At 41.0% G+C, this 72089-nt stretch overlaps 3 protein-coding genes and 1 long non-coding RNA gene across 6 annotated transcripts in view; 1 reads left to right on the plus strand and 3 right to left on the minus strand.

Moving 5' to 3' along the window:
- Window positions 1-1216: 1216 nt before the first annotated feature.
- LOC131230330 (glutathione S-transferase-like) lies at window positions 1217-2575 on the minus strand. The gene is made up of 3 exons (XM_058226201.1): window positions 2388-2575; window positions 2113-2161; window positions 1217-1677 (listed from the first exon to the last, which is right to left on the minus strand). The coding sequence occupies exons 1-3, from the start codon at window positions 2430-2432 to the stop codon at window positions 1229-1231; spliced, it is 543 nt and encodes a 180-aa protein (XP_058082184.1). The 5' UTR covers window positions 2433-2575; the 3' UTR covers window positions 1217-1228.
- A 6662-nt stretch (window positions 2576-9237) lies between these two features.
- Window positions 9238-40956, plus strand: LOC131230331 (uncharacterized). Its single transcript, XR_009163984.1, has 2 exons — window positions 9238-9312; window positions 40844-40956. It is a non-coding gene; the product is annotated as an uncharacterized LOC131230331 (long non-coding RNA).
- Window positions 9354-42568, minus strand: LOC131230329 (glutathione S-transferase-like). 3 transcript variants are annotated; one of them, XM_058226200.1, is made up of 3 exons: window positions 42324-42568; window positions 10244-10292; window positions 9354-9806 (listed from the first exon to the last, which is right to left on the minus strand). In XM_058226200.1, the coding sequence occupies exons 1-3, from the start codon at window positions 42471-42473 to the stop codon at window positions 9358-9360; spliced, it is 648 nt and encodes a 215-aa protein (XP_058082183.1). In that variant the 5' UTR covers window positions 42474-42568; the 3' UTR covers window positions 9354-9357. The 3 variants fall into 3 exon arrangements, with proteins under 3 accessions (XP_058082183.1, XP_058082182.1, XP_058082181.1); XM_058226199.1 differs by lacking the exon at window positions 42324-42568 and adding an exon at window positions 10519-10711; XM_058226198.1 differs by lacking the exons at window positions 9354-9806; window positions 10244-10292 and adding exons at window positions 40760-41386; window positions 41912-41960 and having other exon boundaries at window positions 42324-42538.
- Window positions 42569-65628: 23060 nt separating this feature from the next.
- The window catches only part of LOC131230743 (glutathione S-transferase-like), a 12703-nt gene continuing 6242 nt past the window's right edge, over window positions 65629-72089 (minus strand). Inside the window, exon 3 of the mRNA XM_058226700.1 lies at window positions 65629-66269. Coding sequence (XP_058082683.1) covers window positions 65815-66269 — 455 coding nt within the window. The 3' untranslated portion in view covers window positions 65629-65814. The remainder of the gene's footprint in view (window positions 66270-72089) is intronic.

Genomic DNA, 72089 nt, shown 5'->3' on the forward strand with positions numbered 1-72089 from the left:
TCTGAGTTTCGGTGTGCTCCCTAAAGCAACCGAGTTTAAAAATTTTTTCTGATTCGAGGGTGTAATTGGGTCAGATTCCGACGGTCTGAATCCTTAGATTTGGCCTGTAAGTGAAACGACTCAATTCACTTAAGTCAAAGTTCATTTCCTAAAGATATTCGCGTTTCTCACCCACTTCGCTCCGGGCTCAAGTTGTGTGTTTTCGGATACAATTAGGACTTGATTTCTGAGGTGGTAGTCAAGTCCAGCAAGGTGGTCATAACGGTATAGTTTCACGGTCATCGGACTTTCGACGTGCGGTCCAGGTCCATACGGAGTTTTAATGCGCTCTCAAGAGCAACTAGGGTTTGAGATTGATCCTAAATCTTAAGGTAATGTAGCGGTAATGATTCTATACGGTTTGGATCTTGCAGATCATATTTAAAGTGATTAGTACTAATTTCACAAGTACTCTAGTTTAACACTTGCTAATATTAACATAATTTCTAAAGGTTTTGGTCTTGGGTGATTTCTGCCAGAGGTGGTACTCTTGTCTTTGTACGGATTTTTCCGAGACGTTATAAATACTTAGGGCTAATTAAGTAGCTGGTAACATTAGCTATAATTTGAATCTACACTCATATGTTGGATTTAGTTCTTTACGCAAAAAGATACTTTGCAGCTATTTTTTACGACCGACTGTAAAAATCTCTTCCCCATTCCAATTTATCTAACTGAAAAGTACTTTCATTTGGAAGGCAAAGGTTTAACCCATTATCATAGGACGAACCCTACCATCTGAATATCGCCTAGTCCTATTTTACATATTGAGGGAGGGCTAAATAGGCGACTGATCTCATAAGATTTTGGTCATACACTGTGTCTGTCTATCTTAGCGATTGGGGTCATAGTTGTTCGATTTGCATTGAGCTACAATTTCAATTCTGGTACACCCGCTTTCCAACTCCTGAAAACGAAAACCGACCACGAACAGACCATACACATTTATATAATAACTTAATTAGGTTTGCAAATATAAAGATTACAAGTGAGTTCACACAATAATATTCTAAATATGTCAATTGCACCAAGTTGAAGTGAGATGAGTCTGGTAGACTCAAAGGAGTTACAAACTGTGATCTAGCTGATCACAAATTAATATTATTTTGTGGTCCAAGCATACCACCAACATCACATAAGCAGTTACAGACTTACAATAAACAAAAGGACATAACACACAGAGAAATAGCTAGGTATCGTTCGTCAACTCTATGACCTTGTTCCAAGCTGGTCGAGCCAAAAGGTCATTGCACCATGCACCCACATGCACGCGCGCGTAGAACAGCTCCTTAACAGGTGTGCCCATCAGGCATTGCATGCAAGGGAGGTGATGCAAGTCAGCCAAGCTGAAGTAGTCTCCACCCAAGTACTTGTTTTGCTCGAGTCGCGACTCGTAGACATCCAGCACCTGACTCAGCTTCGCTTCGTACTCGGCCACCAGGGCTGAGTCGACCGCCATGCCGAACATGGGCTTGAATATCAGCTCCCTTACTAGCTTAGAAGCCACAGGGTCAAAATGGTGGGCCTCCACCTCCATCCACACTCCAATCGTTGCCATCCTCTTTGGATCCTGATAGATCAGCTCCGTTCCTTTCTCAGGGTAACTATGAGCTACGTACTGCGTTATCGCCCTTGATTCTGCAGTTAATTACATGGTTGACGCTGGATCAGTTAATCATGTGGGGTCCACCTGCGAGATTTGGCTATGATAGGAAAGACCCACATGCGGACACAATCCTAGCCCTTCCATACATGGTGTCTCGGCCTGCGTATTTCTCGGGAGATTTTCATCTTCCGACGTTTTTCTCGCGATATTATCGGAAATTTTGGCAACAATAAAATATTTGAATGTATTTATTGTGAACTAATAATAAATTTAAATTATATTATTGAATGAGTTTTTTAACCTCTAAATGTTTCGCGTTAAAAAGCGAAATAATTTCGCGATAGAATCCCGAGAAATAAAAATTCCGATATTTTGAAAATATCGCGATAGAATCCACGCTCTTGACTGCCGGTAAAGATTATACACCAGGCATGGGTGTATAACAAAAGGAAGAAAGAGAACGTTACCAAAGAGCTTCAGATTCCCATCTTCGAACGCAGGAACCTGACCGAATGGCTGCACGACAACAGCCGAAAGAAAAAACAACCGCATTAACTGATAAGAAACACACACCATATTTCAGTGTATAATCTCTAGGTGTGGATCACGCCCGCGCTGTCTATTTTGTACACTGTGGCCCATGTACACATCATGGACAGCCTGATGGACGGATGTGATCCATCACACGTGTCTTGGATGACATGTACACGCGTCTTGCACTTGAAAGTATAAAGCAACTTACGTTTAAGGAGAGAAATGGCTCCTTTTTGTGGTCCCCGGCTGCCATGTTGACGGGCACGAGCTCTTACTCGAGCTGCTTCTCGTATAGGCAAGCGAGAACTCGTTGCATGGCCGTCGAAAGCACTTCCCCGTAAACTTTTGGAGCCGCCATAGCCGTTGGATCTTAGAGAGGGAAAAGAGAGAACGTTAAGAACTAACGCGCTGAGCAAAAAGATAGAAGAGTTCGTAGCCTTTATATAGAGTAAAGCCGCGTTGGTCGTCCTTCGAGAGTGTTCTCCATGTCTACCTTCTTACACCTGCCAATTGCTATCTATGCCGTTCATCAAGTGGGTCCCATTGTAAATCCTTCCTCGGCCCAAAAATAGGCCTAACTGGACTTAACGTTGTCCACACAGCGGTTAAGAACTCAAGATACTTTCAAGATTGAACTACATCAAGACTTCAAGGCTCATACTTCAAGGTCACTAGCTCCTAATGTTTCAATGTCCTTACTTCATGGTTGAGGTTTAACTGACCTTAGGTTGACTTTAGAAGTAGGTCACTTTGGATACATAAATCGAATGTTTATTTTACATAAGTTTGGTCTGTTCTTCGACTAGTCCTAGAGTTGCTTTGACCAGTCTAAGAAATTCCTCGATCAGTCGTGAGTTTGTTACAAATTTCGGATAAAATCTGTTAGGCTTCGACTAGTCCAGGAATCTGTTCGACCAGTCGAAGGTGACCTACGACCAGTCGAAGGAGACCTTCGACCAATCGTAGAACGGTCAAAGCTTATCGCGCCTGATTTTTCAAATATTTGTTATTGCTTCGACTAGTCGAAGAGCTCCCTAGACCAGTCGAAGACGCGATCTGCTCACCTATAAATAGTGCACGAATCTCAGAAGAAATCATCGAATTAATCAATCCATTCAAGCCAATCTTCGTCGAACTTCTGAGAGATAATTCTATGCTCCATCTAAGCTAAGTGTGCTTATTTAATATTCTCTTTCTAATATTCTCTTTCCTTAGCTTTATTTAATTGATTTTGTTTCTGCTATTCCAATCTAATTTGATAAGAAGAATTGTTATTCCCTTTCTTTGGAATCAAAATCAATTAAGGCAAGCCCTATTTGGTTTAATTTAAAATCTATTAGAATTAGAACCATTGTAATTGAGTACTGGACATTGAACTTAGACATTCAATCATCTACTCTGATTTGGTTCTACCGGGCTGCTACAATGAAGGAGATAATCAGGTATTTTACATTTAATTGTAAATTTCTTTCCGTTTTTGGTTTCTTTCAAGATTTGCCAGAAAAATCTTGTTGTATTGGTTATCTGAGGAGAGCCAGGCAAACTCAGAAGTGGGGTTTTTTAATTGTGTAAGCCCACAGATAAAGACACAATTGTAAATGTTTTGGGTGAACCTGGGAAAACCTATTTTGTTAGTGAACGCTAATATCCCCTGTGTGAGGATATTAAGAGTGGAGTAGCATTCTGTGTGGCTGTTGTTTAACAGTTGGTGAACACACAGGCGAACCACTATAATCCCTTGTGTTGTAGTTGAATGATTTATACTTCTGATCTTTAATTATTCTTTTGTGGGATGTATGTATGGTGGTGAATGTTGTAATCATTTAATTCAAGCATTGTGAGAATTTTGTAATAGTTTAGAATTTATTTTCTGCTATTCCTTTATCAGCTTGATATTCAATTTCCTTTAAAAGTTGTTCCAGCAAGGTTGCCCTGCCATTTTTATGATGTGTGACTGTCCCTAGAACAATACATTTGTGATTACAATTTATTTTAATTCAATTTGTATTTATTTCTGTATTCCTCTTCGGTTTGAGATTTGATACAAAGATCTTTCTAGAAATAAGGTTGTCCTACCATAAACTCTGGTTTTTGGTGTAAGGTTGTCCTTAGAACAACATTTGTATCAACCTCTCAAGATCTGAATTTTGAGGTTATTTTACTTTCTTGCATTGTGATTTATTTTGGCTATCATATTCTTTAATTCCACTGTTATAAGTTTTATTTGGCATTGTCCTATTCACCCCCCCTCTAGGACGTAGGCCTTTTCAGAAGGAACTCACTCTCCTTCTCGTGGCGATAGGTAATGGGATAGTATTTCTCATGGAAGCGGGTCTCAAAGGTTGCTCACGTCCATATGTGTCTGACCGTAACAGTACGGAGGACGCTGTCGCACCATAAGCTGGCCTTCTTCTCGAACATGAAGGTGACCAACTCTACCTACTTAGGCTCCGTGCAGTGCAACGGCTTTAGCATTTTAGAGATGCGGTCAAGCCAATACTCGGCCTCCTGGGGTTTATGAGTACCCACAAAGGTAGGGGGCCGCTAGCACCCACATTCCCAACAGGGGGCATAGGTGATGTAGGTGGAGCCACACCCATGCCCTGGGTAAAAATTTCTGCCATGGTGGTCAAAAACTGCTGCTGCTGCTGCTGCTGCTGCTGTTGTACTTACTGCTGCTGTATCAACAACATCATCTGCTCCAACCTATCAGTAAGGGGAGCTGACTGAGGTCCAGATGGCGTCGAAGAAGACGTACGGTTCTGCTCTGGAACCGGTGGTATAACAGGTGTAGGCCCATTGGTGGGGCCAGTGGCTGGCTGAGAATTTGGCATGGTGTCAGAGGGAGACGGGCCCGAACTGGGGTCCGTATGGCTATCACTGGACCCTCGCCGACCTCTGGACAAACCGGTGATGGTTCACCCGTGAGGCGAGGTCCTCCTGCCCCCTGGACCCTAAAAATGTGTGGGTCCCATCCTGGGTCTCCCTGGAAGTGTCCCCTTTGGCCCCTGACTCCCTCTTGAGTCTTTTCGGGTCATTTCGAGTACTTTCTAATGTACATTCGCATTTATCGATTGTTGAAGGCTGGGATGGGATAAATCATGGTCTAAACCCGTCGATTGATGGTCTAGGGGTGATTCGGGGTCGTCTCAAGCGATCACGGATGTGTACAGACCCGATCTCAGCGATCGTTTTCGGTAATTTTCGCCAATTGGCGAAACTGGAAAAACTAGGCATGTCTTTACATTTTTATTGCACCCACCTAGGTCTAAATGGGTCAGTGCACATCATGTGATTATAACCCAGGTCCGGTTTAATCTAAATCATGCTTTGATACCAACTTGTAACGCCCTGAAAATCGGGGGTCGAGCAGGTATCCAACTCCCGAGTTCCAACGCATCACTTAGGCAACAAATATGATGATGATTTGATGTTGTCTATGTTAGTACATAAAACATGAATGAGATTAAGCTAAATCAGCGAATTATACTTCAGGGACAGTTGAATTTACACAAGCGGAAGACTGTGATAAGGGTATAAAATATATAAATCATTATAGGTCCCCAAAGTATGAACGCATTGTCAGGTCAAATAGTTATAAGTATTAATTCAAAATACAAAATGTCAAAAGAGTAGTAGTCCTCTACAAGCATGAACCCTGAAGCCCCGTCGATTCAGAACGGTCTATGAGAACCCGCCTGAATACTGCATATATAAGAATGCCTCCTCATCATCCTCAAAGTCCAGCTCTGCCTTGTAGGCTACACCATCATCTAAACCTACAACAAGGTCTGGTTGGTGTGTACAACACTGTCCCGTAACGTGGGAGTGAGTGATCAACTCAGTGGAACAATAAAGCAAAGGTCAACATATTATCAAACCATTTAAGTAGTAATGATAAAGCAGCACAATCAGACATCCCTAAATACTCTGATTAATGCAAGAATGATATGAAATAATGATGCATGCCCTCGCCTGCGTTCCCTCAGCGACTTCATCTCACAATCGCGTGTGAAACACTTCCTCAGTGCTTGACCTACTACGCCAAATGCATACGTAATGTGGTGTATGAGCGTGATTACCAAGTTCTCATTAGTCATTTTCATACAGCAAGATTGGGAAGCTAAGGTACCTCCCTTATATCAATTCCCAAACAATGATCCATTCTAGGGTCGTCAGTCCTAGCAATTCTCATACGATGTTGCGGTTCTCGGTCACTACAAAGGGCTCGTCACCTTATCAGTGCAGGCCTAGTTTATACTCTAATTATTATGGAAAGACTCGTCGCCTCTGCGCAGTCTTAGAGTATGCTCGAGGTCACTACGAATGGCTCGTCACCTAGACGTAGGCCGACAGCTCGAATATAGTGTCCATTACCACCATATTTGGCTCACGAGTCGGGTTTGCTCAATGGTCACTACCGGGAGGCTCGTCACCCTAGCATAGACCGACAGCTTGACCACGGTGTCCCATACCACCATGCCCAGCTCATGACTCTTAGTGGATCGAGGTACTAAAGTTAAAAGAGTTTTCACTGGTGAGTTTGGTACCTTAGATTCAAGCAGTAGAGTCCATACATGGTGAACATACATCGGGTCAATCGGGTTACTTGACGAGCTCGACTAGTACGAGTGCACATAGACTTAATCGACATGGAGTGCATAAGCATTCCGCCTGGCCTAGCCACTATTGTCAAGTGACGTACGACTCAGATTCGTCGAACACATCTATCGTGGCTAAAACAGTTCAGCCACTAGTTGTAAATCATTACCGATTGCCTGAACTACTACGTAGCCCCAAACACACTCCAAATCATAGCATTCAAATGTAATAGCCAAGAAAGCATGTAACAACACAATTAAATATAGATCCCATATCGGCATCTCAACGAACACATAGAATACATGTTAACATATATGAGCATTTAATTCACAAATCACATAGTAGTAAAATAGACTACATGAAGAAAACTATAACCCTGGATAAGGGGATTGAGAATCCTATCTCAACACCCTCATTAAGCACATTACATTAAGCATTTTTTTACTCAGGCATTTTATCAAACACTTAGACTACACATATTACGTACATGTAATAAATTAGTTAAAACGCACATCGTAGCAAATCCTTCCACATAGGAGTTGCCACACGTACAACCATCATATATCCTCACACATAAATCATGGCAAGCACAAATCATGAATCCATATTCATTCAATCATTTCAACAAACACTTAGAATGCATTAAAAACAACATAGTTTATATCTATGTGTAATATACGGGAAACATCGTGTCTAAGCATATGAGATAGTAATCAAGTCAGTCATAAATCGTTACTGACATTGAAAGCCTTGAAAACCATAACCTAAATATTTATAGTCCGCACCTAACGCCGGTAAACGCGTATCGAACTCAGTTTGTATACCGAGTCTGTGTCTACGGCACCACAACAACCTATATCAAGGAATAGGTTAGCTATTTCATCTATTACAATAGTTGAAAACTCTAAAACAGGTTAAGGTTAGGATTCCTTACCCAAGTACGGAATCGGAATCACCCGTATAGCGATACAGATAGGGTGGCTAAGTGCCTGGAGCAACGGGATTAAATCCCAGGATGAATCTCTAACTCTCTCTCTCTCTTTCTCTCTCTTTCCTTTCCTTTTCCTCTCCTCTCTTTTTTAGGGTTTAAAAATTCGTATGGAATATAAGGGAGAGGGTTTAAGGCCCTTATATAGGCCCAGGTCTGATGGAAATGGCCCCAGGGCCAAGGTATACTTAGGTTATATTCAAAAGGCGTTTGTTTCAGCCCAATGGATCACTTCTGGTGGCCCCTTTTCCACATGCGGTTGGACTTAAGCTCCCTGACCATGGATCTAGGTCAGGCTCAGTTTTCACTTCGATCGGGTTTACAGATCGACCGTGGCAGATCAGTTTCAGTTCAACAGTCACCACCACTCAATTAGGGCTACAAGTACATTGCCATGCATGGGAAATTTTTCTGATCCGAGGGTGTATTTGGGTTAGATTCTGACTATCTGAATCTTTATATTTGACCTGCAAGCGACACGACTCAGTTTACTTAAATTCAAAATTTATCTCTAAAGACATTCACATTTCTCACACACTTTGTTCCAGGCTCAAGTTGTGCATTTCTAGACACAATTAAGACTTGATTTTTGAGGAAGTTGTCAAGTCCAGTAATGCGGTCATAGCTGTATAGTTTTACGGTTATTGGACTTTTGACGTGTGGTTCAGGTCCGTATGGAGTTTCGGTGTGCTCCCGAGAGCAACCGGGTTTAGGGATGGATTCTACATTTCAGGGTAATGTAGCTTCAATGATTCTTCATGGTTTGAGTCTTGCAGATCATATTTAAAGTGATTAGTGCCAATTTCATAAGTACTCTAGTTTAGCACTTGCTAATATTAACCTAATTTTTAAAAGTTTCGGTCCTGAGTGATTTTTGTCTGAGGTTGTACTCGGATCCTTGTACGGATTTTTCCGAGACGTTATAAATACTTAGGGCTAATTAAGTAGCTGGTAACATTAGCTATAATTTGAATCTACACTCAGATGTTGGATTTAGTTCTTTACGCAAAAAGATACTTTGCAGCTATTTTTTACGACCGACTGTAAAAATCTCTTCCCCATTCCAATTTATCTAACTGAAAAGTACTTTCATTTGGAAGGCAAAGGTTTAACCCATTATCATAGGACGAACCCTACCATCTGAATATCGCCTAGTCCTATTTTACATATTGAGGGAGGGCTAAATAGGCGACTGATCTCATCAAATTTTGGTCATACACTGTGTCTGTCTATCTTAGCGATTGGGGTCATAGTTGTTCGATTTGCATTGAGCTACAATTTCAATTCTGGTACACCCGCTTTCCAACTCCTGAAAACGAAAACCGACCACGAACAGACCATACACATTTATATAATAACTTAATTAGGTTTGCAAATATAAAGATTACAAGTGAGTTCACACAATAATATTCTAAATATGTCAATTGCACCAAGTTGAAGTGAGATGGTCTGGTAGACTCAAAGGAGTTACAAACTGTGATCTAGCTGATCACAAATTAATATTATTTTGTGGTCCAAGCATACCACCAACATCACATAAGCAGTTACAGACTTACAATAAACAAAAGGACATAACACAGAGAAATAGCTAGGCATCGTTCGTCAACTCTATGACCTTGTTCCAAGCTGGTCGATCCAAAAGGTCATTGCACCATGCACCCACATGCACGCGCGCGTAGAACAGCTCCTTAACAGGTGTGCCCATCAGGCATTGCATGCAAGGGAGGTGATGCAAGTCAGCCAAGCTGAAGTAGTCTCCACCCAAGTACTTGTTTTGCTCGAGTCGCGACTCGTAGACATCCAGCACCTGACTCAGCTTCGCTTCGTACTCGGTCACCAGGGCTGAGTCGACGGCCATGCCGAACATGGGCTTGAATATCAGCTCCCTTACTAGCTTAGAAGCCACAGGGTCAAAATGGTGGGCCTCCACCTCCATCCACATTCCAATCGTTGCCATCCTCTTTGGATCCTGATAGATCAGCTCCGTTCCTTTCTCAGGGTAACTATGAGCTACGTACTGCGTTATCGCCCTTGATTCTGCAGTTAATTACATGGTTGACGCTGGATCAGTTAATCATGTGGGGTCCACCTGCGAGATTTGGCTATGATAGGAAAGACCCACGGGCGGACACAATCCTAGCCCTTCCATACATGGTGTCTCGGCCTGCGTATTTCTCGGGAGATTTTCATATTCCGACGTTTTTCTCGCGATATTATCGGAAATTTTGGCAAAAATAAAATATTTGAATGTATTTATTGTGAACTAATAATAAATTTAAATTATATTATTGAATGATTGTTTTAACCTCTAAATGTTTCGCGTTAAAAAGCGCAATAATTTCGCGATAGAATCCCGAGAAATAAAAATTCCGATATTTTGAAAATATCGCGATAGAATCCACGCTCTTGACTGCCGGTAAAGATTATACACCAGGCATGGGTGTATAACAAAACGAAAAAAGAGAAAACGTTACCAAAGAGCTTGAGATCCCCGTCTTCGAACGCAGGAACCTGACCGAATGGCTGCACGACAACAGCCGAAAGAAAAAACAACCGCATTAATAGGTAAGAAACACACACCATATTTCAGTGTATAATCTCTACGTGTGGATCACGCCCGCGCTGTCTATTTTGTACACTGTGGCCCATGTAAACATCACGGACAGCCTGATGGACGGATGTGATCCATCACACGTGTCTTGGATGACATGTACACGCGTCTTGCACTTGAAAGTATAAAGCAACTTACGTTTAAGGAGAGAAATGGCTCCTTTTTGTGGTCCCCGGCTGCCATGTTGACGGGCACGAGCTCGTACTCGAGATGCTTCTCGTATAGGCAAGCGAGAACTCGTTGCATGGCCGTCGAAAGCACTTCCCCGTAAACTTTTGGAACCGCCATAGCCGTTGGATCTTATAGAGGGAAAAGAGAGAGAACGTTAAGAACTAACGCGCTGAGCAAGAAGATAGAAGAGTTCGTGGCCTTTATGTAGAGTAAAGCCGCTTTGGTCGTCCTTCGAGAGTGTTCTCCATGTCTTCCTTCTTACACCTGCCAATTGCTATCTATGCCGTTCATCAAGTGGGTCCCATTGTAAATCCTTCCTCGGCCCAAAAATAGGCCTAACTGGACATAAGGTTGTCCACACAGCGGTTCATCTCGCTGGCTGTTTGCTATGGATAGAGCGTGTCTCCAAAGTCGAACAATCCCAACCATCCAATCTTTAGCAGTTGACTGGATGGTCAGAAAAGAAAGTCAATAGCGTTACGGGCTGACGTACATGCATGCGACATGTGCAAGGTCATTATTTTTTAAAGATGGAATTACTTGATAGGGGCACTTAAAATGGTATACGTTGTAAATATTAACTGAATGTAAACCGACTAACTCAACAATCCTAACGTCTTATACAAGGGCACCTTTTTTTTAACAGCATTAGATGTGATTCTTTTTAACCGTTTAATAAATGTAAAAAATATTATACAGTTTAATAACTAAAGAAGGGTGATTTTAGGTTCATGATACGTCTAAACTTGTAGCGATTTTGACCATACTAGTATCGTGGTATGGTCAAATTCTTGAATATTTTGAGGGTGGCCATCTGACAAGTTGTAATACCCCGTACTTTTCAGTACTTGAGTGTTACCATGAAATTTAATTTAGTATAAATACAAGCCTGGCGTAAGTGAACATTCACTCTCATTCTAGCCTAAATCCAACCATTGAAAACAATCCCCTTCCGTATATCAAACTATCCATTTGATTGATTCTCAAAATGGCTCATCACAACTTCAGCTGACATCTACTCTAGGACTTCACTCGCATAGATCAATCGAACCGTTCATTTTAATACCAGGGCTTGCATCATTCGATCCACCATCAATCATGCCCATAACAGGGCTTGCATCATTCGATCCACCATCTATCATGCCCATAACATCCTGTAAAGAAATCCGTCACTTGATCGCACTGATCAAACAACCTAAACATTATATCAGGCACCAAAGTGCACTTAGATGGCTCTTAGGATTATTAGAGCGATTGATAAGTGATTTGAATCAATTCGGCCAATGGTTTATAAGGCAAACATTGTATTTGAGCATGTAACTACAAAGATGTGTAATTGCTCAAAAGTAACCCAATTGAATGGTTGGATGAGACATACATCATAGTTTGAGGACTGAGCAACTTAAGAATCATTTGGGGTTGATCAGATTAGCATCTGAAGCTAATTTGACCGTTAAACGTTCGTAAAACTCTAAAAATCATGTACTGTGGCCCACTTGAGTTCCACATCAACTTGTATGTCATGCTTGAACATTCCTTAGGATACTTAGGACCTTTTTGATCGCTGACGTTTAATTTCAAGATGATCCGACCATCGGATTGATGGGAATCTACCAATATGATCCAAATCAAGTTGTGGGGCCAACCTGAACTTTAGATCTACCTGATCTTTAGTCAGAGGCTTTTATTGGACTCTCCAAGGATAATGGACGGAGTCGATCTCATTGATCATTACAGTGGACCCCAATTTGGGGCAGCGCACGTGCACAGTTCACATGCACTCCTGTGCACTGGATAGGGCAACCTAGTCAAAGCGGGCTGACTCGCGATTTCCTTAAAAAGGGGAGTTCCTCTCTCTCTATTATTTCCGCCGGCATCGGTTTCAAACGGATTGCTACCCTTTTTGCTGATTTGTGGTCCATCATCATCATCCTCCCGGACGATCCAAACCGTCCATACGATCAGGGAGGTGGAGCTGAACAAAAACCAACCCATATCGTATGTTGGAATGTATGTGCGTGATCACGATCTCCAGTGAAAGCATGGCCTACAAACACATGCTTTCCAAAAATGGAAATTCCATTCCGCTGCTGCCAGCTTGGCGATCCGCGTGATCTCCTCTCCTTGCATATCGACCGTTCATACGAGAGAAATCCTAACCCTCCACGTGGATTGGGAACTCCATTCGTGGTATAGAGAGAACATCGGCCAGTTTTCTCTCTTACCAGCGGTATTCGAAGGTTGTGAAAAACCCTAGCATTCAGGCCATTGGATCCAAATCCAACGGTGCTAAGAGAGTCTGGGATATGATAAAAGAGCTACGGATCGAGTGCAACAGGGATCCTCACCAGTTCTCACGGGTTTGCACGAAAACAAGCCAAGAGCTTACAAGCTCGAACCCACCAGAAAAATCTCCATGGAGCTTCACTCCGATCATGATCCGATCGTGATCTAAGCTTCATACAATTCCTGTGGACTCTTCTGAAGAAAGAAAATGGAGAAGGAAGCCCTCGTGAAGGAAACGCCATTAACGGCTCCCTCCTTCTTCCTTGTTCAAAGCGCAATGGCTCCTGTTCAAGTTAGGACAAGCATGTTCGTCCAGTGGGGTTGTTCGCCTTCAAAAAGAGCTGAGAGATAGAAGAAAAGATAAGAAGGAGAAGAAGAATACGAGGAAGGAGAGAGTGAGTGCGAGCGTAGGTCGCACTGCACCGCTGTCGAGCTGACTGGACTCGACCGCTGAGTCCGAGTCATGTCAAGGCGGGTTCAGCAATCTCTGCTGAACTGATAGTAGAAGAAGAACAAAGAAGAGAAACATGAAAGGAGGGGAAAAGAAAAAAAGAAGAATGAGAGGAAGAGGTGCTGCTAGTGCACTGCACCAACTCGACTCAGCTCAATTGAGCTTGAGTCAGGCCCGGCCTGCCATCCATAGCTGGACGTTTCCAGCTGAAAGAAAATGGGAAAATAAGAAGAAGGAGAAAGGGAAAGCAAAGGAAAGAGTAGAGAAGAGTGTGCATGTCGTGTTCTCCACACCATTACCGAGTTGGGTCACCTCGCTACCTTGACTCAGTAGACTCTTTAGCCCAGTTGAGGCTCGAACGTGGCCCAAGATAGGTTGTTGAACACCCCAGCAACCTCCTGAATGGAAAAAAAAAAAAAGAAAAAAAAAAGAAAGAAAAAAGAAGAAAAGAGAGGAAGAAGAAACAAATAGGGAGAGAAAAGCCAACGCTGAGTCAACTCGCTGGCCGGATTGCTTACTGTAGTTCCAGCGAGTTGCTGGTCATTTTGTTGACAGTTATGGAGTTTAAAAGAGGGAAGAAAGGAAGGAAAGAGGAAGAAGAAGAAGAAGAAGAAGAAGAGAGGAGTGAGGGGTTTTGCCGTCTTCGTGGGGTTTCTGCCAAGTTCACTCGGTCTAGTTGTGTGGAGTTGGGTCAACTTAGTTGAGTTGTGTCAGGTTGAGTCGCGGAGTGGGCCGACGGTTCGAATTGAGATCGAACTGAAATACTGAGTCAACTCGCTCAGTCGAATCATCGAGTCAAGTAACCGGTTTGACGTAGGTGAGTCAACACTTTCTTTCCATGCTAAACTCATTTTAATGTATTATTACCATTGTTACCATTATTTTATGAGGATTGACAACATTAGATATGGTTAGCCATTAGCAGATTATTTGTGCCCAACCTAGTTATGGTAAACAAAATTGTAATTATCAAATAGTAGTATTTTATTTAACTCTCTTAAATATTATCCTTAATGGTAGATCATAGTATCTCTTATTGTCACTAAATTCATTATTGATAGTTATGCTTATTATCATTAGAAAATATTATCATTTTCCTTATGGGATTAGTATAATTCTTGTTAATATGATTATTGGTATTAGTCCTTATTATATTATTGTTAGTAAAAATTTTATTATTAATATTTGTATTATTTAAGAGATTATTAGTCATTATAAGAATATTAGATAATGTCGGTATATATAAATATGAACTTGTGAATCATCATTATTAATATTGATTGTTTAATACTTCTATTACGACTATTATCTCATTCATGGTACAAAATTAATAATAATAATAATAATAATAATCAGAGTTCAAACCCTAAAATCTAAGCCTAGAACTAAACCATAGGATGAAAATCCTAATTCTACATCAAAACCATAAAGATAAATAATTCAAGCCCTAGGCTATGACCTTAAACATAGGTAGTGCATAGAACTTGGATCTAATGGTATAAGTTCATGATTTGTGGTAGGATTCAACTTTAAGGGCACACGCATTCCCTAGCAACACTAGTGGCGATTCGATCGTGAGGTGATGATTTCTTCCCATAAGCTTTCCATTAGAAGTGGGCAGAACTGACCCGATCCGACCCAATCCGGCCCGTTCCGAACAGAACCGATAGCTCTGATCGGGCCTGATCGAGTTGGGATTTCCAGATCCGACATTTTTTTGGGTCAGGTCCAGTTAAACCTCTATCCGGACCGATCCGACCCAGATACCCGAACCGAGTGGATCTGAATCAAACCAAACAGATCCGACCCGGATGCATAGCCTTTAACATCAGGTAGGTGGCTAATGTTTTTGGTTCTACAGCCAAACCGCGTCTGCTACTTGCATTCTATCAACTGTCCAATCCCATCAACCCAAAGGAAAAAGTATGGAGTGGACATGGACATGGGCATTCTCAATTCCTACTTTTCCCCCCTCCAAGATAGGGATGGATGGAGTCCCTCTTATTCTTCTACTTTTATTATATCCTTCCACGGTCCTCTTCCTCTTCTTGATCACCATCACCACCCCCTTTTTCTTTTTTATTGTATATCTTCTAGTTCTTTTCCTAAACGGATTCTTCTTCAATGGCGGGGGAATCTGTCTCTTTCAAGCATACTCCCACCTGGGTAGTCGCCGTCGTCTGCTCTATCATCATCATCATCTCTCTCTTTGTCGAACGCATACTTCACTACTTGGGGAAGGTTCTGTCTGTTTGCTGCAATGTCTTTAATTTATTTATTTCCTCTAAAAAAATAATCAATAAAAAATGTTTCCGTCTTTCTATTTTTTGTTTCTTGGCTTCTCTTGCAGTCCTTGAAACATAATAGCTAGGATGCACTTTTCGAGGCCTTACAGAAGCTAAAAGAAGGTTTTTTATTTGTCACTTACCCCCATCCAACTCTGTTTCTGCCTTCACTTCTCCTTGGGAGTGGATTATAAATCTGAGCCGATGCGAATCGTGCCAAATCTGATCCGACTCGATTTTTCTGACCGAGTCGGACTCGAATCGGGTCAGGTAATGAAAATATCGGATCTGACTGAGTCAGTTGCCCCGAACTCGGTACTGGATCGGGTCGAGTTTGGGTCAAGTCAGTGAAACTTCGGATCTGGCCGGGTTGGGCCCAATCCGAGTCGACTCGAACCGATGGCCACATCTACTTTCTATTTCCAAATTAGTTAAATAATAGTCTTTATCAAAATCACATATGTTATCTTATAAGATGTAATCTATTACATTAGTCATAGACTCTTAAGTTATGACTTATATTTGACTTATGAATGCATGCAATAATTATTTACATGATGACTTCCATTTAAATTTCAATCCATGACCTTTGTGATTAGTAAATGCTTCACATACATCTAGCATGCTATATCTATATGCTTTCACATGAATTGTTGTAAGTCGTATATGAATATCTATTTACTACACTTACTAGTGAGTAACTCTCTCTTGTGTATGTGAACCCATACTTAGGATGTAACATGATAGGTTGTGGTAAGAAATGGGCCCTCGATTCAGAGGTTATATGGGACATGAAATATTAATGTGGGATTTACCATCCATAGGACATACGGCTTGAGCGGCTTAGAAATGATTTCTTTTAACCACATTGATTTAGCCTTGCCTGACCCTTTTACCATTTTGATTTGATTTCCGTGCACCCTTTTTGCCTTGGCGATTTGACATTTGTCCCATTTTTTGAGGTTTGCCTGATGTGGCTTTGATAGCCTATACCATGCGATGGTAATCCCTACTTACTGAATTTTATTGTCTACTGGTCGACGGGAATTCATTAAACATCCTAAGATGAGAAAATCTCATGGGCCGAGTATGGTGGTCATAGGACACTATGCCCGAGTTGTCGGCCTATGTTGGGTAGTGAGCCCCCTGTAGTGACTATTGAATTACTTAAACCAGCTGATTGTAATTGGAATAATAATGGGTTGGCTAATCATGCATTCATAGCATATTGGCGATAACGGGTGGCTAATTCTGGATGTTGTAGCACATGCCCTTAGGCTTAGTGCATGGGGTATCGTTTCGCTAGCTCCTAGACCATCGACTATCGACATACGTACATGGTATGTACGATGACTTAGTCACTGTGTTGTACGAGATATGCTACGCTAGTGACCGGTCTTATGCATGGGTGACCAGCCCAAGTCCGACTGGATGAGCATCCCCGGGTCGATGTGCATTCATACATCCATGCATTTAAAAAGACTGCATCATGTATTATTTTGATTACCTTGTTGTTTTTAACTATACTTAGCTAAGGCGGCGGTGTGTAATCTTAAGAAAAATTCACACTGAGTTGGCCATTCATCCATCAAATATATAACTATACAGATAGTACAGGTGGCGTAAATGATATGCATGCATGTTCAGATTTGATGGGGAGTAGGGTGCAGGTGCCAGTTGGGATGCATGGCTGTGTTTGTCAAGAGTAGCTGCACGATATTGCGACTTAAACTTATATACATTTTATTATTTCTCTTGTGTAATTTATGTAATTCTTGTATTGGTTATTTCAGACTCATTGGTTTGTATAAGTCATTATGAGCAACCTCTTGTATATTTTAAATGTGAATACAATTTTTCTTTGTGTTGATTTGTCCATCCTACGCTAAACTGCTAACTCTGAAAGAATATATATATATATATATATATATATATATATATATATATATATATATATATATATATATATATATATATATATATATATATATATATATATATAGCTTTGGCTCTCTATAGGTTAACAATCGGGTTTTTGGAAAACGAGTCATATACTCGGGTCCTGAAAACACGAGGCGTTACACAAGTCTTGAAAAGTTTTTCAGAAAAAATTATCCTTGTACACAAAAATAGAAAATAATGAATGAAGAGAGGACATCGGCTGAAAGTCTTGTGCTCCATGGTACTCTCTTAGTTGTGGGCCTATTGTGATTTAAGTTTTCAATCTACACAGTCCATTAGTTGTGCGAGTTCATCGTAATATATAACCCAAAATTTGAAGGTTACTTACAGATGAAGTGGACCACACCACAATGAATAGTATAAGTTACACGCAACCATTGAAAACTACCGGGTGGACCATACACCTTTTCGATAAATATGATATTTGTGTGTTCCATTCATAGCTGTATATGTGATATTATGAATAGGTTAGATGACATATAAATATCATTATTGGCACCATAGAGCTGACTCTATACTGTTCTGGTTAATCACATGTAGGTACAATAAAAAATGGCGTGAGTGAGTGTTGAGGGTCAAATATTGCATATCAGACCACAATTATTGCTTGGATTTACGAACATGGTACTGTTTAATGGCCCGATTTAATCGTGTTTGTGATGAAGGGTGTATTTACGAGCTTGGATTGAAATAGGATGCTAAAAGCATGGATTTAACGCTCATGAGTCACCAAGGCAAGGGATGGACCCCAGGGGACTAAGATTGACGGATTTACACGTCGGAGATCCGAGAAGATCGAGAAACTGAAGCTCAAGTGGCCTAAAAGTCAGCCAGAATGCAAGATCACAAGGTTTTCACCATCCATTTGGCTCGAAACTTCATGCATAGCCTAATGACCATAAATTAACCGTACATGTCAAATTTGAACCATTGGACCCCTGTGTAAATGGCCCAACGGATAGATCAGCCCGTTAAATCCTGACATGGGGCCCACCTGATATCTGGATATGCTTCAATCTTGGTCTCAACGCGTTAAATGGGATGAGGAAAGGAATGGACGGAGCGGATTCTTCATTTACATTAAGATGGGACCCACTTTACATGGTGTATATGCATAACACACATGCACTAGACGAGCACCAAAAAATCAAGAAATCGGTCAGCATGCACTGACCAATGCTTTTTTAAAAAGTTTTCAAAACACATCAGGGACGGTCCCCGTCCGATTAGGTTTCACTAGTGGGCCCCACTCAGTGCCTGGAACAATGATCTGGACCGTCCATTACTTCCGCGGGGTAGCTAAAACCCTCTTCTAGGTGGCCTTTTTTCCCTATACACGTGTACGTACATGGATCGTGATTAAACACAAGATGGATGGTGGAATGAAAAGTCTTGTGGGCCACACCAAATCAACCTGGTCTCTGCCCGACCAAACTTTTTTTCATCTTGAATCCAATGGACGGAGTGGATTTTGCAGAAATCAGAAGTAGTGGGCCCCATCGACAGCCAGCGCAAGAAGCGTTGGCTCTATTTTGCAGTCCGAAAGAACCAAACGTTCCGGATCTTCCTGGCCCACCATCGATGGTCGGATGGCCAATCTGAACCATCCATCGTGTAGGCCATCCCAAAATGTCCTATGGGACGTTGTTTCTTTGGAAAGAAAGCAAGGGAAGTGGGAGTTTCGGCGCTGTTTTTGTGGCTGTGTAAACAGGACCTGCGCAAACCGACTGTTGCTGCGAAATCTCTCCACGCAAGCCGACTTTAACACTCCACCGACCATATCTGCTATAAAAGGAGAAGGAGAGATGACGTGTAGGGGATCATCTTGGGCTGGATGTGAAGCACAGGAGAGAGAGAGAGAGAGAGAGAGAGAGAGAGAGAGAGAGAGAGAGTAGAGTTATTTTTCTTTTTCTTTTTCTTTATTTTATTTTTGTTTAAATGATTTAGTTTAATCATGTTGCCGAGCTAAACCTCTTAGCTAGGGCTAAGAGGAGAAGCTTGTAGCGTGATTAGGATGGTTGCTTTGTTTTGATTCATGCTTCATTGAACTCTTATGGATTCTAGTTTGATTATTAAGGATTACTTTTAGTTTTTAATGGTTTATTGTGACTCAAATTACAGTAGATCTGCAATAGCTTTAAGTATATTTTTTTCATTATGAGATTGTGAACTTAGGAGGCCCTGTTATTTACCATCGTCTCATGGGCATGGTTGGGTGATGGAACCCTTCTTAACTTTCACAATTCTCTCATGATTGGCTGTGAGATTGGTAAATTGCTGTTGTTTGCCATAGTCTCCTGGGCATGGTTAGGTGATGGAATCACTTCCAAATCTTCACCAATCTTATATGTTGATAATTAGATCCATGAGAAGTTCAGAGATCTGACAAATCTCTTCTTACCAACTGGACAAGATCAGACTTTGATTCTAGTTGAGTCCCTGAATCAATACAAGGTAACTTCCCAATTGCTACAAGTGGATCCTTGACACCCTAGTTCCTTACCTTTGAATTCTAGATTTTAGATAAAGATTTCACCATTATTCCTTAAATTTATTTGATTTAGATTTCGTCTTAGTCTAGTACTAGTTCTAGTTCTACTTAGTTTCAGATAAAGTACAGGTTTCGGTCCCTTGGGATTCGACCTTGGTCTCACCGAGTTTATTACTACATCACAACCCTATGCTTAGAGAGTGAACAGTGAGAAGTTTCGATCATTATGATTCCCTATGCCCAAAGAAAAGGGTCGATTCAATCTGTTTGATCACGAGGCCCATCAAAAAGTAGATCTAATCTATTAATAATATTAATAACTTATGATTTTCATAAAAATGTGTGAACTTCACATTGTTTCGGTTTATCAGTGGCCCACAGTGAGGAAAAGGGATCAATAGTTTGCTGGTATAATACCTACTGTCTTCTTGTATTGTGGGCCATCAAATCTAAAGATTTTGATAATTCTATGAACATTTTCCTTCTTAAAAATTATGAAGAGAATGGATGAAGTGGATTTGACCAAAAGCCCAAGATGGGACCTAGAGATGTCACACAGAAAGGAGTTTATAATGCCAAAAACGAACGTAGTGCCCCATTTTGAACACCGACCTCAACCCTACCACTCCCTTTTAAAGTTTCTTCTCTAGGACCCTCATTTGCCCCTTCTGGTTCTATTATTTCACCATGATTGTCTCCGTCATCGTCTTTCCAACTCCGACTTCTTGCACTTTTCGTAAAAATGGCAAACGAAGGTATGTGGATATATAATATTTCATATATATATATATATGTACTTTTTATTTCTATTGTGGTTTGTGAAAAACTGGCACGGTCGAGGTTGTCAATACTTGGCACGGTCGATGCTGGCATACAATAATGGTTGAGTTGTTAATATTTGCGATAGTCAAGGTTGGCATCCAATAATGGTCGACGTTGTCTTACAGTCATGGTTGAGGTTAACATCTAATAATGGTTAAGGCCGTCTTACAGTTATGGTCGAGGTTGGCATCCAATAATGGTCAAGGTTGTCTTACAGTCATGGTCGAGGTTGGCATCCAATAATGGTCAAGATTGTCATACAGTCATGGTTGAGGTTGTCATACAGTCATGGTCAAGGTTGACATCTAATAATGATCGAGGTTGTCATCCAATAATGGTCGAGGTTGTCTTATAGTAATGGTCGAGATTGGCATCCAATAATGGTCAAGGTTATCTTACAGTCATGGTCAAGGTTGGCATCCAATAATGGTCGAGGTTGTCTTACAGATGGTCGAGGTTGTCTTGCAGTCATGACCCAATGTGGATGATGACCTCGACTCTTAATGGATGACAACCTTGACCCAATGTGAATGACAACTTCGACCCAATGTGGATGACAATTTCGACCCTCAGTGGATGTCAACCCCGACCCTTAATCGATTACAACCTCAACCCTTAGTGGATGACAACTTCAACCCAATGTGGATGACAACCTCAACCCTCAGTGGTTGTCAACCTTAAGCCTTAGTTGATTACAACCTCGACCTCAACCTTTAGAGGATGACAACCTCGACCCAATGAGGATATTAACCTCGACCCTCAGTGGAAGACAACCTCAACCCTTAGTGGATGATAATTGTTGATGCAGAAATCTGGACGTCCTCAGACCACTTATTAGATGTAAGAGAAGACAGATAGAGACCCTGGTTGTTGTAGGGGACCCTCTAATGCCAAAGTCAGACAGGTAAACTAGGCCTAGTAGAATGTAGGGTTTTTTAGAGTGGTTCATGTGTAAGATTATGTGTACCTTTCATCATTAGGGATGCTCCTATTTATAGGTGAGGAGAGGCGGTGGCATAGAGGATATTCCCTATTTAGTGGGAGTGTATTGTAGTGGGATTCGGATCCCTGGCGTATCGCACTGTTCATAGATCCTCAGCGGAGATCTCGGACAGACCCGTGTTGCAATCATCTCCCTCGATCCTTGGTTAGAATCTCAGATGAATAAGTTTGGTAGGATTTGGACAGTCGGTCTCAGGTGGGAACTAGTAGAAGCGAGCAGTGGGAGGCCGAGGTGGGGAGTTGTTCCAAGGAAGGGTTCGGCCGACCTAGGTTCTTCTGTTGAGTTGTTTCTGAGCTCCTTTTGTCGTCAGGGAGATTAGCGATCGGCCGACCTGCCTTCGACGACTATTAGGAGAACAAAGTCCATCTCCTTTATTACTCAGATTGGGGTCGACATTGAGCTCTTTGTCGTATCATTTGTTGACTGACCTCGTGGCGCATACGGATCTACGACCTAACCTTATCTTATTGGTCGGTCCATTTTTACCCATAACGGTAAGCCCTTACTTCCAAGCTCGCACAGCGGGCTGGCGAAGTAGGTCGGTATTGGTGAGGTCGGACTATCCTATGTATGGGGTGTCGGGTTTGTTTGTCATTAATGTTGGATAGGGCGGATAGCGCGAGGATTAAACCATATTTGCAATCATGGTACAACACACTCGAGATAATGCGCACCACTTGAGGTCGCGTGCGCTGGCGGCATGCTTGCTCGGCTTCTTACCTATGAGATGCTGACGTGTGGCATCTTCTGGAGAGTTGGGTTGGCCCGCGAGTGGGAGAGTTCCATGTGTCCGAGCGCGATCATCGAGGCATCATTTTGGTTGTCATAATGAGTGTGGTCATTAAATGTTGTGTAGTTGAGTCCCCTATAAAAGGGGATGCCCTAACATTATTGGGGCTATTTACTATGTTGTCTCTCTGCCTCTCTACTTGCTCACCCCAAACGTAGGCGATTTTCGGTGACCTCCAAGCTCCTCCTTCTCCAGTGAGCTCTGTTCCATGTCTTCCATCCCCCTTTTATTTTCTTTTTCTTCTCGGTCTACGGTTTCCGGAGGCCGTTCCGATTAAAAAATATTGAGATCATCGAACCAATGGGGGAAGTGGTCCCATTGTGATTGTGGGCGGGATGATTTTGACCTTTTGGAGAGTCCGCCCTCTCTGGTGGTAATGATGAGTGACCAGGACTTTAAAGCGTCCCATGGGTCGAGGATGGCTGCCCAGTCCTCGGTCGAGCGGCAAGCAGATGTTGAGGGGGCTGTCTCGGCTAAGGAGGAGGACGGTGAATCTTCATCAAAGTTAAAAGAAACCAGGCCAATTAGGTCGACGTTGACGAAATCCGACCTAATATGGATCAAGTCAGAGTACCACATTCCAAAGTTTGTGGTACTTCGAGCTCCCGTACTTGGTGAAATTTCAAGCGAGCCCTAGGACGGCGAGGTGGCCATATTCTTGGTCACCCTCCAGTGCGGCTTGAGGCTCCCTCTTCCTTGTATACTCAGCGATGTCTTCTTGCATCTAGAGTTAGTTCCTAGGCAGATAATCCTAAATGCCTAAAGGGCGCTAGTGAGGTCGTTCATTCTCTAGGCCAAGCTCGAACAACCCGCGCTGACCATGAATGAATTCCTCCACCTATTATAGGTGAAGTCCAACCCCTACCGTGAGGGTTGGTATTATTTATCTATTTGGCCGAAGACTGGCAAGGCTATAATCATGGACACCCCGACCTCGAACAGGAATTAGAAGAGTAAGTGGTTCTGGACATCGGGAGATTGGGAGGCTCCAACAGCTTTCGGACTACGTCCTCGAGCTCCAACCCATTTAGCTCAAACTAGGTCGATATGCCCAAACTGACTTTTTTACTTGGCTTATTTTTGTCTTCCTTATCTCTGATTGTAATTGTCTTTGGCAGCTCTGGCCAAGTACCCTGTCGGGGTTGACATCAGCAAGTTTTATGGGTCCCATCATGACATATTTGTTATATCCAAATCGTCTATCCATTTGGCGAGCTCGTCATAAGGCTTGAGTCGAAAAATAAGACAGATCTAAATATCAAGTGGACCACACTTGTAACACCCCATACTTTCCAGTACTCAGGTGTTACCGTATAACCAAGCTTAGCATAAATACAAGCCAGGCCTCAGTGAACACTTACGTTCATCCTAGTTTAAATTTGACCATTGAAAAACAGTCCGCACCTATATATTTAATGTACATAAAGTATTATGAAAATAATATTATATTCACTAAGCATGATGGATAATAATTTTACAGAGTATAATTAAATTATAAATATCAACATAGTATTAAATATTTTATACAAAAACTATGAGATATTTTAATAAGATGGTATATTATGTAACAATGAGATTTTAAAAGAGATATTCTACAATTTTCAATCCATACATGTGTAATAGGATATTGTACATTGGGAATTATATATTAATAAATATGTGATTAATAACATGCAAATAGTATCCTGTTAATATTAGAAATTATATTTATAAGTATATATATGTAAGAATTTTTAATTATTTTAATTACAAGAAAATCCATATTAACATTGGTATTAGTTAACAATGCATGATGAAAGCCTTAAATGGACCCTTAAACTCTTTTAACCGTTGACGTTCAATTTTGGAATGATCCGACCAGTAGATCAATGGAAATGCACCATTAGGACTAGAAAGTAGTTCGTATGGCCCACCTAAGCTTGCTTTAACCTCAGCTTCGGTCAGATGGCCCAAATGGGCCCACAGAGGACCCTAAACGGAGTGAATCTCTCATAAACGTCGTGATGGACCCCACACTGAGGTGCATGTGCACCTTAGCCAATGTACAGGGCGTGCACCGGACTGCCAGGAGCGGTCAGAGCTCCTTTGACTTAAAGTTTCCTTAAGAAGAGAGGTTCTCTCTCTCTCTCTCTCTCTCTCTCTCTCTCTCTTCGTTTGAGACAGCCGACGAACAGCGTCCGTTTCTGTCCAACCATGGCTCATCGCTATGGACGATCTGAACCGTCCATCATGTTTAGGGATTGGGCCTCACCAAAACCTAGCTTGTCTCACGTGTTGGAATGCATGTGTGTGAACAAAATCTCTGGCGCAAATCAGTCCCACAAACACATTATTTCCAAAAGAGGAAACCTGTCTCGTGCGACAGGTTGGCGATCCGCGTAAAGGGCGTCTTGCTTGATCTGGATCGTCCAAGTAGACGATATCTCGGCCGTCCATTTGCTTAAGGCGTTCCAATTGAAACCAGGGCCGGTTTTCAATTCCTACCCATTGTTTTGGAGACGGTTTCGAATTGACATAATCTTGACCATTTGATGCCTATCCGACGGTTTGAGATGTTAGGGCGAATGGATATAGGGGAGAGGATCGGACGTTCGGGCATTCTCGTTCGTTTTCTAGCTGCACTCAAGCAACGACTGTTCCTTTCAAAACTTAAACCCACCGCTCAAATCTCTTCCGAGCTTCGAAAACCCTTACCTATAAGCTTCTTAAGATCTATACAAACCTTCCTAAAGGGGTGGATTGAAGGAAGGAGTAGTGGTGACGAAGATGCCATTAATGGCCATCTTCTTCTCCACCGAGAAGTAGTCCGAGCGCCAGCGTTTCAGCCCTTGTTTGGCCTCATCTAGACCCTGTTGAAAGTGACTAGAAAAGAGAAATGGTGGGAGAGAGAAAGAAGGGAGAAAGAAGAAGATGGAGAGGTGCGGTCGTTGCACCGCACCACCTCGAACCAGCTTGAACTGAGCCCAGTTCGAGTTCGAGATTAGACCAAGTCTACTGTGTCGGGTCTGTTCAACCCGCTATTAGGTCATTAGTAGAAACAGGGAGGAAAGATCTAGGTAGATGGGGGGACGAAGAGTGAAAGGGAGAGGGAGCAAGTGTAACCGTTGCACTTGCTGCCTAGTCGAACGAACTCGACCCGTTGAGGCATGAGCCGGGGTCAGTTCGAGTTGGGTGCAAGTTATGTCCACTGCAGACCCTGTGAAAGGCCAGGGAGAGAAGAAGAGCAGAGAGAAGGAGGGAGAAGGTAGAGGAAGAAGATAGTGAAGAGGGGGAGAGTTAGGGCGGCTGTGTATTCAAGTCGCACTGAGTCTAGCTGACTCGGTTTGAGTCATGCATTTGGGAGGATCCAAAACCTGTCTGATTGTAAGAACAGGGTAGGGAAAGGAAGGAAACAAAGAAAAGAAAGGAAGAAGATAGAGGTAAAAGGTGTTGGGGTGCTACTGAGTTGACTCGACTCGACTTGCTCGAGTCGCGGGCATGGGCTGATGTGTTGGGTCGAGCCTTGGCCAAGTCCAGTTGGTGCTGAACTGTCGCGAGTAAAGTGGTGGCCATGATGGGGCTACTGGAAACAGATTGGGATTGGAGGCCCGACTTGCTTTCGAGTCAACCTATATAAGTCATCTTTGCTCCCCAAAGTATTTGATTTATTATGATTAGCCATTAACACATTATTTATACTGGTGTTAATTATTAGATATTAGTAATAGTTCACGCTATTTATTACCATCATACTGAATATTATTATCATGATAGAGTTAATGTCAAATCCATTGTTAATGTTTGCATACATCAATTAACATTGTTACCATCTCTATCCTCATTAGAATTGTTATTATTAGAAAAGAATAGCCATTAGTAAATGATCTATACTAATATTAGTTATGGTAGACAAGAATAAAATAAAATAAAATAATATCATTACTAAATACTAGTGTTTTGTTTTGTCACTCTTAAATATTATTATAAATAGTGGATTATAATGTTAATTATCATCATAATGATTTTTAGTAGCATGTTAGCTAATATTAAACTATCGTTAATATTAATAATTAGCTTGTAGTTACTAGGTTAGCATGGTAAATAAATTTTACATTAATTAGCGTTCAAATCCTAGAAATATAAGCCTAGAACTAAACTCTAGGATGAAAATTATAATTTTACATCAAAACCCTAAGATAAGTAAATTCAAAACCCTAGGCCATGATCTTAAACCTAGGTAGTATGTAGAACTTGGATCTAATTGTACAAGTTCATGATTTGTGATAGGATACGATTCTAAGGGTGCAATTACTTAGCGACACTAGAAGGCGATTCAAAGTATAAGGTGATGATTATTCCCCTTTAGCTTTCCATCTTCTCATTAGCTTAAATTATAGTTTTATTTTAATTTATTAATGATATATCCATTCTATAAGCACATATGTTGATTGTTGAAATTGAATCGCTATATTACGTGCTTAATGTTCATCCTGTATATTTGTTCATGCTTGTGGATTATTTGTGGATTGCTTATGGACTTTAAACTGGTACATTAGTGGAAAACCCCCACTTATAAATGTACACCCATACTTGGGATGTAACTCGATTGACGGTGATTGCAATGGACCTTCAACTTAGTGGTTACTGAGTGGCAGTCTTGATGGATTATTGATGTGAGCCTACCATCCAAGGTTATTATGTCCAATGGTTTTAAAGGATGGTCTTTATCGTATGGTTTTGATATTCGCCCTATGTGGCATATTTTGATACTCGCCCTACGTGGTTTTATTTTGATGTTTTCCCTATATGGGTCCGATGTTTTATACTGTACAACCATGCGATGGTAAGCCCCATATATTGTAATATGATTGACTTCTAGTCGATGGGTTTCATTAAACATCCTAAGATGGTAGCCTCATGGATCGGGGATGGTGGTAATTGTCACGCCCCAAACCTGAAAATTGAATTCATAGGAATCCCGATCGCTGAACCAGGTGCCGACAGCCTCCGTAGTACCCCGTTCTTGGCCCCCAGCGTACATACGCCAGGTTCCGATCCTGGGATCCCACAAGGAGGATTTTCCAACGTACATTTGTCTCATGAGAAGCATAACCACAAGTATACCCAAATCATAAAGGCAACATTATCATCACATATTCACTAATATAATCATTTGGATACAATGCAGAAAGGGAAATATATATATATCGAAATCAAAGCTCCAGAGGACAGCTGCACGCTCCAAGCTCAACGCTGCTGCAACCTAACGCCACCTGCACGCATCTATCGTGCATAAGCTTACAAAAGCTTAGAGGGTGGTGAAGTGTGTGCACAAGATAAGTGTCAAGTGTACAATAAAGCCCATAAATCATACATCATTGGAATAAGCGAAAATATTGACAAGATCATGAATTATACGGTATCAGAGTAAGTGGAAATATGCGGTAAGTCCATGAGTGCTATCAGTAGTACCAAGACCATGCGATGCAAAACATAATAAGACAATGACAAATGCTGAGGATGCAATGCAATATGCAAATCCTGATGAGTCACGAATATCATCAACCTTATCTAGGCCATATAAGTGCAAAAATATAGTAACCCAAAATGCTAAGTACTACAGATGTAATGTGATATGCGGTGCAAATGAAATGATCATGCTGGAATGTGAAGTCGGGATGATAGTACGAAGTATCATAGGCTATGGGGTCCATCACAAGGGACTTCTGTCCAAACCAGTCCCATACCTAAATTTGGATAGTCAGACATAATGTGGTAAACTCCTGATCTCAGGTTAGTCGCGCGCCCAACCGAAATCCTGGTCATGCGAAGGTACACGTGACAAATAGTTACGCACCACCAGCCCGAGTGGAATAGTGAATGAATGAATGAATATGCAATTCCTACTCAATAAGTCCACATATTAGTACGGTTGCTCTCTGAAAAAATCACCGGGGTCTATTACACTTCACTCCGACAGCCTCCTCCCTAGCTGCACAGCCTAGTGAGTGGAAGAGACCTCATTATCCGCCTGCCAATATCGGGCCCGGCTCGTCGACAGCGGACCCATTTACGAGCTGGTCATACTCAGCCTAACTTATAGCCCCTTCACTCGGGCGGATAAGGCCACACCCCCTTCCAACCGACTACGACACAGTGGGAGATACGACCTCAAGGTATAGGCACCGGCGCTCATATTCCACTCGGTCTAGACATTGGAGCATCTCCTAGTACTAAGGAGATTCTGAAATTTTCACTCAAGGACATCCTAAGTGCCCACAGTGCTAGAATCAAGTATTTTCGGTGTCCCATTTAGCCATCCACGATATGCCTGTGGAGGCCACGGCCCTGATGTCGCTAGGGTGTACAATGATCAAGTCACATATATGTGAGATGCATGAGTTACACTATCCAGTCATGCATCAATCCTGCGCATACAGCGTGATAATGTGGGCACTCCGTCTCATAAGGAGTCTCGTAAATAGTCTGCCCAATGGCGTATGCTATGATCAAACAGTCCTCATATCAAGCATACATATGATGCGTATAGGCATGAATCATGGAGTTATACTAAGCATTTTATATGGTGATGAACTATCCTCACAACGAAGATGGGCCTTGATGGCCTACGCATAACAAGTATGGGCCTATCAATGGGCCCTAGAGAGAATTATAATGTTGACATTTAACTAACATTATTCTTACGATGTGGATGTCAAACCAACATCGCTCCCAAGGCACGGCCCGCCATAAATGTCATTACATAACCCATAGTGGAATCACACAATGCAATAGACCTTGTATACATTCCATTGGGCCTCGACCCATGGTCCTCAAATACATCAAATGGGCCTAATAACATGGTTTTCATATATATATATATATATATCAAGGTGGGCCTCAACAACGGGCCTTGAATGCATCACAATGGGCCTCAACCCATAGGTCATAATACATCACAATGGGCCTTAACCCATGGGCCCTCATACATCTCAATGGGCCTTAACCCATGGGGGCCCCTAATACATCATAATGGGCCACAAATATGACAAGATTGGCCTAATCACTTGGGCCTTATATATATATATACCAAGGTGGGCCTTAATGGACGACCACCAATAAATAAAGATGGGCCTCATCCACATACCAAGGTGGGCCTCAATGGATGGCCACAAATAAACCAAAATGGGCCTCATACATATACCAAAGTGGGCCTCAATGGAGGGCCACAAATAAACCAAATTGGGCCTCATACATATACCAAGGTGGGCCTCAATGGAGGGCCACAAATAAATCAAGACGGGCCCCATACATATACCAAGGTGGGGTCCACTTGAACTATAGGTCTGTCTTATTTTTAGCTCATGCCATAAAATGAACTCTTAAATGGATGGACGGTTTTGGATGCAACACTTGCATCATGGTGGGTTCCACCAGATAGGTGAATCTGACTCATTTTTAACTCATGCCATGAGATGAACTCTCAAATGGATTGACGGTTTTGGATGTAACGCTTGCATCATGGTGGGTCACATACCTCATGGTAGGGTCCACATGTGTGGCCCACCAGATGGAAGGATGGTTGGATATAACACAGATATGGTGGGGCCTACTAGCCGTCCAGCAAACGCCTGGACAACATTGATAAAACACATGCATCATGGTGGGATCCACAGTCCACAGCAGTGGACGGTGTGGCTAGAACACATACATCACTATGGGTCCCACGTGGGGCCCACCACCATGTTTATATGCCATCCAATCCATTGATAAGGTCACACGTATCTGGCTGAAAGGGAAAAATAAATTTCATCTTGATCCAAAACTTCTGTGGCCCAGAAAAGGGTTTCAAAGGTAGCCATTCAATCTCACTGTTTCCTATGATGTGGGCCACCTGAGCCTCAGATAGGGCTGATTTTTGGGGATGACCCACAGCCCTAAGGGTCCCACAGAATGGATGGAGTGGATATACAACAAACATCATGGTGGGGCCCACGGCTGGGACCGTGGGTCCCAGTCGTCTGCCCGCCCGCCAGCGCTGGCGCTGCCTACGCCTCTGACAGCAGCAGCGTCAGCTGCTGCTGTAAGTTTTTTTTTTGAAATCTCATTTTTTCGAGATTTTTTGTATATGGGGCCCGTTCCAAGTGAATCCACTCCAATCATTGGATTCTACAACTCATAACAGATCCAAAGAGCCCAATATTGAGTATTTTTCGATGTATTAAAATATTAGGGAAGATTTCAATGGTGAAAACCACCATTTGCTATACTATGGCCTGCCAGAACTTCGGATTGACTCCGTTTTTCGGTTCAACGCCTAAATGAGGTAGGAAAGGGGATGGACGGCTTGGATGAGATTGATACATCAAGGTGGGGCCTACACAAGTGTTCACCCCAAAGGCTTGTAGAACTAAGCTAATATTTGTATTTTCTTTCCACGTCCAGCGTCCCTGGACGCTGGACGGTCTTGGTGTAACACATGTATAAGGTGGGCCTTGCTCCTGGGCCACCAAATGGATGAATGGTATGGGTAAAACATACATTAAGGTGGGGTCCATCCAAGTGAGCCACACCACTACATCATCACATACAAGAATAAAAGAAAAAGAAGGAAATAGAGAGAGAGAAGGAGAGAGGGACACGTGTGATGGAGGGACCCCGGCACTATGGGCCCTCCCTTGCATAATTTAAAACATATATCAAGTGGGTCCCATTACATGTGTGCCCACCGATCAAAATCAACGGTGGAGATCCTTTCTCCACTGAAATAGAAGGTCTAGATGACCCTTTTTCAAGCTAGAAAATAAATATCATGATGGGGTCCATGGAGAATGGCCCCATCATGGAATGATCATGAAGATCAAGGTGGGCCATCGGCCACATCTTAGGGTCCAAAGTGACATCCATACCATCAATCGGTAGGCCTTACTTGGGCCATCACAAAAACATGAAAACTAACCTATAAAAGCACCCACCGTTCGATCTTCTTAGTCCGTTAGAAAGCCGATCTCCTTGTGCTTCTCTTTGATGGAGGGTGATGAGATTTGAATAACTAGGATGAGAGATTTTGGGATGGAAAGTGGGCCACTCACATCTCACCTTCTCTCCTTAGAATGCATGGACATCCACCACTCTTGCTAGCTTGGAAAATGTGTTGAGAAATGAGAGAGAGAGGGTTGTAAGGGAGAGAGAGCGATGGGTGATATAAGGTGAGTGATGGGTGAGGTGAGAGGTTGGTTGACTTGGTGGTTGCTTGACTTGTGGAGAAAGGAAGTATGGGTGCTCTTGTACTTGACATGAGGTGATTGATTGATTGATTAATGTGACATGTTGTAGAGATTCTCTTGGAATTGCAAACGCACGGTATTTTCTCAAAATAAACGCCAGCTCACATCGTCTGACCTGGGTATCGGATCAGAATGCGAGTCGCGGCATTGGAACCGCGGCGACGGTGCGGTCGCAATGGTACAAGTCTTGGATTAAGCCAACTGAAATCTACAGGATATGACTTAGGGTCGTGCGCAAACGTCGACTACAGGTCGCGGATTGCCCGAATTCGACGGAAAAGATCCCGGGAGTCGACAGAACAGTACGGACTAAGATACGGGTCTTACAGTAATGGGACACTATGCCCGAGTCGTCGGCCTACGCTAGACCATATGCTCCCCGTAGTGACCGTCAGCTTACTTAAATCGGCTAGTTGCAAATGGACTAATAATGGGCTGACAAATCATGCATACATGGCATATTACGATTGCTTGGATCACTTTGCCCTGCAATTACGCTGAATGTTGTGCTTATGACCAGTCATTCGATTTATGATGATGACTTGGATCTTCATGCTCATGCGATTACGCCAAGTGTTGTGCTGATGACCAGTCTCATTCTTAGGTGACGACCCCAATGCCCGTCTGGATATTTTTTCCGGAGTACAGACCGTCTGGATGTTTTACCTGGGTCGATCATTGCATTCATGCATCCATGCATCTAATAAGACTGCATTTACTCTGTTTTAGTTATCTGGATGTTTTATACTATTTCTTACCTAATGCGGTGGTGTGTAATCTTAAGGGAAATTCACACTGAGTTGGCCACTCATCCATCAAATATACAACCGTACAGGTAGTACAGGTGGCTTAAGTGATATACATGTTTAGACTTGATGAGGAGTAAGGTATGATCGCCAGGGATGCATGACTGTATTTGCTTGGAGGAGATGCGTGATCTTGCGGCTTATATTTATATGCTTTCTGTTATTCTTCATATATTGAATCATATAAATCTTGTACTTGTTTAAATTCTGAGACATTGGTTTGTATAAGTCATTATGGTCAAGCTCTTGTATATTTCAAATGTAAATAAAATTTTTCCTTTATGCTGATTTGTCCACTCTACGCTTATCTGCTTACTCCGATAAAAGAAAAATATTATATCTGACCATCCTTTAAGGTTAACACTCAGGTTTTTGGGACACGGGTCATATACTCGGGTCCTGAAAAGTCGGGGCATTACAACACTGCAAAAGGCAGTGGGGGATTTAATGTCTACCATTGAAACCCTTTTGGAGGTCATAGAAGTTTTGGATCAATATGATATTTTTTCCCTCTTCATTAAGGTCTTTTTGACCTTATAAACAAATTGGATGGAAAATAAACGCTATTGTGGGCCCTACGATTGTTTTAACGGTGAAAATCATTATCCCCGCTGCTATTTGTAGCGTGGTCTAGTTGAGCTTTGGATATGATTCATTTTTTGGATCATTCTCTAAAATAATTTTGACAAATAGATGAACGGTGTGGATATAATAAATACATCATTTTGGGGCCATGTAACTTTGATCACCTTTAAACCGTTCGTGCAACTCGGAGCTCGAAGAGCATCAGCGCTTGTCTTTGCATGACATGTACCCACACCAGCTATATCGCAGGTGAGTGGTACACCAGCTAATCTGCTTCCATACCGGTTGGCCTGGAAAACTTCTGTGGCCCCACCATGGTGTATGTGTTATATCCACACCGTCCATCCATTTTACGAGATTATTTCAGGACAGGATCCCAAAAATGAGGCAAGTCCAAAGCTCAAGTAAACCAAACCACAAAAATCAATAGAGACGGTGAAGCTTATTGTTAGAACCTTCTTAGGATCCACCATCATGTTTATTTTCCATCTAACCTATTCATAAGGTTATACACACCTAGATGAAGGGAAAACACAAATATCAGCATAATCCAAAACTTCTGTGCCCCTTAGAAGGTTCCAATGAGTTCAATAGTAAGTGATTTATTGGTGTGGTTCACTTGAGATTCAAATCTACTTTATATATGAGACCATGTTCTAAACTGATCCCATGAAATGGATGGATGGTATGGATACAACACATACATCATGATGGGGCCCGCAAAGCTTCACTACGTCAACACCCTACTAAAGAAAAACATAGTAGAAAAGATAGAGACTGTACATTCACATTGAGCCAAACCCTTTTATCTTGCACAGTGAGAATTTATTTTTTGGGTTCTCAAAAAATGGATGGGGAAATTTAAAAAAATGGGAGGGGGGGGGGGGGGGGGAATTAAAAAACAAGGGAGATCAAGATCAACAAGTGTTGGGTCGAGCCGATCTGAGCTTCCGAGCTTTCGGATGGCTGAGTTCAAATTCAGTCTGATTGCAAAGTGAATTATTATTTTTTTTAGTACACTGATTTATGCATCTTATTTTTCAATTACGTGAGTCATTGTGTCAAGTAGTCGGTTGAGCAAAGACATAAGTGAAGATGGAGCATCAAGGAGTAAAGAACGAGTAAACATGGTCCCTTAGTAATCCTAATCATTGACCTAAAACAATCTAAACCTCTTGATGATCTTAAACCTATCAGGTAAATCCTTTATGGATCAACCCCTTAGCCATATGAGTATAAATCGATCATCATTAGATTGGCTTTAAAGGTCCTAGGTTGCTTAAAAACTATACAAATTCAGCAACCTTCGGTCCCACCAAAAATGACTAAAACAAGATAGCAAGCTGGGGCAGAATTATGGGTAATTCGGCTGCAATCGAGTGTCACCTTCGGTCCCACTGAAAACCATGTTTGGTGTAACCGAAAGGGCCCAAAAATGTCCAATAAATTTCTTGTGTTAATTCGGTTCAACCAATCTTAAATTCAGTGCGATCAAAGACTAACCGTTATAGATCTATTGGAACCCATTTCATATAAATCTAGCAACCGGATCTTTATGGAGCCCTAGTGCATCCCAAGCTCTACCAAACTTCCTAAGCCATATCCCAATGAGATCAATGCTCTCTTTTTGGTGATTCTTCACTCTAATAAGCATTCCAAACTCCTCTATAAGATGACCATGATCTCAAGTACTCTTTAGAGTTTAGACACCATATTTATTGGTAAATTCAAGTGTCTATGAACCTCTAGAGTGTACATCAAGTAGAATCCTTTAGGCATTGCAACTTCCCATTAGTTGTAGGTAATTCTACCAAATCTTCTATCACCTTGGTCACCTCAAAGGAGCAGTACTACATGCAAGGTATTTGATCTTGGAGCTGAAGCCTTTATAAAGCTTCAGCATCTTGATTAGGGGATCAAAGGGGAACTGATTGAAGTACGAGATGACATCTATCAAGCAACCTAAGAAGGTGCTACAAAAGGGGCTCAATCCGATAAGCTATAATTGTAAGAGTCTGAGTACACTCATTCCTTGTGTAGGATTGAGTACAAGAGTTTGAATTGCCGAACTCGACTAGATTCTTGTGTAAGACATTGACTCTTATGTAAAGGTTAAATCAAAGTCGTTGTATAGACCACTAGACATGGGTGCGTACGTGTTAGTCTCCGTGGGAGCCTCCAGAAGGAGTAAATGTAGATCCTCGGATTAGGACCGAGGTTGTTGGTTAGCCTAAGGAAAATCAACTAAAGTCTCTTGCGGGAGCCTTCATAGGAAGTATACGTTAGTAGGTTCTTGTGTACGACCGAGGTTCATGGCGAGCCTATAGAAAACCACATAAAGTCTCTTGTAGGAGCTGGTCCTTGTGTAAGATTATAAAGGTTAGAGGTAAACCTAATTTAAACCCTTTGATAGTAAAATCTGGTACACTCAAGATTGAGTGCGCATCCGCTGGGAGTGGAGTAGAGAAACTGAACTACTATACATGCTTGTATTTGGGATTATATTTGAGTACTTGTTTAATTATACTTATATGTTGAATGTTTAATTATATATAAGCATGATTAGATAAATATTAGGAGTTGATAGTTAGCACATCTCACACACATATGTACACTATCATATTTATGGAATAGTTGTTTAATTGGTATATCATTTGTAATCTATGTGATTGGACCCTCTATTTGCTTGGAAGTCTTAGAGTTAATTTTCTTAGTTAGCTTAATTTTCATATTAGCTTACGTAGGCAATTGGGTTTACAAGATATAATTTTAATTGGTTATAATCACTCCCTCTATGACATAGCCTTCATTCTATAGCCCTGAATAGTTCCGCAATGCAGCTATGGTAAGAACATTACACCATGTGTGAATTTTTAATTTTAAGCTTGAACCCGGCCCTTACACCTTATACTTTAGCCCAAATTCGACCCAAAATAGGTCAGGACTGAAAGCTCGTCGGAAAGCTTGACCCGTTGACAGCCTTGACATTAAAGTACGATCAGAACAAACTCCAGTGTCATCTCTATCATACCAAAGGCTAATGCTAAGAAAGAATGATAGGCCAAGCCGGCCAGAAGAAATTATCTAAACAGTGAGAAAGAAAAATTGTAACCTATCTGTAAAAATCAAAAGATTGCATAGAAAAAAGGTCACCCACACATACCTAGTCGTGGATGCTTGCGGAATTTGATCGAGTTCAAGTCGACGTAGTGAGATCCCTGTAAGGCCGCAGAAAGTGCAGGGCAGATAACCACTTTAACGATCAAGCAAAACAAGTACTCCTGTGGTGATCTGGGATGCAACAGACATTCCAGTTTAGGTCGGTATCCTTTTAAGGTCATAGAAAGCGTAGGGGCTCTACTGTACATTTCTGATGTTAGTACCAATCAGGAAAGAAAGGGTTGTAATTAGCAGCCCGCGTAGGGAGAATCGCAACATTTTCCTCAAACTCTCATGACATGTACGAGTTATCTATCTCTAAACAACCAGCTGACGCAGACGCAAAGTTAGGCAATTAAGCCATACCGTAATTCATGATTGACCGGCAAAGGTGGGTTGTCTACTCGCTTTAGCATTCGGTTGCACACAACCTCTACTAAAGAGGAGCATTTATAGACACCCCCACCCAGGCTAATAAGCTGATTGAGTTTGAACCAATGAATGGTTAACCAAACCCCAGTCCTAAAACTTAGAAGCCTAAATCCTAAGAACCCCAATCATAAACCCTGAACTCTACATAGTCAGCCCAGTTAACCCAATCAATCTAGTCGACCCATGCAACCTAATTCTAAAACCCTAAGAGCCAAGAACCCCAGAGCCTTAGGTCAACTCATCTAGTCAGCCTACCTAGTTTAGTCAATCCATTTAACTCACCTAGTTAATCATATAACCAAGCCCGAACCAAAAACTCAAAATCAAGCCCAATCGGAGTACCATGTGAAACCTCAACATATCTTCCTTCATAACAGAGCCTCCACACACTTGGGGAGGCTTCCTGCCGAAACAGTGAATCTAAGTGGGGACTGGCGGTAATCAGCTTGCCACCGACCACGTGGAACTCCCCCTCATTGGGGTGGCATCCCTTAAGCATATGAGATCTCCCTTTTCTAGATCCTAAGTGTCCGGTTGTGGTATATTTACTCTGATTCCCTTCTCCTTACCTAAAATTATATATCCTTTTACCATCTCATCCAACCCATGAGATAATGTCATGTGGCAATCTCCAATCCTAACCCTTCAACCACCTTTTATCCCTAGGATTACCAGCAATTACAGAAAATATTATTTGAAGGCTATAAATAGCCCCCTCCCCTTCTCATTTTAGGCATTCAGAAAAGAGCCATTAAACCCGATAGACTCAAAAAGCATTACTCCTCATCCCTTAGGGCTATTGGCATCAAGTCATCCCTCCACCATAGAGAGTGCGAGAGAGAAAGAGAGAGTCTAGCCCTAGTCTAGCTTAGCCTAGCCAGAACATGAGTCTGCTATGATACCCAAGTCCTAATTTGAGCCACTCAATCTAGCTTTGCGACATCACCATCCATCCAACCGTTCTAGTTTCAATCAGCTGCATGCAATTCAAAGCATTAATATTACACTACATTAATTCAGTCCTTTCTTAACCCCCTTGCTCCTCATATACATCATCATTTTTCCATAATAGCCTAGCGTAAAATCTGTGGCTTGCCAATATAATTGGAACTTGCCCACTAGAAACCTTAGTCGGTTAGCCGTCATTTTATCATAAGCATCAATATAGCATCGAGCATCACATAGATCACACTTATGCATATTTTGTACCTTGCACTCAGTCGTTTTAAATGTATGTTTTGCGGCTTGTCGATATAATCGGATCCTGCTCATCATAAATTGGGATCAATCAATCATCATTGTCATTGCATTATATTATATATTTTGCACACGAGAATTAATCATACCCCTCAGAAATTATTCAGATCTTCTGAAGTAAAAAAAATCGTACATCTGTACACGCAGAGTGGGTGCCTAACACACTTCCTCTTTATAGCCGTGGTCCTTTACTCAGAATCTCAAGAATGCAAACTTAGGAGTCATTTTAAGGTTAATGACATTCAAATTCTCAGTCCTAAACATTTCTAAAGAGTCTAACTGACTATAAGATCAAAATAACTGGCTAGTGGAAACTCTAGTCAAATATAACACCCTCTTACCCCCAAACAAAATCCCTCGAGTGAGGCGACTTGTGGAAAAGCGAGTCGATCTCCCATCTCCAGACAAATCAGCTTTAGCGTCCACTCTTAAAGAGAAGTTTATGTTTTGTATGACTTCTCTGGGTCTGACAAAGATTGAGTAAAGACGGAGTGTACACAAGAAGCGATGATTGTGGAGAAATGATGGAAACAAAGTAGAGATGGAGGATTGAGTATGGTATGTTTTTATATGAAGATTAGAGTCATTGTGGAGATTGTTGAAAAATGGATGCCTTAAATCTATGCTGAAAGAGGGGCTTTTGACCAGTCGATAATCTGGTCGACCGATTGAAGGATATCAAATTATATTGATTTTTTGGCAAAATTCTCTGGATAATTTTTGGTGTTTTCGACTGGTAAAAAATTATGGTCGATAGGTCCACCCGACCGATCGAAGGATTTCAACCGATTGACTCGACATGTAGACGTGTTGCGCAGTTTGCGCGTTTTTGCGCGAATTGTTTCTATTTCCATCTTTGCTTAAGTAGATGGGCATAAACGAGATTAGGGTAGAATGCAAGTTGTGCCAATGGTTAGAGAGGGTTTTGGAGAGAGGAAAAGATAGGGCTTTTCTTCTTGGGGCTTCGATCAGTAAGGTTTCATTTCTTGTAAGTTAGTTTTTCATAGTACATTCTCACTTTGTGCTGTGGCTTTTTTTCCGTAAGGGATTTTCCATGTAAAATCAGATTGTTCTTTATTGAATTTGTTTGTGTGATTTTGATTACTTTGTTTGATTCCGCTCAGTGTGCTTCTACGAGTCCAGTGTGCTTCTACGAGTCCGACAAAAATTACAACAGATAGTGATCCTGGCCATCATTTATTCCCTTGAATTAGAGAGATGGCAAGGATCCCCTCCATCTATGGTTTGAAATTTGAATTGAGTGCACATGGCCGGTGCTGATTGAAATTTGGATGAGCACGTGGTAGTGTTCAAGTTAAAAATAAAAAATAAAATAAAATAAAATAAAGTAAACATGGCTCATTTATTTAATTGGATAGGTCAGGTATATCCAGACACATTTATATAATAACCTAGCTAGTGCGCGTATTAAAAATTACAAGTGGGTTTCACACAAATAATATTCTAGACATGTCCATTGCACCAAGGATCAAGTTAGATGACAGTCAACTGCATATGGTCCTATGAAATCTTAAATAAACTTAAGAGAGAGGACAAGCAGGATTGGTGTTTGAAGGAGAGGTTAATTGCAATTAATATTCTTTATAAGAAGTATCCAACCTGATTTCCTACAAGAGGTTTACTCAGGTTTACCAATACATCCAATTGTATTGTAATAAGATACACCGTAACTCGAGTAATTGGATTTGGGTTTTCCTATGAATCAAAGCATTTAAAAGATAGGACTCCCCTTGGATAGGAGATGCTCAAAATAACTTTCGAGAGGGAATATTTTAATCCTTCGATCACACAAAATACTATATTGACCGTTTATATTCAACACACAAGTGCCGAATTATCAAAGGATTTATAACTAATCTAAATGAGAGTTTTAATATTTGTTGTCTCTCCACCATAGAAAGTTAGAAAACGCATAAAGGGTTTTGACTATTAGAATATTGCCAATATTCAAAAGTTGGTCCCAATGTATCTTACTGCAATATCTCAGGATACACTCTAGCAAACTCCTTTTAAGTAAAAACCCAAAACACCCACTAAAATTTCAACTTGGGGATGAGTTTAGCATTGGTCGTGTATTTCTCAATCTTCAACTGACCACAAGCAGTATTAATTAATTAACCAAACCCTTAAACTGATCTGCACTTATATTAATTACTTCCTTAATTTCCTTGGGTCTAGCATGGGTCCAAAGCTAGCCAGGTTCTGGGTCGGGTCCAATTTCCGCTGCCACAAATTGAACCCATTTAAATAATGAACCCAGGTTGGGTCAGAATGATTTTGAGAGGGGAACCATTTAAAAATTGTGCTCAGATTGGGTCATTTTTATTTTTGAGAGTTTCAAAACCCAACCCATTTATTAACTTTGGTTGTACTTTTGGTTCCAGCTGGCTTGTTCCATGTTCTAAAATTTGGAGTCATACCCACTTATGGTCAGGTCAGTGAGAATGACCCTTCGGGTCCACCAGACCCGTTTGCATCCTTACCAGCGCATATGTTGAATTTGGACATTGTTCCTTTTATATAATAATAAAAAAAAAAATTATAATTATAATTTAAAAAAAAAAAAAAAGAAAGAAAGAAAAAAAGAAGCCATTTTTCACATACAACTGTGATCTAGCTGATCACAGGTTAATATTATTTTGGAGTCCAAGCATACCACCAACATCACATAAGCAGATAACAAACTTACAAGAAACAAAAGGACATAAAAAACCATCTCTACTCCCCTACTTCCTCAGAGAGAGAGAGAGAGAGAGAGAGAGAGAGAGAGCTAGGCCTGGTTCTTCAACTCCATGACCTTGTTCCAAGCTGGTCGAGCCAAAAGGTCATTGCACCATGCAGCCACATGCACGCGCGCGTAGAACAGCTCCTTAACAGGTGTGCCCATCAGGTATTGCATGCAAGGTAGATGATGCAAGTCAGCCAAACTGAAGCAGTCCCCACCCAAGTACTTGCTTTGACCGAGTCGTGACTCGTAGACATCCAGCACCTGACTCAGCTTCGCTTCGTACTCGGTCACCACCGCTGAGTCGACGGCCATCCCGAACATGGGCTTGAAGAACAGCTCCCATACCAGCTTCGAAGCCACAGGATCAAAATGGTGGGCCTCCACCTCCATCCACACCCCAATCGTTGCCATCTTCTTTGGATCCTGATAGATCAGCTCCGTTCCTTTCTCAGGATAAGTATAAACTAAGTACTGCGTTATCGCCCTTGATTCTGCAGTTAATTACATGGTTGCCACTGGATTAGTTAATCCTGTGGGGCCCACCTCACATTGATCAGACAACTCATCTGTTGGGCACCCACGAGATTTGGCTATGATAGGAAAGACCCAAGTGCGGACACAATCCTAGCCCTTGAATGCATGGTGACAAACTCTTTCTCGGGGCTGGGAATTTCTCGGGATACTTTCATGTTCTGACGTTTTTCTCGCGATATTATGGGAATTTTTGACAAAAAAATAATATTTGAATGTTTTTATTGTAAACTAATAATAATTTTAATTATAGTATTGATTGAAAATTTTTTAACCTCTAAATGTTTCGCGTTAAAAAGTGCAATAATTTCCCAATAGAATCCCGAGAAATAAAAATTCCGAGATTTTGAAAATATCGCGATAGAATACCAACACTTGACTGTTGGTTAAGAATATACACCAGATATGAGTGTATATCTATACACGATATCATTGTCAGTAGAAAATCCAGGAAGATAAGAAAAGAAAGAAAGAGAAAACGTTACCAAAGAGCTTTAGATCCCCGTCTTCGAACGCAGGAACCTTACCGAATGGCTACACGACAAAAGCAGAAAGAAAAAGCTGATAAACGTACACCATATTTCAGTGTATAGTCCCTAAGTCTACTCGCGTATCACGCCAGTGCTGGCCTTATGGAAAACATCCAATCCGTTCATCAGGTACGCCCCAGCGTGTGGATGGCGATCAAAGAAACCAGAACTGTCGACTCTTTCAGCGGACAGTTTTAGCCGTCCATTTATTTCGTACACTGCGGCGGAACTGATGAGTCGAACAGTCTGGCTTCTTGAACAGAGCATCTATACATCGGGGCCAGCTGGATGGACGGATGGGATCTATCACACGTGTCTCGCATGACATGTACACGCGTTTTGCACTTGAAAGTATAAAGCAACTTACGTTTAAGGAGAGAAATGGCTCCTTTTTGTGGTCTCCGGCTGCCATGTCGACGCGCACGAGCTCGTACTCGAGCTGCTTCTCGTGTAGGCAAGCGAGAACTCGCTGCGTGGCGGTCGAAAGCACGCCCCCGTGGACTTTTAGAACCGCCATAGCCGTTGGATCTTAGAGAGGGAAAAGAGAGAGAACGTGAAGAACTGAGAAGCTGTGGAAAAGATGGAAGAGCTTGAAGCGTTTATATAAGGGAGAGAGCTGCTTTGGTCGACCTTCGAGAGAGTTCTCCATGTCTTGTCTACTAGCGCGAGTAGCTGCCTAAATCCTGCTCTCCTGACACCTGCCACATGTGACACCTGCCAAATGTTATCTATGCCGTTCATTAAGTGGGTCCCACTGTAATACCTTCCTCGGCCCAAAGATAGGTCTATCTGGACATAAGGTTGTCTACACAGCGGTTCACCATGCTGGCTGTGCGCCATGGATGGAGCGTGCCTCCAAAATCGAACAATCATAACCATCCAATCTTTAACAATTGACTGGACGGTCAGAAAATAAAGTAAATAGCGTTCAGGGCTGACGTACATGCATGCGACATGGGCGCGGATTAGATACTGCCAAGGTCAGTATCCAAATCGCTACTGAAGTGACGTCACCAAGCTTTGTGGACTCACCATGATGCATGTGTTGTATCCATACCGTCCATCCATTTGGAGAGATAGTTTTATGTCATGAGAAAAATAATGAGTTAGATCTAAAGTTCAAGTGGACCCCACTATAGAAAACAGTAGGGACAGTGACATCAACCGTTTAAAACTTCTTAGGGACCACAGAAGGTTCTGATCAAGCTTATATTTTTTTTTCACTTCATCTATCTCTATGTTAACTTATGAATAGGTTGGATCTAAAAAATAAATCATGGTGGGCCTTATAAATGTTTCAACGGTGGGTGTGACTGATCCCACGGTTTTCTGTGGTGGGTCCGTTTATATTTTAGATCTATCTCATTTTTTTCTCAAGCCATAAAACCATCTCTACAAATGGTTGGACGGTATGGATACAACACACACTTCATCGTGCGATCCACGGAGCTTCGTGACGTCACATCAGTAGCGATTTGGCTACTGACCTTGTCAGTGTCCAATCCGCGCCCATGCGACATGGGCAAGGTCACTATTTTTAAAAAGTGAAATTATTTGATAGGGGCACTTATAATTGGTACACGTGGCAAATATTAACTGATTCTAAACCGTCTAACTCAACAATCGTAATCTGATTCATGGACTACTTTTTTTCTAACAACACTGGATGTAGTTCTTTTTAACCGTTTAATAAATGTAGAAGATATTATGTAGTTTAATAACTAAAGAAGGGTGATTTTAGGTTCATGATACATCTGAACTTGCACCCAAATGTCATTTTAATGGTATATTTGGAATTAATTGTGTTAGGCCACATGGCCATTGGTTGGTCAGGATTTCGTCGCCTATATACACACACACACACCTGCACGCCTGTATATATATACCTGTATATACATATACATACACCCCCTATATACACACACACACACCTGCACGCCTGTATATATATACCTGTATATACATATACATACACCCGAATTGTTCAACGAATCTCCACCCACTACAAGTCCCACCTGATGAACATTTCAAATCATCATCACATACATGTACAGCAAAGTGGGCCTTCCATGACCATCATGAATTGCTCGTTCCACCGGATGGTGCTTCTACTTTAAGCTATTAATAAATAAAGGAAAAGAAAGGAAAATACTCACGATAGTCACGCGTGTAGAATGGACCTCCATGTTTATGATTGAATGATAAAAAATGCTAAAGCAACTGACAAGACCTCAAAAGGAGGGAAGCGGATTAGCTGGTGTACCTCACATCAGCAATATAGCTGGTGTACATTGACATCAACAAGTTTTGTAGGTATGAACATTAGGTATATGTTATATTCAAAGTGTCCATCCATTTAGGTTTTTGTGACCTTATGAACAGATTGGATGGAAAATAAACATTATGGTGGGCCTTACGAATTGTTTAGACGTGAAAATCATTATCTCTATAACTATTTTTGATGTGGTCCAGATGATTATTAGATATGATTCATTTTTTGGATAATACTATGAAATGATCCCTAAAAATAGATGAACGGTATAGATATAATAAATACATCACTGTAGGGCCATGTAACTTTGATCTCCTTTTAACCATTCATACAACTCAGAGCTCGGGGAGCACCCATGCTCATCTTCACACTACACATACCTACAGGAGCTATATAAATGGTGTATTTATTATATCCACACTATTCATCCATTTTTTGAGATCATTTTAGAGCAATATCTAAAAAATAAATCATATACAAAGCTCAAACGGATCACACCAAAAAGAGCAGCAAGGATAATAATTTTCCCGTTCAAAAATTCTTAGGGCCCGCCGTAACATTTATTTTCCATCCAATCTATTGATAAGGTCACAAATACAAAGATGGATTGAATCAGGCTTTGTATATGATTCATTTATGCATGCAAGATTTGATGCATTTATGGGTGAATCTATCTGCTCTAACTAAAAAGTCAGGCCAGTCCAACCATCAGGTGGACCACACATCCAATATAGGCCATAGGTCTGCTTAATCCTAGCTGTACATTTTCTCATACTTTAATATCCCTAATTATTAGTATTCGAATTTGATGTTTAACACAATAACTGTAATAAGCCCATTAAAATATATACTTTGGATGAAAATGATGAAATTTCAAGCCTCATGTGGTCCACAAGCATATGATCCTAACCAAACTCTAACCAATGAATTTTGACCATTAATTTACATGGACAATGTTTGGACTGTTCAGATTATTCTATTGAAGTAATTTTAGCAATGTAATTGATAATCTAATTGTTTTGGAATATCATTAGTGGCCATGTGCACAATAAATTAATAACCAAGTGAAATATATGTTACACATGTGACTCTCTTACCCTTAAAATGAGAAAAAATGAAAATAAAAAGATTAAAAATCCAAGCAAAGGAAAAGAATTATAAAACTTATTAAAAGTGGGGATTTGAAATCCTCTGGACTTTGAATACCCTATAATCCACCCTTCAAAGAATGTAGCGTATAACCTAATGGTTATGTTTGATTTTCAAAATTAAATAAGATCCATTAAAAATGTTCTTTTCAATATTCTACATTCATTCGCATAACCGTGCATACAAATAATCAAAATCATGGGTTCAACATAAATTTCTGACAGTAAATGTGGAGGTGGATTGCGTCCTATCCCAGCCCGGACGGATGGCTCTGTGGGGCCCACTATGATGTAAGTGTTTTATCCATGCCATACATCGTTTTTCTCAGGTATGAGCCGAAAAATGTGGCATGTAACAGGGCTTAAGTGGACCACAAAATGTGGATTGAATGTCCACCATTAAAAACTTCGTGGGAGCTGGAGAAGTTCCGGATCAAGCTGATATTTGTTTTTTTACTTCATCCATGTCTACATGAACTTATGAATAGGTTGGATAGTAAACAAAACGTCACGGTGGCCCTTAGAAAGATTTCAACTGTGAGTGTCATTATCACTGCATCTTCCTTTAGTGTGGTCCACTAGAGCTGTGGACCTGCTTCATTTTTAGCATCATATGTTAAACTGATCTGATAAAAACGATGAACGGCGTGGATAAAACACTTACATCACACTGGGGCCTACATAGCCCTGCCTGGACGGACGCAATCCGCGTCCGTAAATGTAGGGTCCATAAACAAATACTTACAATTATCATACAATGTCATATAGACACCAGATCTTTTGTTGAATGGTAAGTGCTGACTGGGACTGGGAGGAAGCGGATTGCGTGGTGAGACACGACTTCGGTGGTGTGTTGACATCAGCAAGTTCTGTGGCTAAACATGATTTATATGTTATATCTAAGCCGTTTATACATTTGGTGAATTTATTTTAGGACATGAAAATAAAGCAGATCCAAAGCTCAAGTGGACCACACTGAGAAAGCAGTGGGGATAGTTATGACCACCGTTGAAAACTTCTCAGGGGCTACGGAAGCTTTAGATCAAGATCATATTATTTTTTCCATTTATCCAGGTCCGTGTGACCTTATTAACAGATTAGATGACAAATAAACATCATTGTGGGCCGTAGGAATATTTTAATTGTGGAAATTATTGTCTGTGGTGTGGTCCACTTGAGCTTTGGATCCACGTTGTTTTTGGTTTGGAGGCTTAAAATGATCTCGCAAAGTGGATGGACGGTTTAGATATAACACATAGATCATGGTGGGCGCACAGAACTTGGTGACATAAACATGCGACCAAGGTCGGTGGTGTGTGGCACACCATGCAATCCGCTTCAATGGGCGCGGATTGGGTGCTTCCTCCTCCCGTTCCGAGCTCGGGACAGGCTAGGGGATCCAAGGGCCGCCATAATGTATGGATTTTATCTATACTGTCCACACATGTTTTCATGTCATTGTCATTTTAAGGATATAGGCCCAAAAATGAAGCAGCTCCCAGGCTCAAGTGGACCACTAAATGGAGATTAAATTCTTACCGTTGAAACTTGTTGGGTGCCACGGAAGTTTTGGATCAAGATTATATTTCTGTTTTCCCTCCGTCTAGGTCTCTATGACATTATGAACAGAATCGATAGAAAATAAACATCATGATGGGACTTAGGAAGGTTTCAACAGTAGGCATCATTAGAACCATTGCTTCCTGTGATGTGGCCCACTTGAACAATGGATCGATCTCATTTTTGCCGTAATTTCCTAAAATAACATTAAAAATTGATGGACGGTGTAGATTAAATACATACATCACCGTGGCCCTCAAAGCCTTAGCGGTAAAGTACCCAATTTGCCCCCCTTCCGAGTTGGGAAGGGCAGGCATCCCGTCCTTGACAGGTGGCTCGTTAGGAGGGGAGCGGATTGGATACTTAACGCTTCAATAGCCAAAAGGCTACTAAATTGATGTGGCAAAACATCATTAGTTCAATACCAACATGATATTCTCTTGCAATGAATGCTCCTCCGTTGGAGATCTGTTAGCCGATCTTTCTCCGTTTCGACTGTGCACGCACTCGACCACAGAGCGGACGTAAACATACATCACAATGAGCCCCACAGAGCTACGTCTCCGGGCAATATTCCGCATCCCTTTTCTTTTCTTCACGCATTCATTCGTTTCTATTTCTGATAAGTAGGGCCCGCAGTTCGTAATCCGGACCATTAATCTATTGAGTAGTACCTAGATGGTGCTAGCCTCTAAAATCTGCCAGATTGAGTGATGTGGCAACCAATATTAGGACCTTTTTCTTTCATTTAATATGTACCGTAGATGTAGTTCTCGTCTTTAACGTTTATTTTTACGCTACAAATGGAAGTGTCAGGATTTGTCAACCAAGGAGATTTTAAGTATAGTCCATCAAAGGTGGGACCTAGGATTAGTATTAGGGCTGTCAACAGGCCAAGCTTGCGGTAGGTTTTGGCCCAGATTTTGAATTGTCTCTGGCCAGGCCTTCGGGCCGGGCCCAAAATCCTAATTTTGCAGGCCCAACCAGCCCATTGACACCCTAAACTCGGATGATTCGGTAGTGACCCCTCTAGTGTAAAGGTCTTGGTAGGGGTGTACAAGAACTGAGCTAGCTCGGTTAGCTTGCTCAACTCGACTTGAAAAAGCTCGATTTGACTCGGTTCGAAGCTGAGTTCGAGTCGAGCCGAGCTGATTTTTTGAGCTCGAAAATGAGTTCGAGCCGAGTTCAAGCAAGCCCCAGCTCAACTCGACTCGGATCGAATCCAGCTCGAATCGAACTCGGGTCAAACCAGTTTGGTGACTTGGTTACTTTTCCATTGATGTTGCTCACCAACTATTTGATAAAATGACTCAATGAGATATGGCTGGTGGCAAGGAAGGTATGTACATTAAGCAAATACCTTTTTTCTTTTGGTTTTTATGTTACTTAGAAGGTGTTTGATAAAACACTTGTAAAACCATTGCCTCTGTTTGTAAAACAATGGGTTTTTTAAGTTGTAGTTCAAGTGTTTGTGGAAAAGCCTCAATGGCGAACTCGGTCAATCTTGGCTTGAACTTGGCCCGAGCTGCTGACCGAACCGAGCCGAGCTAGCTAGTCAGGCTCGAGGACCGAGCCGAGCCGAGTTTGAGTTGAGGTCAGCCATTGTTCGAGCTGAGTCGAGTTGAAGCTAGCTCGACTCGGTTCGACTCGATGTACACCCCTAGGTCTTAGTACTGGTCAGTTCCTTGGGCCCTATCATGATAGTATTTATTTTATCCATGTCGTCCATCCATTTTTCCAGATCATTTTAAGGCATGATCCCGAGAATAATGCATATCCAAGTCCAAGGTGGACCACATCACAAGAAACAGTGGTGATTGAATGCCCACCATTAAAAACTTCATACGGCTTAGTGTAAGGTTTATTTGACATCTAACCTATTAATTAGGTCACATAGATCAGGATGAACGGAAAACAAAAAAAAAAAAAGTTAAGTGGAGTTTACCTGTATGTGGTTGAGTGCGTGCATGGTCAAAATGGAAAAAGATCAACTAACGGATCTCCAACAGAGGAGCATTCATTGCAAGGGAACGGCCTTTTAGTATTCAACCAATGACGTTTTGCCACGTCACTTCAATAGCCTTTGGCAACGGAAGCGTTCATTATCCAATCCACTCCCAGTTGGGAGTTTCCTTTCCTAGATGCGGTTTGGCCGATTACCCAAAACCAACCGGAAGTAGATTGCGTCCAACCCCGGTCGAACCTAGCAACGTCCGACCATACCTATGTAGGGCCACCATGATGTATTGTTTACTAGGGCAGTCAGGCGGGTTGGGTCGAGTTGATGCTCAACCCTAGCCCAACCCAAGGTTCCTATACCTCAACCCTAACCCAACCCAACCCAACCTCGGGTTGGGAATTCTCAACCCAAGCCCAACCCAAGCGAGTTTAGTCTGGTTGGCCGGGTTGGTCGAGTAGATATATGCTAATATTTTCATTATTATATTAGTCTATTATATTTTCAATACAAGTTTTATTTTTTATACTTATAATTTTATTAATTATATATGTAGTTATTTATCGTAAAGAATATTTTTTTTCTAAACAAACAAGCTAAAATATAGGACAACTACTCCTTTAAAGTCGTATTGTGTATCAAGCAATCTATTTGGGAGAGAGAAATCCGGTGTATTTTGTTAGATTGAGTTATCGGAAATGACGTGGATCAATGAAACCCGACGGCATTGGAATTTCTTATGCCTTCAACACAGACGATCCGTACTCATTTATAATAAACTTATAAGGAACTTATATGTTGATCGGGTTCGGGTTGGTTCAAGCAACCCGAGATCTCAACCTGAGCCCAACCCAAGTTTTATCGGGTTGGTGTTTGTATGGCCCAAGCCTGAGACCAAACCTGATACATCCTGCCCAAACCCAACCCAATGTCAGGTCAATCACAGATTGGTCGGGTTGAACCTGCCCAACTTTCAACCCTATTATTTATACATGCCGTCCATTCATTTTCTCAAATCATGTTAAGGTAGTGCCAAAAATAAGGAATATCTAACACTATAATGTACCACACCGGATGGTAAGCTTGGGTTGCATTAAATGCAAGAGTCATCTCTGGTATGGTTCACTACAGCGTTGGATTTGCCTAATTTTTGGGCCCCTATCTTAACATGTACTGCGCACCGACGTCGGCTTGATCCAAAAGTTGTATCATAGCGACCACGTCGTCGCAGCGGTTCCAACGCCGTGATTTGCGCACCGAACCGATACCCAGGCAAGAAGATGCCGATCAGCGTTTATTCCGAAGAAACACCGCGCGTTGCGAATTTCGAGGGAATCTCTACAATTAGTCCCATCAATCAACCCTTAAAGCATCCCATACCCTAAGTACATCAACCCATCCCCACTTTTTTTAAAAGTCCACCATTCTTTCCACCTCACCACTCCTCTTTTCCAAATTTCAACAACAACCATACACCTTTTCACAAATTTCAACCCAAACCATCCCCCATCACTCCATCACCCATCTCTTTCTCTCTCTCTCCCTCCCTTTACAACTATCTCTCTTATTCTTTTTTTCAAAAAAAAATCCAAATCCAAGAGAGAGCACCATGAGTCCCCCATGGTGAGAAAACTTCATTTGTGAGGTCCACCTTTCCTACCCCTTCATCTCTCATCTCAACCATCAATTTCCCATCTTCCTCCATCAAAGAGTAGCACAAGGAGCTAAGGAAGCCAAGGGAGCAAGAAGATCAAGTGGTGGGTGCCTTGATAGGGTAGATTTTCATATTTTTAAGATGGGCCAAGTGAGGCCAACCGATCAATGGTTTGGATCTCACTTTGGACCCTAAGATGTGGCCGATGGCCCACTTGGATCATCATGAACATTCCATGATGGGGCCATTCTCCATGGACCCCATCATGATGTTTATTTTCTTGTATGTTTAGGGTCATCTAGACCGTTTAATTTGGTGGAGAAGGGATCTCCACCGTTGGATTTAATTTTTATGGGCCACATAAAATGGGACCCACTTGATGTATGATTTAGTGCAAGGGAGGGCCCATAGTGCCGGGGTCCCGCCATCACACGGTCTCACTCTCTATCTCTCGCTCCTTTGTTTTATTTTATTTTATTTTTGTGATGTTAATGAGATTGTGTGGCCCACTTGAATGGACCCCACCATGAAGTTAGTAGGTTATCCAAACCACTTACCTGTGGGGCCCACTTTGCGTGTATTGTACCCACGCCGTCCATCAGTGGTGACCCTCATGAGTAGGCCCACCTTGCTCGGCCAGAGAGTCCAGCGTCCAAGGACGCTGGACGATTGGTGAAAAAAAAACACAAATAAAAGCTTGGTTCAAGCTAATGGAGGAGGCCCATTCATGTAGGCCCCACCTTGATGCATGTCTCCAATCCACACCGTCCATTCCCTTCCCAAGCCATTTTTAGGCGTTGAACCCAAAGATGGGACTGATCAGACTTTCAGGTGGGCCATAACATGGCAAACAGTGAGGTTACCATTGAAATGTCCCATATTGCTCCTATACACTGAAACAGGCCCAATATTGGGCTTGTTTTGACTGTCGTGAGGCAAGGAGAGCCATTGGACGGAGCTGATCTGCAAGAGGTGGACCCCACCTGCAAAATCCTTAAGAAACGCCAAAAATCAAAAAAATAAATAAATCAGCAGCCGCAGCTGCTGCTGCTGTCGCTCACCGGGCGGACGGCCTGGCCGCCGTACAGCCACCCACGGCTGCAGCCGTGGGCCCCACGTTGATGTTTATATGTCATCTAGTCCGTTCATCAGGTGGCCCACTCTCTGAAGTGGGCCCATCTCAAAAATCAGCCTGCTCCAAGACTCAGGTGGCCCACACCGTGTGAAACAGTGGAATTGAACATTTACCTTTGAAACCCTTTTTGGGGTCCACAGAAGTTTTGGATCAGGGTGAAATTTATTTTCACCCTTCATCTAGGTCTGCTGGACCTTATCAACGGTCCGGATGGGATATAAACATTATAGTGGGCCCCACATGGAGCCCACATTGATGTATGTGTTTCATTCCCACCGTCCGCCTGGACGGTGGGCGTAGAGCCACTGAGATGAGTGGTGGGAGCACGTGATTTGTCACCATGCTAGGGGTGTGTGTGTGTTTGTGTGTGTGTATATATATATATATATATATATATATATATATATATATAGAATATTATATTTCATATAATATTATATGTATTATGTATATATATATTATATACTATATTATATGTATATTTTTTTTGAGGCCCGTGATTGAGGCCCACCTTGATATATAGGTAAGGCCCACCTCAGTACTTATGGCCCATGATTGAGGCCCACTTTGATGTATTATGGGCCCATGGGTCAAGGCCCATTTGAGGTATTAAGGGCCCATGGTTTAAGGCCCATTAAGACATATTGGGGCCTATGGGTTGAGGCCCATTTGATGTACATTTGGGGCCCATTGGTGTGGCCCATTTGATACGCATAAGGCCCATAAGATTAGGCCCATTTGATACGTTTTAAAGCCCACAGTTTATAGTCCATTGCAATGCACATAAGGCCCATTGGTGCAGCCCAGTGATGTGGCCCACTTGATGAATACAAGGCCCATATGATATGGCCCATTTGACGTATTTAAGGCCCAATGGGACGTGCCTAAGGTCCATTGCAATGTACGATCCCAGCATGACTTATGTAATGATGTTTACGTCAGGGCTATGCCTTGGGAGCAATGGTGGTTTGACGTCCACATTGCAAGTATAGTGTGGTTAAATGTCCGCATTATGACATTCCCTAAGGCCCATTGTTAGGCTCGTGCGTGTTATGTGTAGGCCGTCTAGGCCCACCTTCGTTATGTACATCATCCATCCTATATAGCATGTTTAATTTCATGATTCATGATCATATGCATCATACGTATGCTTGATATGAGAAATGACTGATCATAGCATATGCCTTTGGGCAGATTGTTTAGGGGCTCCCGTACAGGGGGTGTTGCCCTACATGAGCGCACGATACGCGCAGGATTGCTGTATGACTGGATAGTGTGATTCATGCATTTACATTGTGTGATATTGTGACTGTACGCCCTAGCGACATCAGGGCCATAGCCTCCACAGACGCATCGTGGTTGGCAGGATTGGATACCGGAAATACTGTTCTACATGGGGTGCGATAGATATCCCTGGGTGAAAGTCCCTAAACCCTTATGGTACCAGGAGGTTGCTCCAACGTCTAGACCGAGTGGGTGCATGAGCGCTGAGTGCCGATTACCAGACGGTTGCGCTTTCCACTGTGTCGTGGTCGGTTGGAAGGGGGTGCGGCCTTACCCGCCCGAGAGTAGGGGGCAATGCTAGGCTGAGTCTGACCAGCTCGAGGAATGGGTCCGCTATTGACGAGCCGAGCCCGATATTGGCAGGCGGATAGTGAGGTCTTTTCCACTCACCTTATTGCGCGCGATGGGGCGGCAATCTGGCTTGGAGTGTACTAGACCCCGGTGATATTCCAGATTTGAGCCGTATTGACATGTGGACTTAGATGAGGGTTTGTATGCTTGACTTGCATTTTGCATTGCATGACCTTGGTATGGCCGACATCATTCTTTGCACCGCATGGCCTTGGTACGGCTAATGGGATTCTTAGCATTCATCAGCATGTTCCGCTACTATGATACTGCATGACTACATTATCACTTGAGCATTCACTTTCACCACCCTCTAAGCTTTCTATAAGCTTATGCACGACCGTGCAGGTAGTGTTGGACAGCAGCCGCGCGGAGGCTCGGACGCGTGGCTGATCTTCTTTTGGAGTTTTGGTCTATCTTCATTGTATTTCCCTTATGCTCATTGTACTTGTAAAGTTTTTGATTATAGTGGAAATGTGATGGAGTTTCTGGTTGTTGTTTGTGGGTTATGCCTTTGGTTATGCTTATTACGAATCAAACTGATGTTAAAAATCCTCCTTGTAGCATCCCAGGATCGGTACCTGGCGAATGGGCGCTGGGAGCCGAGAATGGGGTTCTACGGAGGCTGTCGGCGCCAGATTCGGCGATCGGGAATTTTGTGAGCCCGGTTTCCGAGTTTGGGGCGTGATAGAAGCTTGGGTTGCATTAAATGCAAGAGTCATCTCTGGTATGGTCCACTACAGCGTTGGATTTGCCTAATTTTTAGGCCCCTATCTTAACATGTACTGAGAAAAGGGTTGGATGGCGTGGATAAACAGATACATCATGGTAGGCTCCACACAGATTTGGTTCAGACGTTGATAGGTCCACCCGGGGCAATCTTCTTCCACACCAATCAAGTAGTTGGGGACACCAATTGCCGACCAACGCTGCCAGTATCGAGGTGGCTAATGACGGTGCTATGTGGACCCTACCATGATATATGCATATTATTCACCCGGTTCATTTATTTTTAAAATTATTTTAAGGCATGACTAAAAATGAGATAGATTCAAAACTTAAGTGGACCAAACAACAAGGAAACAATGGTGATTGAACCTTCATCATTAAAAACTTTTGGGGAGCTGTGAACACTATTAAGGTTTCAACGATGAACATCACTATCCCCACCATTTTCTGTAATGAGGTCCGCTTGAACTTTGGATCTACTTCATTTTTCGGCTCAATTTCTAAAATGATCTCTCCAAATGGATGGATAATCTTAACATAACACATACATCATGGTTGGGCCCACGTAATTTAGTGACGTCAGTAGGCAGCAGCTAATCCACACCCAGTAGTTAGTGGAAAATCTTTGGACCCCACCATGATCTATGTGTTTTATTTATACCATCTATCCATTTTACCATCTCATTTTAGGGTATAAACTCAAAAACAAAAAAGTTCCAAAGTTCAATTGGACCCACGCCTGGGAAATAGTGGATATTGAATTGTTAGTGTTGAAAACTTCTTAGGTGCCCACCGCTGTGTTTATTTTCCATCATCTGTTCATACAGTCACCTATAAACGAAAACGTAAATATAAGCTTGATATGAGGCTTTTGTGTTCTTAAGAAATTTTCAAAAGTATTTAATCTGGCCTAATTTCTAATGATGTGGTCCACTTGAGCTTTTCTATCCACTTGTTTTTAGGTTCATGCCTTAAAATGAGTTGGTAAAATGGAATAGTGTAGCTAAAATACATATATCATGGTGGGGCCCAAAGATAAAATACATTTTTTAGCCTTCTTTTTCATGTCCACCTCTTCGTTTTTTAAAGTGGGGAGAGCCAAAAGGTCGCGTTGTAGTGTAACGCCCACATGCGATAATATAGTTTTAAAAAGAATCTCAAACAAAATCGAAAAAATCATAAATGAAATCGGAAACAAATCTCTCGTGGTTGAGCGAAAAATCTACGTAGAATCTAATTAGATTTCAGATAGATCAAATGCGACAAAATGGATATTGATGAGGCCATGAAGCTTTTCCACTAACAAACTAGTTGGTCCAGGGTCACCAACCAATCATCAAGTATTGTAGTACACAACACCAAAGTTTCATCCCCACTGTTCATCCATTTTTATGGGTCATTTTAGACCATGATCCTAAAAATGAGACAGATCCCAATCTTAGATGGATTGCATTAGAGGAAACAATGTGACTGCATGCCCACCATTAAAAACTTTCAAGGACCCACTCTAATGTTTATTTTTTAATCAAGTTGATGATCGTGTTTTCCATTTACGTGTCTATGAACTTATGAACAAGTTGGATGGCAAACAAATACCATTGTAGGTCTTAAGAAAGTTTCAACAGTGAGCTACATTGTCTGCAGTGTTTCTTATGATGTGGTGGGGCTCACTTAATCTTTGGATCTGCTTTATTTTTGGGCTCATGTACTCCGGCCAATGAGTTTATTATTGGCATTGGCTACGATGGTGATTTTAAATTTCTTAGAAACTATCTAAGTTGGACTCAATGACTATCGGATATAGGGTATATGATACCCACATTCAATAGTTTAAGAAATTGAGCTTTAACTACTTGCTTCATGAGCCCAAAAATGTAGTGATAGCTTCTATAAGAACCGAATACATCTAAGGTGGGCCACAGTGCCTACGGGATATCCTCTCAGCAGGGAATATGCGCTTCTCTAACAATGAGCCTCCTTTTTCATGTCCACCTCTTCTTTCTTAAAGTGGGGCGAGCCAAAAGGTCGCGTTATACTGTGACGCCCACATGCGATAATAGATGAGAGGATTGGACAGCACATAAATACCACCATAAGACCCTACACAAAACTAACGGTGGACATTTCAGTCCAAATGTTTCCTCATGTGGGGCCCGGCCACCTCAGTCTTTGTTTTTTTGAGAAATTGACCACCGTAGACAAAACCTTTTATCCATCGGTTTTTATGAAGCAATACAAACTTAAGTTACCAACTTAGACTAGCACGTGCGGACAGTGACTTTGAGGACGAAACTACCCCTCCTTTTCACTGCGAAGACGAGCGCTGACGCTCCTCCAACTGAGAGTTGTACGAACGGCTTAAAAGAGATCAAAGTTACATGGCCCCACAGCTATGTATTTATTATATCCACAACGTTCATCCATATTTCGAGATCATTTCAGAGCATTATCCAAAAAAAAAAAAAAAAAGTCATATCCAAAGATCAACTAGACCACACCACAAAGAGCAGCAGGGAAATTGATTTTCACAGTTAAAAATTTTGCAGGGCCCACCATAACATTTATTTTCCATCCAATCTATTCATAAGGTCACAGAGGCTTGGATGAAGAGGAAAACAAATTTCATGATGATCCAAAACTTCTGTAGCCCCTAAAAGGGTTTCAATGGTAGACGTTCAATTCCCCACTGCCTTTTACACTGTAGTCCACTTGATAGTTAGATCTGTCTTATTTTTCGTCTCAAGCCTTAATATGAGCTCGCCAAATATATGGACGGTTTGGATATAACACGGACCTCATGATAGGACCCACCAAAGCAACGAAAATTCCACAGCAAAAGCAAAAAAAAAAATCAAACCAGATTAGATGGCTATAGCTACGGTTAGAATCCGTAGCCATAGGCCTTTTGTTTGACGGGGTAATGAATCGCAGATTCCACTATTCCACCGCAGCTCGCTGTATGATTTGGGGATGGATCGCGGAATCCATGATTCATTGCCGATTCAAACAAGAGGCCTATGGCTACGGATTATAACCGTAGCTGTAGCCGTATCCTGTGCACTTTTTTAAATTATTTTTTTAATTTTTTTTACATGGAGAATTTTATTCTACCTACATTTTTCTCTAACACATATTTATATAAATATGTATATATAAGCATATAAAAATTTTTTATCTCTTTTTTTCATTTCTTTCTTTATTCATGTTGGATCCCACTTCTCCGAGCTTCCTCTTTCTCTTCTTCTTATTTCCCCTTTTGAAATGCCCTAGGAAAAAATAGAAAATTCATGCAAGGTAGAGAGGTGTGAGGAAATGGGGTTATCTATAACTCCAGTTTTGATGTAAATGGCTCAGTGACACTTGTACTCCCATACATGAGTCAGATAGAGTTAGGAAGCCTTTATTTGATGTCTCATTACCTTATTTTTCAATGGATTATTGACCAAATCCTATGCAATCTCATCACATTTACATGAATCATAACTTATGAGTAAGTGCATTCCATGCAATCTCCTATTATAGAGTTCGGCACAAGCGTCCTTCATCACACAATGCACAGCTTGATTGATTCTATAGTGTGCTTGTGTATATATGATTGGATTGGCATGATGAATAGCCCAAATTTCTCTTACACATAGCTAGAACATATCTCCTCTTCAATGAAAGAATTTACGAATGGGCCTAACTGGAAATTGAGCGGGACAAACTGAAAATTGAGCGAGCCAAACTGGAAATTGAGCGGGGCTAACTGGAAATTGAGCGGGACAAATTGGAAATTGAGCGGGCCTAACTGGAAATTGAGCGGGACAAACTGGAAATTGAGCGGGCCTAACTGGAAATTGAGTGGGACAAACTGGAAATTGAGCGGGACAGTGGTCATTTTCCCAAAACTTATCTTTCCTTGGGAAAATGACCACTGTAGACAAAACCTTTTATCCAGCGGTTTTTATGAAGGAATACAAACTTATGTTACCAACTTAGACTAGCACGTGCGGACAACAAATTTGAGGACGAAACTACCCCTCCTTTTCACTTTTCACTGCTGTGTCGTTTCCTCTCCCTCCCTTCCCTCGCTCTATTTTTGAAAAAAAAAAAAGACGAAAACTCCACCACTACATCTGTTGCTTGGATCGCACCACGCTCTAGCTGGATCCCACCCTCTCTATTCATCAGCATTAGGGCGTTTTTCTGAAAATGGTCCCTCCACGGAAGAAAGTATGCACTACAGGTATAATGTAGTACATTTACCTAAACGGTGTAAATTTTTTGTGGGCCATTGAACTGCTGGATGAAGCTCGCATCTTGGTTTTCGGTTCATCCATGCAAAAATCATCCTATGAACATGATGGATTACAAGTAAAACATCATTGTGGGGGCATAACAAGGTTTCTACGGTGGAACCACTGTTTCCTGTGGTGTGATCCACTTGATATTTCGATATGCCACCATTTTGGGCTGAAACCCTTACTTTAGATGGAAAAACGGATGATCATCGTGGATAGTCCACGTACATTCAAAGCGGGCTCAACTCAGTTTTATTTATTTATTATTATTATTATTATTTTTTACTATTAATTTTTTTTTGGGTTAGCTTATTAGTACACACCCATGTCAGTACACACACTCCATGTCAGCCACCCCCGCTAGGGATCGATACCAAGACCTCAAGTGTTGAAACGAGGTATCTCCACTCAGTCTGCCAGTTGAGCTATGGATTTGGGTGTAAGCATCTTTTGTTTAGTGTATTGTATGTGCTCGATTCAGTCGATATTGAGGTAAACAACTTGTGCGTTATGGAAATTCTACAAGTGACATCGGGGGATGTGTTTCGGTGGGAACCCGTTCTCAACTGGTTTGTTATGCTTTGGAAAGCATCCTAACTTATCCTCTCGGGGTTGCATGCCTTCAGAATGCCAAGAATATCTCCTGATTGATGAGAAACCAGTTCTGAATGGTCTCTTAGTTTGGTGCTGGATGTTTGGTCTGGATGTCTTGGAGGGACCAAACATCCAACCTTTTCTAATTCAAATCCTTTTGAATGGAAAATCAGAATAATATTGGGATACTCCATTATGAACCAACCCTATTGGTTCATCCAAAAATCCGTGACCACTTCTTTGTTAATTGTGTAGTGAAATGGTTGTAGCATCACCCGTGGAGGATTATTTTATATACATTGACGATCTCCCATGTCCTAATAAGACTCGTCAGCTCATTTTCCAGTGTTGTTTCCGCCCTTTTCTTAGGATTATACATCATATGTTGTAGGAAGAATTTCAATCCTTCTATGAATAAATTCCATCCTTGTTGGGAGTATTTGAAATTTTATTAGGGTGAGAAGTTAGGGTTCTTCGTCTTCGAATTGGTTGTGTGAATAATAGTACAATACCTTGTTTGCTTTTAGTGCTTGTATGTAACGGTTATAAGTTATTTGCAAATGTAATCTGAAGAGTTGATCCAAATTACTTGTCTTCCTTTTTTAGCATCTAGCCAAGGAAAACGTACCTAAATAAGACTTTAATTTCACTACTAAATTATGGAGGTGTCCCAAAAGAATACTTTATGGATCTTCTGAGGAATGCTTTGAATGATGCTCAATTTCCAGTTTGTCCCACTCAATTTTCCAATTTCCAGTTTGGCCCACTCAATTTCCAGTTTGGCCCGCTCAATTTTCAGTTTGTCTCGTTCAATTTCCAGTTTGTCCCACTCAATTTCCAGTTTGGCCTGCTCAATTTCCAGTTTGGCCCGCTCAAAATCACTATTCGTCATCTCATCTGCCAATGATCGCAGCCCTTTGGTTGGAAAGAAAATAGCATAATTAGAATTTCCAACAACATTCTCCAAATCCCCGATGTAAGTCGCAGTGACAACATGGATATCTCCAAAGTGTAGAACACATCTAATAAGTATAAAGTAGAAAACATACCTCTCAATGCAATGTGCTTATTGGAACGAACATTTCAAGTATCACTCAAAGCATTCCTCAGAAGATCCGCAAAGTATTCTTTTGGGACACCTCCATAGTTTAGTAGTGAAATTAAAGTCTTATTTAGGTACGTTTTCCATGCATTTCACAGTCATTTCCCTTCACGGTCAATCCTGGCGATTCCGTTTCATTTCACGTTCATTTCCATGCATTTCACGGTCAATTCGCTTCACTTCACGGTCTTTTCCATGCATTTCATGGTCAATTCCAGCAATTCTGTTTGGATTCACGGTTATTTCCATGCATTTCACGGTCAATTCCCTTCAACTTCACGGTCATTTCCATGCATTTCATTGTCAATTCACTTCACTTCATGCTTATTTCCATGCATTTCACGGTCATTCCCGACGATTCCGTGTTGATATTCTTGTTATATGAATAAAGAAAGAAATGAAAAAAAGAGATAATTTTTTTTATATGCTTATATATACATATTTATATAAATGTGTTAAAGAAAAATGTAGGTAGAATAAAATTCTCCATGTAAAAAATAAAAATAAAAATGGATAGGGATACGGTTATAATCCGTATCCATAGATCGGGGGTGGAATCGCGGAATCCGCGATTGATCGCTGATCGGGACAGCAACTTGTGGTGGAATTGCGGGAGCCTTGATTGATCGCCGAGCTACGGTTATTAAAAAGCAAGGGCTACGGCTATGGCTACGGTTATAATCCGTAGCTATAGAAAACCGTAGCTATAGGTTCCTTTTTTATTTTTTAATTATTATTTTTTTCTGTTGTAATCCCCACCACCTTTTGTGGGTCCCATCATGAGGTCTTTGTTATATCCAAACCGTCCATCTATTTGGCGAGCTCATATTAAGCTTGAGACATAAAATAAGACAGATCTAACTATCAAGTGGACCACACTGTAAAAGGCAGTGAGGAATTGAACGTCTACCATTGAAACCCTTTTAGGGGTTACAGAAGTTTTGGATCATTATGAATGATGTCAAACTGGAAATTGAGCGGGACAAACTGGAAATTGAGTGGGCCAAACTGGAAATTGGAAATTGAGCGGGCTAAACTGAAAATTGAGCGGGATAAACCTAAACTTGAAAACCTAAAACCTAAATTTTTTCTATAATTCCTAAACCTAAACCTACACATAATCCTAATTTTAACTCCTTAACTTAAACCTAAACTTGAAAACCCAAACCTGATTTCCTAAACCTAAACCTTAACCTATTCTCAATTCCCTAAACCTTAACCTATAACCTACACTTATAACCTAAACCTAAACCTATTCTCAAATCCCAAACCTTATAACCTAAACGTAAACCTTAACCTAAACCTAAACCTATAACCTTAACCTAAACCAAAACCTATAACCTAAACCTTAACCTATAACCTATAACCTATAACCTAAACTTAAAACCTATAACCTAACCTTAACCTAAACTAAACCTAAACCTATAACCTAAAGCCTAAACCAAAACCTAAAACCTAAATGTATTCTCAAATTCCTAAACCTAAACCTACACCTAATCCTAATCTCAACTCCCTAACCTAAACCTAAACCTAAACTTGAAAACCCAAACCTAAACCCGATCCCGAACCCGAACCCGATTTCCTAAACCTAAACCTAAAACCTAAATGTATTCTCAAATCCCTAAACCTAAACCTACACCTAATCCTAATCTCAACTCCTTAACCTAAACCTAAACTTGAAAACTCAAACCTAAACCCGAACCCGATTTCCTAAACCTAAACCTTAACCTATTCTCAATTCCCTAAACCTATAACCTAAAACCTAAACCTAAATCTAAAACCTAAATGTATTTTCAAATCCCTAAACCTAAACATACACCTAATCCTAAACTCAACTCCCTAACCTAAATATAAACGTAAACTTGAAAACCCAAACCTAAACCTGATCCCAAACCCGAACTTGATTGATGTAATAATGTAGCCCAATCACATGGCAACAAACAAGAAAATCTTGCTTTGTTGGCAAGCATACTCGAACTCAAGCATCGCAATGCATCTATTTCCATCTCCACTATCTCTTATAGCATAGATTATTTGAGATTTGGATTTATCTCATTTTTAGACTAATGTCCTAACACAATATGATGATATTAATAGACAAGGTGGATTTGTCACCAACATTATTCTAAGACCCATATAACTTCTCCTTATAGGAAGTTGGGTAGGGCATATGCAACTTGAATCCATCAAAGGAGATAAAGATCACCTCTCATATGTTCTATCTCCTTTCATTTGTTTTTTTTTTTATAGGATTGTGTGTGTGTGTGTGTGTGTGTGTGTAGGCTCAACCTAGACTCAACTTAATTGAACCCAACCAATTTTAACTAGATCCAAGGTGATGAACTTGTCTAGCCTCAATTTTCAGTTTGGCCAGCTCAATTTCCAGTTTGTCCCGCTCAATTTCAAGTTTGGCCCGCTCAATTTCCAGTTTGTCCCGCTCAATTTCCAGTTTGGCCCGCTCAATTTCGAGTTTGGCCCGCTCAATTTCCAGTTTGGCCCGCTCAATTTTCAGTTTGGCCCGCTCAATTTTCAATTTGGCCCGCTCAATTTTCAGTTTGTCCTGCTGAATTTTTCTTCTTTCCTCTCCCTGCTCCTTCATCCTAGCCGACCGAATCTGATTCTTTGATTACTTCTTCTCCTCTGTGACTGTCCACCTTCCAGTAAATCCCTCCCTTTTCTTCATTTTGTATTTTCCCTTTGTCCGGCCGAGAATACAGACCCCACGCATACCATTTTCGACTTTTGTGAACCCAAGAAAGGACGAAAATGGTCCCCACGAAAATGGTCCCCCCATCTAAGAAGCTTCGAACGGTAGGTATATTCAAATCCCTCACTTTTTGTGGACCCCACTATATATTATACTATATATGCGCAGTCATTTCCATGCATTTTACAGTCATTCCCGGCGATTCTGTGTTGATTCACGGTCATTTCCACGCAATTCCACGCATTTCATTCACTTCACGGTCAATTTCAATCAGTTCGCAGTCAACTCAATTCATTTCACGGTCAATTCCCTTCACTTCACGATGAATTCCATGCATTTCACGATCAATTCCCTTCACTTCACGGTCAATTTCATGCATTTCATGATCAATTCCCTTCACTTTATGGTCAATTTCATGCATTTCATGGTCAATTCTGGCGATTCCCCTTCACTTCATGGTCAATTCCCTTCACTTTACGGTCAATTCCATGCATTTCACGGCTAATTACGGCGATTCCCCTTCACTTCACGGTCATTTCCATGCATTTCACTGTCAATTCCCTTCACTTCACGGTCAATTCCATTCCTTTCACGGTCAATTCAGTTTACTTCACGATCATTTCCATGCATTTCATATAAATATGTGTTAGAGAAAAATGTAGGTAGAATAAAATTCTTTATATACTTATATACACATATTTATATAAATATGTGTTAGAGAAAAATGTAGGTAGAATAAAATTCTCCATGTCAAAAAAAAAAAAAAGCTGCATTTGGCTACGAATACGGTTATAATCCGTAGCCATAGATCGGGGGTGGTATCGCGGAATCCACGATTGATCGCCGATCAGGACAGCGACTTGCAGTGGAATAGAATTACGGTTATTTATGGCTACGGATTATAACCGTAGCTATAACCGTAGCCAGACTGCGCAAGCGGCAGTGGCGGATCAGTCTTTTTTTTTTTTTTGCTGTGTTGCTTTTGTGGGTCCCATCATGGGATCTGTGTTATATCCAAACCATCCATCTATTTTTCGAGCTCATATTAAGGCTTGAGACCAAAAATAAGATAAATCTAACTATCAAGTGGACCACACTGTAAAAGGTAGTGGGGAATTGAACTTCTACCATTGAAACCCTTTTAGGGGTTACAGAAGTTTTGGATCATTATGAAATTTTTTTTTCCTCTTCATCCAGGCCTTTGTGACCTTATAAATAGATTGGATGGAAAATAAATGTTATGGTGGGCCCTACAAAAATTTTTATGGTGAAAATCAATTTCCCCGCTGCTCTTTATGGTGTGGTCCAGTTGATCTTTGGATATGATTATTTTTTTGGATAATGCTCCGAAATGATCTTGAAATATGGATGAACGCTGTGGATATAATAAATACATAGCCGTGGGGCCATGTAACTTTGATCTCTTCTAAGCCGTTCGTGCAACTCTCAGTTGGAGGAGCCTCAGCGCTCGTCTTCGCAGCGAAAAGGAGGGGTAGTTTCGTCCTCGAAGTCGCTGTCCGCACGTGCTAGTCTAAGTTGGTAACTTAGGTTTGTATTTCTTCATAAAAACCGCAGGATAAAAGGTTTTGTCTACATTGGTCATTTTCTCTCTTTTTTTTTTTTAATCATTATTATGTTTGGAACAATGGATAAACATGAGGCCGCGTAACTGATGGACAGAGTGGATTCATGAAAGTTCCACTCACGTGGCACTCGCTTGGCAGTTGGTACCGACGCCAGGTACGCTTGCGCGGCTCAGAACTGACGGGAGTAGATGTGGCTCCGGTCTCACGGAAGCGGATTGGTGTGGTACACCAGCCAATCTGCTCAACGAGGATTGGCTACTCCCCTGCCACCAGCCCGGTGGCTGGTGCTCTGTTGGAATACCATGATGTATGTGTTTCATCCACGCCGTTCATCCACTTTTACATATCATTTCAACGGTTGATCCCAAAAATGAGAGGGATATAAATCTCATGTGCACCACACCACAGGAAAACAATAGTGATTGGATATCCACCATTAGAATCCTCCTGAGGCCCCTGTACTGTTATTTGACATCCAATCTGTTGATTAGGTCATACAGACCTAGCTGAAAGGAAACAAAAAAAAAAAAAAAAAAGATTAGCTTGATCCAAAACTTTTATGGCCCCTAAAATGTTTTTAATGGCCAACGTTCAATCAACACTATTTCCAGTAATGTGGTCCACTTGAGATCTGAATATACCTCATTTTTTGTCTCATACCATAAAATGATCTAGAAAAATAGATGGACAGCATGAATGAAACACATACATCATGGTGGGGCCCACAGAGCACCGACCACCAGCCATTGGCTACTGGCAGGGGGAGTAGCCAATCCGTTTCTCTTTCCCGGTCTCACCCAGCAGGGTGCGACAGTGGGACCCTCCTCCCTTAATGTATGTATTGTATAAACACGCTGCCCATCCGTTTTTTCCGTTCATTACAAGTTATAAACCGAACAATGAAGCAGATCCAAATCTCCGGTGGACCATATCAGATGAAACAGTGGTGAATGACCATTAAAAACTTCCTGTGGGCCACAAAACTTATATGTCAAGCTGATATTTGTTTTTTACCTTCATATAAGCCTGTGTAACCCTATCAACAGGTTGGATGGAAATTAAACATTAATCTGGACCCTAGGAAGTTTTAATGGTTGGCGTTCAATCACCACTGTTCTACGATGAGGTCCACATGAGATCTGAATTACTTCATTTTTTGCCCCATTTCCTAAAATGAGCTGGAAAAACGGATGTAGTGCATGAATATAAAATAAATAAATCAAGGTGGGCCCCACACGTTCAGGGATGCACCGTGTTGGGTAAGGCCGGGGCTGCACCAAATCCACTCCCAAAGTTGACCTAGCGAGAGCATATGCTAGAATCCCACTTACGAAGCACACAAATAGATGTACGTTCAACAAAACGTTAAAATCAAAACGTGTGGGTGCACACGTGAGAAGCCAGCCCACACGTACGGACAATGACACTATCTTCATAAACAAGTCAAGCCCTTTATTCTATTATTCCATTTCTACCCCGGAAAACCACTCAAAATCCCCTCACGGTCCATACTTTATACCCTCAGCGGTCTTCTTCCAAGCCGGCCTGGACGAAATATCTTCCCACCATGCCAGCACGTGCGGGCGGCACGTGATAAGAGAGGCCTTGGGAGTATTCATGAGGCAGAACGTGTAAGGCAAGTGGTGCAGATCGACTAACGTGAAATGATCTCCTGCGATGTACTTGGTCTTGGTCAGTCGCTCCTCGTACACATCAAGCACTTTAGCCAGCTTCTCTGCATGAATCTCCACCGCTTGTGGGTCCGTGGTCCCACCAAGCATCGGTTTGATGAGGATCTCCAAAACGAGGTCCGCGATGGGCGGACCGAATTGCTGGGCCTCTACCTCCAACCACACGCCCACGATCGCTGATTCGGTGATGCTGCCCTGTCTCAACAGATCCGGGCCCGTTCCCTTGTATTTTTCCGCGATGTATTTGGTGATTGCACGCGATTCTGGCCGTTGGATCATAAAGACAATGTTATTGTGTACCATCAAGTAGAAATACATTACAATCGCATTCATGTTTGATGATCCTAACCGTTCATTCACCCGGGATGAACATAGATGTCATATGCCTGATCACTCGAGACATTTTTGAGTGGCTAGGATTGCCTGATCATTGCAATTTTTGGTCTATGGTCGATTTATGGAGCTTATAATGAATGAACGGTTCAGATCATCACATATATGACGCAAGCAGGTATAAATGGAGAGGTGCACCGGATCTCTTCTGAAGTGTAATTATAAATCAAGTTAGACAGATGTACCATACTTTTAAGCAGTGTGGGGCCCACCTTGATGATTTTTTAGAATCCAAAACGTTCATCAGGTGTACCTCCTCTTGTTCTCTGTACATCCCATGAATAACCCTCATACAAACCTCAGGTGGAACACACCATGGGGTGCAATGTCCAATCACGCCTAAAACCTATAGTTTCACTTGTAATCGCCCACCTAAATTTTCGAATGGTTTGAGTTTTGGTATGTCCTTTCATTTTTGCGGGATGCACCCGATGAATGGCTTGGATGACATATACAATATGGTGGACCCCACATTCTGATTCCCAATGTCTCACATTCTTCTCTTCGCTGTGGCCCACCTGATAGGAATCAGGCTCCTTTTTGGTACGCTACGCTTGCCCATACACACGAGGATATGAAGTGTAATGCTCACAGTATCTATGCAGACGAACGGTCTGGTGGGCCCTACCGTACATGGAACATGCTTCCAAAAATCTCCCGAAGTAGAAGGCTCCAACTAAAGCTGCACATCGAGTCGAGTCGGACCAGTTAGGGCTGACCCGACTCGATCCGATTTTGAAATAGCTTGACCTAATCTTCACCCGACTCGGTACCGACTCAGGCAAGCCTGACTCATTCAAGTCTGAGTTTGGCCTGGACTGATCTGGAAGAAGTCCAACCTGATCAAAAGCACCGAGTCGGATCAAGATATATATATATATATATATATATATATATATATATATATAAACATTGGAAATATTTAAAAATTTTTAAATTAGAAATTTTTAAATCTGTTATAAAAAGAAATAGTCTTGTTCTTTCTTTAAGAAAGATTAAGTTCTTTCAAATAGAGATTCAATTTATAGAATTCAAAATATCAAAAAATACAATCAGACCAATCCAAAGAGTTATTGATTTTGCAGATAAATTTCTTGACAAAAAACAACTCCAAAGATTTTTTGGATGTTTAAATTATATATCTGAATTTTATAAAGATTTAGCCAAAGACAGAGCTCTTTAACAAAATCTTTTAACCAAAAAATAAAAAACTATTTGGTCAGAAGACCATACAAATGCTCTCAAAAATATTAAATTGAAAGTCAGACATCTTCCTTGTCTCAATCTTTCAAACCCTGATTTTTCAAAAATCATCCAAACTGATGCTTCCGACATTGGTTATGGCGGTATTCTTTTACAAAAAGATCCAAAAGACAAAGAACAACTTGTTTGTTTTACTTCTGGTACTTGGAATCCAACTCAATAAAATCATTCTACTATTAAAAAGGAAATTTTGTCAATGGTTTCTTGTATCCAAAAATTCCAAAGCGACATTTTAAACCAAAAATTTATTCTTCGCATAAATTGCCAAGCTGCCAAAGAAGTTTTGAAAAAAGATGTGAAAAACCTAGCTTCAAAACAAATATTTCCAAGATGGCAAGCTATTTTATCAATTTTTGATTTTGATATCGAGTTTATCCCGGGAAAAAAGAATTCTTTCCCTGATTTTTTATCTCGCGAATTTTTATAGGGAAAACTGAATCGAGATCTACCCCATACATCCAAAAATGCCACAAAAATTCAAAAACAAGAGAAAAGAAATAATGGAATTCGAAATCAAGAATTCCTTCCTTCCTCTTCTTCAGACTCCTCTCCAGATCGGAGAACAGAAAAAACCTTCAATCCAAATTGTCCCAAAAGATTCATTCCAAACGATCCAAACTCCTCCAAAAACAGCGTTCATACCAAATACCCAACATCCAGAAGAATACAAACCAAAAGGAAAACATAGGGTATTAACCCTAGATCCCGAATTCTCCAAACTTCCAAAAGAACTTCTCATTCCAAAACTCTTCCTTCCAAATAATCATTTTCATCCAAGACAACCAAATTTCTCCAGAAACTTCTATGAAGCTATTCTGGTCCAAACAAAAAGTGTAATTTTTGAGCATCGCACTAACCAAAACCAAAAAGAAATTTCATTTTCTAAAATGAAAATCATCAACATCATTCTCCAAAAAGAATGGAAAAATTCTCATTCCCAATACCAAAATATCCATAGTCCTGACGGAAAATCTCATTCCTTTTCATATTAGGATTATATGGTAGCATGGAAATATGCTCTTCTATTCCAAAATTCTGAAAATAGCCATTCATGGTTTTTAAACTTTTCAAGACCATATACCAAATCTATTCCATCATGGTTTTATACTCAATGGTGGATTTTATTTGGTGGCCATTCAAACATCCTGCCAGATAATTTATTTTCTCATTTCTCAAATCTTGAGAAAGCTCAAAAACCTGAATACCCAGACTATTTTCTGATGCAATACTATGCCAAACATGGAATTCCATGGATTCTTCGATGGAAGTATGAGGTTTTACCCTCTGAATATCAAAATGCCAAAGTTTTATTCCAATCTACGTACATCAAGTGGTGGAATAAATTTGATTGCTCCATTGTTCTAGAAGCAACAAAGAAACAACCTTCTTCCAAAAAATTGCCGAAATCTTTCAAAGAAGCTATCATAGCCTCTCCACCTGATGAAACAACCAAATTGAAGAAAGAGCTGATTGCACTAAAAGCTGCATTCATTGCTTTCCAAGATTAAGTGTCCAGCCGTCAAGGATCAACTTATGTGGAATCTGAAGAATCTTCAACGGCTGCTCCTGATATTGATCTTCATCCGGATGACCAAGAAGTGTTCTTCTGAAATCTTTAGAAATTCAAGATGCGATTTCTTTCAAATTCAAGCCAAAAATAAGCCAAATACATAATTGAAGTCAAATGCAAGCACCGACAGTCGAAGCCGAAGCCAAGCTGTCTCCGCTATCTGCCAAAAGTCACGACATCAAAAAACTTCAAAAAAGTCTACCGTAGCGAATCTACTGTAGCACTTTTACTTTTCACTTTCCAGAATAGTAAAACCATACAGTGCCAAATCCAGTTACTGTGCGCCCACAGTTTCTTTCCCCCTGTTTTGTAAATCCACTTTGTAATAGTTCCGTTGAGAACTCTATATAAGGAGCTTAGCTTTCTTGTTGTAAGTAGGAATTCGAATAGCGAATTCAATATTTAGTCCAAGAGAGTGCTTGAATAGCAAGCAACTGTGAACTTTCTGAAGTTTCTCTTCTCTTTTTCTTTCTTTCTTTCTTTCGTGTTTGTATCGTTGTGTGATACTGCTGGCAAGAAGATCCTGGCTGAAGTGTGGTATCAGAGCCAATCTTGTAAGCAGTTGTATTTTGGTTTTTATATGTAAAATTTGTGTTTGAAGTCGAATTTATTAGTATAATTTGTTATTTGTTGTATATTTTACAAATCTTTTTGGAATAGATCTATCCCTCATTTCATATTTAGCTTCAAGTTAAAAGAGGTTCGAGGCTTCCTTGTCGTAATACCCTCTAGGCTTCCTTGGTCATCTGAATGAAGATCAATATCAGGAGCAGCCGTTGAAGATTCTTCAGATTCCACATAAGTTGATCCTTGACGGCTGGACACTTGATCTTGGAAAGCAATGAATGCAGCTTTTAGTGCAATCAGCTTTTGCTTCAATTTAGTTGTTTCATCAGGTGGAGAGGCTATGATAGCTTCTTTGAAAGATTTCGACAATTTTTTGGAAGAAGTCTGCTTCTTTGTTGCTTCTAGAACAATGGAGCAATCAAATTTATTCCACCACTTGATGTACGTGGATTGGAATAAAACTTTGGCATTTTGATATTTAAAGGGTAAAACCTCATACTTCCATCGAAGAATCCATGGAATTCCATGTTTGGCATAGTATTGCATCAGAAAATAGTCTGAGTATTCAGGTTTTTGAGCTTTCTCAAGATTTGAGAAATGAGAAAACAAATTATCTAGCAGGATGTTTGAATGACCACCAAATAAAATCCACCATTGAGTATAAAACCATGATGGAATAGATTTGGTATATGGTCTTGAAAAGTTTAAAAACCATGAATGGCTATTTTCAGAATTTTGGAATAGAAGAGCATATTTTCATGCTACCATATAATCCCAATATGAAAAGGAATGAGATTTTCCGTTAGGACTATGAATATTTTGGTATTGGGAAAGAGAATTTCCTCATTCTTTTTGGAGAATGATGTTGATGATTTTTATTTTAGAAAATGAAATTTCTTTTTGGTTTTGGTTAGTGCGATGCTCAAAAATTGCACTTTTGGTTTGGACCAGAATAGCTTCATAGAAGTTTCTGGAGAAATTTGGTTGTCTTGGATGAAAATGATTATTTGGAAGGAAGAGTTTTGGAATGAGAAGTTCTTCTGAAAGTTTGGAGAATTCGGGATCTAGGGTTAATACCCTATGTTTTCCTTTTGGTTTGTATTCTTCTGAATTTTGGGTATTTGGTACAAACGCTGTTTTTGGAGGAGTTTGGATCGTTTGGAATGGATCCTTTGGGACAATTTGGATTGAAGGTTTTTTCTGTTCTCCGATCTGGAGACGAGTTTGGAGAAGAGGAAGGAAGGAATTCTTGATTTCGAGTTCCATTATTTATTTTCCCTTGTTTTTGGATTTTTGTGGCATTTTTGGATGTATGTGGTAGATCTCGATTCAGTTTTCTCTGTAAAAATTCGCGAGATAAAAAATCAGGCAAAGAATTCTTTTTTCCCGGAATAAACTCAATATCAATATCAAAAATTGATAAAATAGCTTGCCATCTTGCAAATATTTGTTTTGAAGCTAAGTTTTTCACATCCTTTTTCAAAACTTCTTTGGCAGCTTGACAATCTACGCGAAGAATAAATTTTTGGTTTAAAATGTTGCTTTGAAATTTTTGGATACAAGAAATCATTGACAAAATTTCCTTTTTAATAGTAGAATAATTTTGTTGAGTTGGATTCCAAGTACCAGAAGTAAACAAACAAGTTGTTCTTTGTCTTTTGGATCTTTTTGTAAAAGAATACCGCCATAACCAATGTCGGAAGCATCAGTTTGGATGATTTTTGAAAAATCAGGATTTGAAAGATTAAGACAAGGAAGATGTTTGACTTTCAATTTGATATTTTTGAGAGCATATGTATGGTCTTCTGACCAAATAGTTTTTGATTTTTTACTTAAAAGATTTTGTAAAAGAGCTCTGTCTTTGGCTAAATCTTTATAAAATTCAGATATATAATTTAAACATCCAAGAAATCTTTGGAGTTGTTTTTTGTCAGTAATTTTGTTAGGAAATTTGTCTGCAAAATCAATGACTCTTTGGATTGGTCTGATTGTATTTTTTGAGATTTTGAATCCTAGAAATTAAATCTCTGTTTGAAAGATCTTAATCTTTCTTAAAGAAAGAACAAGACCATTTCTTTCTATAATAGATTTAAAAATTTCTAAGTGTTTCCAATGTTGATTTATATTTTGGGAATAGATGAGTAAGTCATCTACGTATGAGAGAATAAAATCTTTATAAGGATGAAAGATATCATTCATAATATTTTGGAATTCAGAAGGAGCATTTTTTAGACCAAAAGGCATTACAGTCCATTCGAAATGTCCGAAGGGAACAGTAAATGCTGTTTTA

Source organism: Magnolia sinica, chromosome 17 (assembly GCF_029962835.1).
Source record: "Magnolia sinica isolate HGM2019 chromosome 17, MsV1, whole genome shotgun sequence".
Lineage (NCBI taxonomy): Eukaryota > Viridiplantae > Streptophyta > Magnoliopsida > Magnoliales > Magnoliaceae > Magnolia > Magnolia sinica.

Coding starts and splice junctions, on each gene's coding strand:
- LOC131230330 (XM_058226201.1), bottom strand. CDS start 2,432: ATGGCAGCCGGGGACCACAAAAAGGAGCCATTTCTCTCCTTAAAC. Junction 2,162..2,387: donor AGCCATTTCTCTCCTTAAAC/GTAAGTTGCTTT, acceptor GTTGTCGTGCAG/CCATTCGGTCAGGTTCCTGC. Junction 1,678..2,112: donor TGGGAATCTGAAGCTCTTTG/GTAACGTTCTCT, acceptor AATTAACTGCAG/AATCAAGGGCGATAACGCAG.
- LOC131230329 (XM_058226200.1), bottom strand. CDS start 42,473: ATGGCGGTTCTAAAAGTCCACGGGGGCGTGCTTTCGACCGCCACGCAG. Junction 10,293..42,323: donor AGCCATTTCTCTCCTTAAAC/GTAAGTTGCTTT, acceptor GTTGTCGTGCAG/CCATTCGGTCAGGTTCCTGC. Junction 9,807..10,243: donor CGGGGATCTCAAGCTCTTTG/GTAACGTTTTCT, acceptor AATTAACTGCAG/AATCAAGGGCGATAACGCAG.